This window comes from Lemur catta, chromosome 4, assembly GCF_020740605.2.
Source record: "Lemur catta isolate mLemCat1 chromosome 4, mLemCat1.pri, whole genome shotgun sequence".
Taxonomy (NCBI): domain Eukaryota; kingdom Metazoa; phylum Chordata; class Mammalia; order Primates; family Lemuridae; genus Lemur; species Lemur catta.
In genome coordinates, this window is record NC_059131.1 from 68,920,884 (window position 1) to 68,992,972 (window position 72,089).

General features: G+C 41.9%; 1 protein-coding gene across 1 annotated transcript; it reads right to left on the reverse strand.

Annotated features, from left to right (window-relative positions):
* Nucleotides 1-2,631: 2,631 nt before the first annotated feature.
* On the reverse strand, nucleotides 2,632-32,734 carry TTL (tubulin tyrosine ligase). The gene is made up of 7 exons (XM_045550072.1): nucleotides 32,393-32,734; nucleotides 29,267-29,345; nucleotides 21,895-22,127; nucleotides 14,237-14,372; nucleotides 12,977-13,246; nucleotides 6,327-6,470; nucleotides 2,632-3,638 (listed from the first exon to the last, which is right to left on the reverse strand). The coding sequence occupies exons 1-7, from the start codon at nucleotides 32,547-32,549 to the stop codon at nucleotides 3,524-3,526; spliced, it is 1,134 nt and encodes a 377-aa protein (XP_045406028.1). The 5' UTR covers nucleotides 32,550-32,734; the 3' UTR covers nucleotides 2,632-3,523.
* Nucleotides 32,735-72,089: the final 39,355 nt, after the last annotated feature.

The following is a 72,089-nucleotide window of genomic DNA, read 5'->3' on the forward strand; positions in this document are numbered from 1 at the left end:
TGCTGTTGATCCCAGTACATTTCCAGCACTCCCAGATGTTCCATGTATGTATATAATAGCAACCATCCTGAAAAGCTAGTGAAACATGGTGTCAGCTGGTAAGTACGCCAGCACCTGCTCCACTAAATCATACAACACTGAGGCACTTAAATGTTCTTGGTAAAATGGGTTTATAATTACCATAGGAATTATATGTGAGAGAAAGGGCTTTTTTTCTCAATAATTGATTAATAAATACATATTTAGCAGATTTATAATTTCATGTCTGTTTACATTTACTGTCAAAGCTTCATAAACTGTTTATATAAATGAAAGCATGTTTGAGTTGCCAAATGCTGGGATGAGAAGCAAATACAGAACCTGCTTAGATCACACTTGCTTGTTCCATGAATATATATGTCAACATCTGATGATTCTTAAAGAAATGACTGTGTTTCCAAAAAGGATTTTTAAAAGCCATAAGCCATATGCAATTCTTCCAAGGTAATAATGTGTTTTTCTTTCTTTCTCAAGCTGTGGTTCAAGATCTTAAGACATATTGCTGTCTGAGGTTCTGATTTAACTGGCCAGTGGTGGGGAGAGGGGACAAATGTGGGCACCAACATTTTTTAAAAGCTTCACAAGTGATTCCAGCATGTAGTCAGTATTGAGAACCTTGGTACTAAAGGCTCTTTTGAGTCTTCTCCCTCTTTTTTTTCTTTTTTTCTTTCATTTTTGTCTTCTTCCTAGAACTAATACAGGAGCACTCATTCTCATTTATCCTCACTAAAAGCCCTTGAGGTAGTCCCTGGGTCAGGCAATGATCTCTTCCGTGAGCTAAGAAACTAAGGCACAGAGAGGTTAACAGGCTCATCTGCTACTGGGTAGTCGGATGACAGAGCCGAGATTGGAATTAACATTTCCAAGTAAATAATGCCTCCTTTCCCAGCAGCTGGCAGCACTTACACGCACTGAAAGTGTGAAGCCTGACAGGGAGCCAGGCATGACCATCTGTGCCAAGGACACCATGGAAGGGTATAGAAGAGTTCTGAGCCAACCATCCCACCTAATCAGAAATAAATGTGTAAAGCTGGGTGCAGTGGCTCATGCCTATAGTCCCAGCTACTGGGGAGGCTGAGGTTGGAGGATCTCTTGAGCCAAGGAGTTCAAGGCTGCAGTGAATTATGATCTTGACTGTGAATAGTCACTACACTTCAGCCTGGGCAACAAAGCAAGATCCCATCGAAAGGAAGGAAGGAAGGAAGGAAGGAGAGAGAGAGAGAGAGAGAGAGAAAGAAAGAGCAAAGCAAAGAAAAAGAAATAAAAAATAAAATTTAAAAATAAATAAAAATATTAAAAAAATAAGTGTATAAAATAGATACTTATTTGAAGTCACATGAAGAATGAAGTGTAACTTTTTGTTTTTTCTAAAGTCTTACTTCCCTCATATATATGCTATTGATTCAGGTTTCTTAGAATATCCATCAAGATTCATAGGCTTCCTAACATCTGAATTCTTAGCTCTGTCACTATAAAGCCTAGAAAACTTTTGAATGTCCCTGTAATTTGGATCCAAAAGATAATTACAAATCTATGTTAGCACGTGACATCATTACAAAGACTTCATGCTTTCCCTGTTGCCAGCGTACTTAGCCTTGCCAAGAACCCAGTACCCCATACTTTCTAAAAGGGTGCGTATCTTCCCATGATCTGATCAGATTTCATTCCCTTCGCAGAAGTTTCAAAACACTAACCCATTAGCTGTGTTGGGCCTCCAGGATTCACAATTACCAATGACTGTTTTATTTTGCTCTAGATGCAAACTTTTAAAAATCTGTATTCTGGGCAACTACCAGGACTTTTATTTTGTAATTCCAAGTTCCCATGAGAGCCAACTCAGTTGGGCCCTTCTCCACTTAACCCGAAGGTAACACCCTCACATCCTATCACCCACTGCTGCACCTATTAAATAATTTCTATCATTACCCCTTTCCTCACTGTACGCTGTCACATCTCATCATGTTCAAGGAGGTGTTGCTTTTTCTTTTCTTTTGTAAAAGTCTCACCTGACTGCAGAAATGTTTTTTAGTGCCAAGAAGAAATGAATAATGGCACACACATATGCACAGAGAAAGAACACACCATGTTCTGGGATGGAGTGCAGTTTTCAACAGGCCTGCTGAGATTTGCAGGACACTATAAGGGCCTGTTTACTCAGTTCACATCAAACACAAATGACATCTTGTCCTTCTCATTGCTAGTAAGGTGGTCTCCTGAAAAGCCTCCAAAGTATTAGTCCATCCAGTACATGGAAGCCACGTGGCACAGTACACGTTTGTTGAGACTCACAAGACACTGCATGGAACTCTGAAACCACTTCTCTCCCATCCTAGAAGACTCTTCCATTCAGGCAGAACCTATACTCTCCTGATGCCTGCAGGTACAGGCAGGCAAAGAACTCTTCCTGGAACAAAACCTGCCCATCCACTCCTGCAGAAGGTGCTTGGAGCACAAGGAGAACAAAAAGGGGACAAGCTACCTGTGTCTGGGGCAGGGCCATCTGAAGGGGGTAGGGAATGGAGAGTGGAATTCTAGTTTCTCCTGACCCCCAGAGAGGTTTTCTACAAAGTTAAAAAAAAAAAAAAAAAAGTCAAGGGAAATTTGCAAAGCTGCATTTAGAATTCTGGTTAAAACAAAGATGATTGAGAATCATCATATTTTCAAAGACCCACCACACCCAACCTATTTTAAGTAAAGCAAGATATGTTTTTTTTCTCTCTCATGCTTATTTGATGCTTACAGGTTCAGGGCAGGCTTGCCACTTTGTTTCTAAAACATGCAGCGAGCAGACCTAGAGCAGCAGTTTGCCGTATTGGGGCCTGACCCACACGAACCCTGACAGGCAACTGACCAAACGCCATCAGGAAGGTGATGAGGAAAACTGCCTTTGCCAAGAGGCTGGCGCGCAGCACGAAACTAAGGACTGTTGGTGCATGCTTGTCCAGAGTAGGGGGCAGAATGTCGTGAGAGGATGACTGGGGAACACACGGGCAACCTTCAAGATGCTCTGATGTCCACTCCATGTCCCAGGACAGCGGGGCTGCGGCGGGCACGGAGCTAAGGCACTAGGGCTGTAGCAGGTGGGGGCACTGACCAGAGGTCCTGGCAGCCTGCTGTCCTCAGGGAGTGGGGAGGGGGTTTTGTTCACAAGGCTGCCTTTGGGTACCAAGGTTTTTTTAAGGGATGAGAACATAAAATAACCAAATCCCTGGTTTTTCCCAGGGATATGTTGCTCTCCCCTCAGAGACATTTGCTTCCGTTTTCAAAGTCTCGGCAGCATTGTTCAGAGCTCCACCTGGGACACTCCCCGAGCAACCCGCTCTGGGGGAGTCACCTTCTCTGCTCACATGCTCTCTTCCATCCGTCTTTGTGAGTTGCCTTTCTTCCCCCTCGCTTTGGCTTGATAACGAGCAATCCAGTCACTTCATTGTCCCCTGGAGCAGGACCCTGGGCTTTTTCCAAGGCAGCTCTGAGCATCCCTCTGTCACAGTTTGATGAAGGCCGCTGGTGGGGCCTGCGGTGGTTCCACGTCTGGGGGCGGGAAGACACTGGATATGGCTATGTCCACGATGCCCTGGCACAGTTCTGCATAAAGCTTCCTGAAATGCGTTTTTAAAAATATCACTGAGGATGTTCATCAAAGTGCAAGCAAAAAAAATCTAAGTTTTATTGTTAGTTTTTTTTAACCAAGATCTGCCCTAGAAATTCTATCTCATGACCACATTTATACATGAGTTGCCACTATACATACAAATACTGCAGAAGGCACTGCATAAGATAAAGTATTCCTTCAACAAGTATTTACGGAAGGCCTTGCAGGTGAACAAGACAGACAACTGCTGCTTTGACTGGCAGGGAAGACAGGCAATTTCAAGAGTGTGTAAGAGCCATCCTGCCTGTCTGTGATAAGGGACACACACACACACACACACACACACACACACACGTACTTTTGATGAGTTAATTTCATGGCAATTAGTGCAATGAGGAACTACTAAGCCTCTGGCAAGAGAAAATCAGAGAAGGGGTTGCTCAAGGAAGGGTTCCTGGAGATGTCATTTTGGTAGAGAAGGAGTCAGCCATGGCGAGCCTGGTGATGATGGTGATAGGGACTCCACACAGAGGTGACAGCAGGCACAAAGGCCCTGGGGCAGCCTGGGGTGAAGCTGGAGAGGCAGGCGGGCTGTGGCCTTGAAGGGGGAGGGAAGGGCCTGGTTTCTGTCCAAGGTGCAATGGGAAGTGTGGAGAACAGCGTGGTCTCGTATTTTATCACTCTGGCTACTCTGGGAGGATGGATCTTACCACCGTAAGAGCAGAAGTAGAGATCCCAGTTAGGAGGCTTTCTGCAAAAGCCTCTGCCACGATGGAAGACGACCTGTGCAAGGGCAACGGCAGTGGGTGTGGAAGACTGAGGAGGCACAAGCCACAGGGCCTGAGGGTGAGGGAAGCGGGAGGCAGGGCTGGTGGACTCACTGAGACGGCAAGTCTGGGAGTGGGAGGCGGATGCTGTCAGACATCCAGACATCACGGCAAGGAAGGCAGGTGCAGACACAGGTCTGTGAGGTAGTTTGGTGGTTTCAAAACGATGAAGTTGAATGAGATCACGTATAGAGAGAGCACGGCAGGGAGAGCAGACGGACACCCAGGGCTGGGACCTGAGGTACCTGATGAGGACGGGGAGCCCCGCTTGCCCACACCACCCCAGGCAAGCCTGCCCAGCACAGAGCGTGCCCGCAGCCACCACAGGAGCGCATCGCAGCACACAGTGGCCAGCTGCCTCGAATGCTGCCGACAGGTCCAGGGAAGGGGGGACAGAAACAGGCTGCTGGACTTGGCAATGTGGGCTTGGCTGGGGCCCTTCCCAGAGCAGTTTCTGTGGGGTGGTCAGGATGGAAACAGCATAGAGGGAGAAAGGTGGCAAAGTAACTGAGCAAGGCAGGAGGACAGAAGGGGGAAGGTCTAGACTAGAGCATCACAGAGGGACAAACCTGTGACAGAAAAGACAGCAGGGGAGAGACTGGGCACACCACTGTTGATTTGGTGAAGGAAGACACAAAGCCCTGCCTGCCTCCGCTCTTAGCCTACCCAACTTACTTTCCACCTTCAGGTCTCAATGCCAAGATCACTCCCAATGGTGGCCTTTTATTTGGTTATGTTATTTTTCAGCATCCTTTGCTCTCTGTCAAAGCACTTGTCTCAGTTTGCAATCGGTATCTGTCTGGTCCTTCGTCTAGCCCACAGTCTCTCTCCACTGAGGGCAGGGCCCATGTCTCTCTTTGCTCCCCACTGTGAACCCATGGCCTAGGACACAGCCTGACTGGTTGCCAGCTGCAGGGGCTGACAAGTGAGATGGAATCACACCTGTTACAGCCATCAGGCAAGTGGCAAAGGCCCAACTCCTAACCAAAGAGCAGCTTGTGTGTAAAGGATGGTCCCTTGCAGGTGCAGGACTTTCTCCTCAGCCTTTGAAAAGTCACTTCAACTTCTCAATTCCTCCAAGATGTAGATGAGAACCATGAAAGAGTCCTGACATGATGAAAGTAGATCTTCAGAAGAACAAAGAGGATAAGAAGATTGAGTCCAAATGACTTTGTGTTACACTGAAGGCCTTTCACAGAAAGTCTGACTTACCTTCTCACCTTCATCTTTCATTACATCACGACACTAATACCACTATAGCCAGGCATCTCCCCAGGAGGGATGGAAGCTCCCCAAGGACAGGTTCTCAGGGAGCTTCTATTCCTCTATGCATCTCCCAGACATGCTCAGGGGTCAGCACAGGGCAAGTCCCAATGGGCACTGCGCCCCTTTCTGAAGGCTCTCCCCACCTCCCTCTGGTGCATCTGACCCTCTTCCCTGGCACCCCAGCTCCAGTTCCACTCCATCTATGATGCCTCTCAGACTCCTTCCTGCCCGGGGAGCCCCTGAACTTCTGGGTCATCCCTGTCTCTCCACTCACAGGATCCCGCTCACTCAGCTTGTCACAGGAGAGGGTCTGTCTGGCAGTTATTAACTTTGTTTGAAACTCTCACGGCATCTACCACCTGCCTGAGCATGGCCCAACTGCTCAAAACACAAGGGGAAAATGGAAAGGAAATGACTCAGCAAAGCTCCCCTGCCAGACAGCTCCTCCCAAGGGACTCTATCGCTGTGTCACCCTCCCGGACATCAGTCAAGGGTCTATGCTTGCATCCTCCAGGAGTAGGAGCTCACCACCTTACCAAGTCACTTTTCCAACTACTGAACCAACTTCCTGCATGTTAAAACACAATGGCATTCAGGCTTACTGAGCACAAGCAGGGGCACCGTTGACCTCAATGAGCCAGACCTTCAGCTCCTCATCCACCATGAAGTCGAAGCCGAAGAGCTGGAAGCTCTGGTAAGGGAGGTGCTTGGTGCTGATGGCAGGCTCCACGCTCAGGAGGCAGCTCCTGCAGGGCGGGAGGGGAGAACTTGCTGAGAATGGGGTGGTCAAGGGAGAAGGAGTACATGAGATGTGCTTAGAAGATTTTATATCAAATGTGTCTGAAAATCAGCTTTGACTTAATTCTTTCCTTTCGATTTATTATCAATAAATTATTCATGAGAATGCTACTTATCAAGCATTTATTAGAAACTTCTGCAACAACTCATGTTCTTCCAGGCTGCTTTCCCTGGCCTCAAGAAGCAGTGCAGCACTGAGTTGCCGTGGCCTCTATAAATGCAATTCCTCCAGCAGGCGGGTGGCCACTGTGTTTGTTTGTAACAAATAAAACATTTCTCTATATTTTTGCCATGTAACAAATGGACTATCATTTGGTGAAGGGCAGAATTTGCAAAAGGAATGGTGGCCTCATTAATTTCTTTCACTAGCTCCAGTTGTAATGCCAAATCATTGCTGATTAAAAGACTTGAGAGCTATACATGTTGAAGCTAAATATGGAAATACAGAATGGAATTATTATTAGCACCAACTACTGTTTAAAAAATTAGGGGATTGTAGTGATACAGAAAAAAAGCTGAAAGTGAATCTCAGAAACATAATGAAAAAGTACATGAAGACAGTCTGAGGTCAGGCTAGAATCTCAGACCAGTTTTTTTAACTTGTCTAAGTCAAATTTTGACTTTTTTACCTATAAAGTAAAAATAGTATCTACTCTCATTGCTGAGATTGTTCAATAAGATAATTATAACTGGTTGTTGGTATAAATCCTGGTACCAAGGAAGCATTTAATAAATGTTACTCTTGTGAACAAGCATGTTTCATTAATTATAATTATAAATCTCTTATTTATGAATAATAAATACCTGTTACCTAGTACAACCATCCCAGAAAGCCTATGCCATTTCTGTCTTATGAAGATCTTCCTTGATTTTCCCCTCAACTGAACGTGGGGGCACAACATTTATGTTAGTAAATAAAATGTGTTACGATGACTCTAGGATTACCACAGATAACTGTCCTGCTACACAGCTGTATATTCAGAAGGAAAAAGATGCAGGGTACTGGCTTCCACGTGACTAACTCTAAGACATATTCCTATAGGTAGGTTCTGACTCATGACTTTAAAAAAGAACTAAGGGCTCTGTGAACTTAGAGCAGGGTCTTGCTCTCCTTGCCCTCCTTCCTTCCCCCCCCCCAAACTTCAATCTCCTTTTCTTTTTCCCCCCAAAAGAAAAATATTTTATAGATATGTTTAAACCTTTAAAAACAATTTTGCACAGATAAGCCATTTAAGAACAAATTATAGTAAAAATTTATTTTCCCATTCATCTTTAACCTGTATTGATTGACAAGTCACATGCCACATTAAAAAAAAAATCTCTATGCCAGAATACCCTTAACTTTTGTTTTAATTAAAATATTCTTTAAAATATAATTAAGAAAAGTTTAATAGATGCTAATGGTAAAAAAAAAAAAGATCAAGAGAGAAAAATACTAAAGGATAAACAAAGAAGCATTACACTCTGACACATAAAGGAAAAACAGAGAGCCAGAACCAATTCAAAACTAACTAAATATTATATTTTTTTCTGCTGCAAGCTCAAGATTAATAATTCACTTTAAAGAATTTTTTTCATCATCAAAACCTTTATACAGTATATCTTTTTTTGGCTGGAGTGGGAAGTTAGGGGGAGGCTAGCTGGGAAAAAAGAAAACATGGGAGCTGTGAGGAATATTTATAGCACCAAGCAGCGACATTCTCTGAACTGTACAGAACAATGTGGAGGGGGTGTAGCAAATTTCCAATAAATCTTTTACTTAAAATAGGAATTCTTTCTTCAGCACACTTGATTTATCTGGTGTGAGAATTCTAACCACCTATAATCCCTGAAGAAATGGGACTTCAATCCCTCTATTCTGCTAGGCTCTGTGTAAGAATACTTTAAGAAAAAAGTCTGAGTCGTCGAGACAGAGCAGCAACAACACAGTGGATAAACAGACTAATGGGGCAGAACAGAGATCACAGGAACAGACCCGCACATGAATGGCCACCTGATTGACAACAAAACCACACCACACGCAGTGGGGAAACGACAGTCTTATGTGCAGATGGCCCTGGGTCAATGGGATATCCATGTGGAAAAACATGAAATTTGACAAATAACAATTCCAGATAGGCCTAAATATAAGAGATAAAACCTAGATAGGTATCAACTGTAGAAGGGATAAACTGTAAAATATTCACACAATGGAATATTACACAGCAATAAAAAGGATAAACTGCAGCTATGTGCAAGAATATGGATGAACCCTACAGATACAACATTGAAAGAAGCTGAATACAAAATAGGAAATACAGTATAATCCCATTTACATAAAGTTTGAGAACAAGCAAAAGGAATCTATGATAATAAAAGTCAGAAGAGAGGCTGTCTGTAGCAGGAAATATATATTCTGAGGGAGTTTAAAGGAGTCATTTGGGGTGCTATAAGCGTTTTATATCTTTATTTGTATCACGGTTGGGTGAGTATATGCGTCATTAAAAGCTCACTAAACTGTATACTTTATGCATGTTATACCTCATTTAAAAAAATCTCTACTTAATAAACTATAATAAATGAACACTAACATTAAAAAATTATTTCCAGGTATATTAAAAAATAGAACCAAGAGAAAAAAATGGGTAATAAAAACAGACCTAAAAGTCAGGGGTTGTCAAACCTTTTCTATAAAGGGCCAGACAGTAAATATTTTAAATTTTACAGGCTATATACAGCTTCTGTTGCATATTCTTCTTTTTTCCTTTTTGTTTTTTGAGACAGAATCTCACTCTGTTGCCTGGGCTACAGTGCCATGGTGTCAGCCCAGCTCACAGCAACCTCAAACTCCTGGGTTCAAGTGATCCTCCTGCTTCAGCCTCCCAAGTAGCTGGGACTACAGGCATGTACCACCATGCCCAGCTAATTTTTTCTATTCTTAGTAGAGACAGGGTCTTGCTCTTGCTCAGGGTGGTTTCAAACTCCTGAGCTCAAGCGATCCTCCTGCCTCGGCCTCCCAGAGTGCTAGGATTACAGGTGCGAGCCACCGTGCCTGGATGCATATTCTTCTTTTTTTTTAAAAAAAAAAAAAAAGTCTTTAAAAAAGTTAAAAAACTTAGGATCAGGGTGAGAAAAATAAATAAATAAAAATAAAAAAATAAAAAACTATTCTTAGCTTACGGACCTTACAAAAACAGGCTGCAGGCCAGATTTGGCCCATAGGGCATGGTTTGCTGATATCTGCTATGGCTGATTCAGATTTTGGAGATATCAGATAAAGATGTTAAAGAATTCCATTATATTTTAGAAAATATGAGACAAGTGGGAGAATTTCATAAGAGGACCATAATCCAAGAAAAGAAACAAATGAAAATTTCAAAACTAAAAAGCACAATAATTATAATTAAGAACTCAATAGATGAGTTTACCAGTAGATTTTAAAGGTTTTTAACTTTTTAAACTTTTTAATAAGTTTTAATAGCTGAAGAAAAGATTAGCAAACAGAAAGATAAGCCAGAAGAAAAGAATGAGTAGAATCATGGAGAGATAAAATGATACACAAAAGCCATAGGAGAAGTGTGAGAAACAGTGTAAAGGATTAACATCCATGTATTAATATCATAATTAGAGACACAGAAGTAGAGGGGAATGGGGCAAAAGGCACAGTTGAAAAGATAATGGCCAGGAACATTCCAAGACTCGTAAAAAATAACAAGCCAAAGATGCAAGAAGCACTAAGAACCCAACGCAGGAATAAGTACAGAGAAAACTATACACATCTCTAAGTAAACTTTATAAAAATCAGTGAAATAGAATCTCAAAAACAGAGAAAAGATACATTAAGAGCAATACTAAGATTTCAGCTGACCTCTCAGCAGCAAAGATAGAAGCCAGAAGACAATAGTATGCTGCCTTCAAAGGGGTAAAAGAAATTAATTGCAGATCTAGAAATCTGTTTTCAGAGCAAATGTCCTTAAAAAACAGACAAAATATATTTTCAGATGAATAAAACCTGAGATGACATTACCAGCAGGCCTTACTTAAAAAGTACTAAAAATGAGGGGTTTTTTTTAACAATAAGGAAAATGATCCTAGATAAAAGCAAGGAAATGTAGGGAAAAAAGAGAAGCAACATAAAAGGTCAAAACATATGGGGAAATCAAAATGAATATTAACTATACATAACAAAAACGTCTTGTGAGTTTAAAATATGTTTAATATTGATGATTCCCCATGTACCCACCACCCTGTATCTTTAAACTCCTTTCCTATGTCCTCCTATCTCTCTTCCAGAGATAACCAGTATTTTGAATTTTATGTTTCTTATTTCTTTGTTTTGCTTTATATTTTTTACCATACCTGTATACTCTTCTAAACAACATATTATTTAGTTTTGCTTGTTTTTTAACTTATATAAATGAAATCAATCTGTGTACATCTTGTATATAGCTTATATTTTTTGTATTCTTTGCTTAACATTATGTTTTGTGTAAATCCAGTGAAAATATTCTTCAGGAATAAGGTGAAATAAACACATTCTCAGATGATAGACAACTAAGAGGATTTAGCACCAGCAAGACGTCTCAAAAAGAAATGCTTAACTCTGAAGGGAAATGATACCAGAAAGAAAATCAGACTTCAGATTAAAGGAAAAACAAAAGAAATGGTGTGTGTGGGTAAACATAAAAGAACATTTTTCTCCCTTTGTATTTAAACTGAGCTTCTTATAGACAGTATATAGTTTGGTTTTACATTTAAAAAAATATAACCTGATAATCTATCATTCATATGAAAATATATATAACTGTTGATAGCAAAAATAACAACGTGGTAGAGAATTCAATGTATGTAGTTGTAATACATATGATAACTATAACATGAAGAGGGAGAGTTAGTAAACTATAAAGTTATAAAGTTTTTGCATTTTATTTGAAGTGGTAAATTATTAACTCTAATGAGGCTGTGAAATATTAATTATGTATATTGTAATCCCTAGAGCAAGCACTAAAAAAACCCAAAAAACAGAGAGAGGGAGAGAGAGAAAGAGTGAGAGAGAGAGTGCCAAATACACAACAGAAAAATTAAACTCTCAAAAAATTTCAAATATTACAAAAGAAGGCAGGAAAGGGAGAAATAAGAAAGGAAAACCAAAAATACAAAAAAAAAGAGGACAGACAACAAATAATAAAATGGTAGCTGTGAATTCAACCAAATCAATAATTAAATTAAGTTTAAGTGGTAAAACATACCCATTAAATGACAGATTATCATATTGAATTAAAATAAAAATATAAAACCCAACTACATGCTGTCTATCAAAACTACTTTAAGTATAGAATATAATGTATGAGATACAAGATAGAATAGAATAAAAATAAAGGGATGGAAAAAGACATACCATGGAAACATTAATCAAAACAAAGCTGGAGTGCTATATTAAAATCTGATAAAATAGACTACTACCAGAGATAAAGATAAATTACTAATGATAAAATGGTCAATTCCCAAAGAAGAAATAACAATCTAAGTGTATATGTACCTAACAATAGATCTTCAAAATATATGAAGCAAAACCTGATAAAACTGAATGGAGACATAGAAAAATTCATAATCATACTTGGAGACTTCAATGTTTTTCCTTTCAATAATAAATAGAACACATAGAACAGAAAATAAGCAAGGATATAAAAGACTTGAACAACATTATCAAACACTTTGACCTAACTGATATTTACAGAACACTCTGCACAACTATAGCAGAATACACATAAAACATTCACTGAGATGGACCACATTCTGGGCCATGGAATAAACCTTAGCAAATTTCAAAGAAATGAAACCATATAAACTATGTTCCTCTGACCACAATGTAATTACTAGAAAATCCCCAAATATTTGGATATTAGACAAAAATTGCTAAATGACACATGAGTTGAAGATACAGTTACAGGGAAATTTGAAAATACTTTGGTAAAATGGAAATGAAAGCATAACATTGCAAAATCTGTGGGATTCAGCCAATGCAGTACTTAGAGGAAAATTGATAGTTTTAAAATGCTTATATTTTTTCCAAAAAGAAATCTCTCAAACAATGAGCTAAGCTTTTACCTTAAAAAACTGAAAAAAACACAACAAATTAATCCCCCCAAAAGAAGAAAATAATAAAGAGCATAATCAAACAAATTGAAATAAAAATGGAAAAAAACAATAAAGCCAACAGCTAATTTTTTGAAAAGATTAATAAAATTGATAAACCTCTAGTCAATCTGTCCAATTAAAATAGAGAGGTTATCAATATCAGGAAAGAAGAAGTGACATCATTACAGATCCTATAGATGGTAAAAAGAAAGAAATATTACAAATAATTTTTGCCCATATATTAGACAACTTAAATGAAAAAATTCTTTGAAAGAAATAGACACTCAAAGCTTCTTCAAGAAGAAATACATAACCAAAAAGGATCCAATTAAGTTACCTTATTATATGTTTGATTTGTAGTAAGATACTACTTTCTAGGGTAATGTTCAAAGCACTTGTTAGGTACTGATTAAATTCCTCGAAGAACATTTCATTCCCCTCTTCATATTTCCCATAGTTCTTTGAGTACTCCTTTTGAATGCAGTGATTGGTCAAATGGCAGGTTTTGTCTTGGAAATTATCAACATGATATGGTTCTGAAGCAGTCCGAAGCACACCCTCTCTATAGAGGTAGATATTATACTGATGATCCACCAAGACCCAGCTTCTGCAAATCAATAAAAACACGGTTTTACTCAAGTCATCCAAAGCTTCTACATATTATAGAATATATAGATCAACCCCCCCCCCCCGCAACTTGACTTCTTTTGGAGTATGAAGGAGTTTGGGTGGGGGGAATAGGAGATGGAGGTAGGTTCTAAAATTATATGAGGCAAACCACGATTTAGCTGAGATAGTAGGTTATCACTATAATGAGACAAACAAAACATTTCACCATAAATGACAAGGAGTCTTTAGTCCATTCAAAAGATACAACATTTTGAAGAGATTTAGATGGGTTGGTTTTTATGGTTAACGTGGAAAACCTCCATTTGCCATGTCTGCTCTTTTAGTAATCTTAAGAGGAAGAGTATTCATGCTGAAGCCGATCTGACCTAGGACTGATGTTCAAGAAGCAGCAAGTTATCATGAAGGAGTCAAGGAGGCAGAGTCCTTGAGGAGGAGATGACAGCAAGGCCAGGAATCAGCTGGGCACAGAGGGTTGTTCCACTTTAGAATGCAGCACACAACCTCTTTCTCCATGCCAGGTCCTTTGCTCAGAAACTTGAAATTCAAAAGCCTGAGGTGTGTCCATGAAATCCACAAAGAGTGGGATACACATAATGAAGTGAGGACAAATTGGCAGGGTCACACAATCAGTTACGTCTGAAGTATGTGTTCTATGTACATCTCTCAGCTTATTCCATAAGCAAGCCCTTTATACTCTTCTCTTTGGATTCATAAGTCATTTTCATAACAGAGAATATTAAAAATAATCCATAACCTTAGTAACCTTTTCTAAACAGAATAAAGAAATGTGGAAAGGAAAATAGAAAGTTAGGTACAGAAGCTCGGTTCCAGTAAGTTGCACTCAATTTTGGTAACATCTTAAACACAGTCAAATACTTCTTCATATTCCATGTCCCCCTCCTCACCACACATGATTGCATTTTTTTCAGATGAATAAAAACAAAAGCTGTGGACACTGATGCATTACCGAATGTCAAACTTGCGATGACCCGGTTCCAGAAGCAGAGGGTGCTCAAGGTATTTCTGGATCACGTGCACTTGGCCCTGGTTGTCTATGAAATCGAGAAGCTCTGAGGCCTCCGAGGAGATGAGAATGCCTTCACCTAACAGGGCAAAAGCAAAACAGAAACTTGTCCAATTGAAACCAAGAGGAAAAGCTCTGCACAAAGCCAGAAAGGAAATATAGCAAAAAACCCACAGGAGGCTTTTATTGGCCTGCTCATACTTTTCTTTCTCCCTGTCACCCTCCTCCAATCTCTCACATTCTCTGCTCTCCCACAAGAGCACCCAGGGTTATCCAACTCTTTTCCCGTATAGGATTGTCAACACTATTTTGGCAGGCTACAAACATGAAATTTCAGTTTTACAGATATGCAAAGTGTCTAAGCACTCTAAATAAATACTACTCTACTATTGGTCACTGGCTAGCACAATAAAGACTGTGTACTGCCTTGACCAATAAATCACTTCTAACACTAAAACTTATAGAAATACCAAGAAGGTCATAAAGACATATATGCTAATATATTCCCTGCAGCATTATAACAGACAAAACTGGATACATTCAAACCGTCCATTAACATTAAATAAATGACATATCCTTTTTAACAGCATAATTGAGATGTAACTTATATACTATAAATTCACCCTTTTAAAGTGTATAATTCTATGGGTTTTAGTAATTCAAGAGTATTGCAAGTATCACTACAGTCTAATTTTAGAACATTTTCATTGCTAATGGGTACAGGGTTTTTGGGGGCAGGCAGTTACTCCCCATTCTCTCCTCACCCCAGCCCCTGACAACCACTAATCTACTCTCTGTCTCTTATCTGTAAATTTACCTCTTTGGGACATTTCATATAAATGGAATCATATAGTATGTAGCCTTTCATGTCTGGCTAATTTCACTTAACACAAAGTTTTTGAGGTTCATCCATGTTGCATCATGTATCAGTACTTCATTCCTTTCTATGGCTGAAGAGTACTCCACTGTATGGATATACCACATATTATTCATTCATTCTGAATTGATGGACATTTGGATTATTTCCATTGTTGTTTGGCTGTTATAAATAATGCTGCTATAAGAATTGATACAAGTTTTTGTGGATATATATTTTCATTTCTCTTGGGAATACACCTAGAAATGCAATAGCTGAATCATATGGTAACTCTACCTTTAACTTTTTGAAGAACTACCAAATCAGATTCCAAGGTAGCTACACCATTTTACATTCCTACCAGCAATGTTCAAGGGTTCCAATTTATTCACATCCTCACAACATTTATCATCAGTCTTAATTACAGCCATCCTAGTGGGTATGAAGTGGTATTTCATGTGGTTTCAATTTCATTTCTCCAATGACTAATAATGTTGAACATGTTTTCATGTGCTTATTGGCTATATATTAATATTATCTTTTTTGGAGAAATGTCTACTCAGACTCCTTGTTTATTTCTTGATTGGATTATTTGTGCTTTTATTATTGAGTTATGAGTTTTTTAATACATTCTTGAGACAGGCCCTTTATCAGATATATGATTTGCAAATATCTTCTCCCATTGTGAACAGTTCCATTATTGCATGGATCCCTTTATGTTGCCTTTTTAAAGCCACACTCAAATCCCTCCCTATCCTACCCCCATCCCTGGCAACCACTAATCTGCTTCCCGTGTCTATAATTTTGTGATTTCAGAAATGTTATATAAATGGAATTATACAGTATGTGATCTTTTGGGATTGGCTTTTTCCACTCAGCATAATTTCCTGAAGATTCATCTAAGTAAGCTGCTGTATCAATAGTTCACTCCTTTTTACTGCTAAGTATTAACAGTATTCCATGGTATTAATTCACCAGTTTGTTTAATCATTTACTCATTTGAAGGACATTTGAGTTGTTTGCAGTTTGGGGCTATTAAAAATAAAGCTGCTATGTACAGGTTTTTGTGTGGACATAAGTTTCATCTCTCTGGGACAAAAGCCCAAGCGTGTGCAATTGCTGCGTTGTATGGTAGTTACACACTTAGTTTTATACAACATTGCCAAACTTTTTTCCAGAGTGGCTGTAGAATTCTACATTCCCGCTAACAATGTATGAGTGATCCAGTTCCCCTAGATCCTTGCCAGCATTTGCTGTTGTTGCCATTTCTTATTTTAGCCATTTTAATAAAAGTGCAGTGACAGCTTGTTGTGGTTTCAATTTGCATTTCCCTAATAGTGAATGATACAGAAAATCTCTGCATTTGCTTATTTTCCATCTGTGTAGCCTCTTCAATAAAATGTTTTCATGTCTTTTGCCCATTTTCTAATTGGATTATGTGTCTGTTGTTATTTACTGTTATGTTTTGAAAGTTGTTTATATATTCTAGATCTGAGTCCTGTGTCATATAAATGGTTTAAAAACCTTTTCTCCCACTCTGGAGTGTATCTTTTCATCGTTTTAAGGGTTGTTTGACAAAGCAAAAGTTTTACTTTGATGAGGTTCAATTTATCGTTTTTTTACTTTTATGGATTTTACCTTTGTGTTAAGCTTAAGAACTCTTTGCCAAGGTCTATCTCCTATTTTCTTCCAAAAAATTTTATAGTTTTACATTTAAGTCCATAATCCATTTTGAGCTAGTTTTTGTATAAAGTGTGAGGTTTACATTTTTTTGCTGTTGTTGTTTATTTTTTGAGACAGAATCTCACTCTGTTGCCCGGGCTAGAGTGCCATGGCATCAGCCTAGCTCACAGCAACCTCAAACTCCTGGGCTCAAGCGATCCTCCTGCCTCAGCCTCCCGAGTAGCTGGGACTACAGGCATGCACCACCATGCCCGGCTAATTTTTCTATATATTTTTAGCTGTCCATATAATTTCTTTCTATTTTTAGTAGAGACAGGGTCTCGCTCTTGCTCAGGCTGGTCTCAAACTCCTCAGCTCAAACAATCCGCCCGCCTCGGCCTCCCAGAGTGCTAGGATTACAGGCGTGAGACACAGTGCCAGGCCGAGGTTTACACTGATGTTCATTTTTTTGTCTGTAGATATCCACCTTATTCAGCATCATTTGTGGAAAAGTTTATCCTTCTTGTATTGAATGGATTTTGCGCCTTTGTCAAAAATCAGGTGAGCATGTATGTTTGGGTCTATTTCTGAGTTCTCTATTCTGTTCCATTGACTGTTTCCATCCCTCCACCAATACTAGAGTGTACTGAGTACTGTACAGCAAATGCCAGCAAGGGTCTGGAGGAACTGGATCACTCATACATTGTTAGTGGGAATGTAAAATGGTACAGCCACTCTGGAAAGAAGTTTGGCAATGTTGTATAAAACTAAACATATACAGTATTGTATAGTATGCCTTAATGTCAAGTAGAGTGATTAATTCCCCTTTATCCTTCTTTTTCAAGATCATTTAAGCTATTCTACGGCCTGTGCCTTTTCATATGACTTTTAGAAGCAGCTTTATTTCTACATAAAAACCTTGCTGATATCATGATAGGAAATGCATTAAACCTATAGAACAGTTTGGAACAAAATGACATCTTTTCTTTACTATGTTGAGTACTGCAATCCATGAACACAATATATGTCTGTCCTTTTCTTTAGGTCCTCTGACTTTTTCCATAATCATTTTGTAATTTTCAGCAGACAGAGCCTATACACGGTTTGTTAAGTTAACATCTAAGCATTTAATTTTCTCTGGGGTGATTGTAAGTGACACTATGTTTTTTATTTTGGTTTCCACATGTTCATTGTTGGTATACAAAAATGCAATTGGTTTTTTTGTGTATATGTTGATCTCACATCCTGTAACATTGCTGAACTTACTTTTTAGTTCTAGGACTTTCTCGCCTATGCTTTAGATTTTTAGATTTATAGCTTCTCTCCACTTAGGTCTCATGCTTTCAGTACAAAGGAATTCAATTCAATTCATTAATTCAGTGATGCATCTTTCCTAAAAGTCAACCCCCTTCTCAACTACCTTGTTTCTGTCACTTGTTCCACCATCTGGTTAGCCTCTTGAACAAGAAACCACAAATCTACTTGGAAAAGCTCACTTCTTCTCTTTCCCTACACACATGACTCATTCTGCTTCGTCTCCCTTAGGAACCACACTCAGATATTCTGGTTCCTCTTTATTTTCACTTGTCAATTCTTGAGTTCAGACTTTAATCTCCCCACACACACACAGCACTTTTCAAACTACTTTTAGAATAATCATCCTAAAACACCACTTTCCTACTAATGTCTTGAAACTATCCCTATCACCTACTGATATCTTGCTCTACACAATCTAAGCCTGTTGCCTCCCATACGCTCCAACTTTATTTTCCTTATGCTATTTCCTCATGTAAACCATTTCTTAGTGAAAATGAATATACCTAATATTAATAGGTTGGGAAAATCAGAAGACAGCTACATTTTTATAACTTTAAAAACCTATTGTCATTTAAAAAACATGGCATTAAAGGGAAATGGAAAAGTTACCCATAGACTTATTTCCTGCCGTAATAAATATTTTTATTTTTTTTTATACTACCTTTCTTTATATATGGGCAAAACCTGGGTCAATCACAATGAACTCATTTCATATTCTTTTTTTTAAACTTTATATTGTCAATGTTTTCATTGTTTCTGTAACTTCACAATTATGTTAGTGGCTGAAAAATATCTCACTGTGTGGATGTAAACCAATTATATATTTGTTTACTGATTATTGGACAATGAGGTTGTTTCTAAATAATATTTTGGTATTGTAGATAACACAGTAGTAAATGTCTTCGCTATAGATCACTCTTGTTTCTTTTTAAATATTTCTTTGGCGTAAGTTTTCAGGAATGAGATTACTGGACCAAATGATATGCATCCTTTATGGCTCCTGCTCTGTGTTACCCTACTGCTTTTTCAAAAGGCTGTAAAGTGTCACTAACAAGAAGAAGTCCACAACAAACTTTCAGCAACAGTATCAATAAAAGTCTTTGCTTTCTTATTTTGTAGGTGTAAAATGATACATAAAATTCAAATTTATTTTGCAAGTTTTGGATACTGGTGTTGTATGTTTCCATTTGTTTATTAACTGTATTTCTTACATTACTTATTTGTTCATATCCTCACTAACTAAATATGAAGCAATTATGAATGAACATTTGGGATCTTTAAGGAGCTTCAAGGGCAGTCTTTCTTTTCTGTGTTACAATCTCAACTTTTAGGTAATCTGGAAATAGATGCAAAATTAGCCTTCTTTCTGACTAAGCTGTGGGTCCATGAAGGCAATAGATCATGTCTGTCTTATTTATTCCTGTATCTCCAAACATTCATGACTTCATTCATTCATTCATTCATTCAGTACATATACTGAACCTTTCCTGGGTGCCAGGAGTTGTCCTGGTGGGGGACACAGTGCTGAGCACAAATGTAACATGGTCTGACTGCTTTAGCAGACTCTCTGTGTCCTGCATTGTGCATAGATTCTGGAGAATGGCCAAGAACAGGAGGAGGTGAAGGTGGCTCAGATGAGAGATGGGTGGTGAACAGTGGCTTGATACTGAATATAGCTGGACGGTTGAGTCAATTATACCAAACATGTATAAGAGTAGGTACTAAGTAAATATTTGTTCAACAAGAATAAAAGCTATTCATCCTATTGACTGAATAGGACAAGACAAATATACACCACTTATCTCCTCAACTCCTAAAGCAAAAATTCTTTTATTTTACTTTTTTTCTTTTCTTTTCTTTTTTTCTGAGACAAGGTCTCACTCTGTTACCCAGGCTAGAGTGCAGTGGCATCATCATAGCACACAGCAACCTCAAACTCCTGGGCTCAAGTGATCCTCCTGCCTCAGCCTCCCAAATAACTGGAAGTACAGGCACACACAACATCCAGTTAATTTTTCTATTTTTTGTAGAGATGGGGTCTTGCTCTGGCTTTGGCTGGTGTCAAACTCTTGGCCTCAAGCAATCCTCCCACCTTGGCTTCCCAGAGTGCCGTGATTACAGGCATGAGCCACGACACCCAGCCCTAAAGCAAAAATTCTTTGTTTAGCATTTATTCTCTTTACCCGCTCTCCCCTGTTGCTTGGTGTTCCTCTAAGTCTTGCCCTGGTGAGGGTCCAGGGACTACCCACGAGTCTTCACAATGGCCTTTCTGAGTCTAAGCCCAAATCCACAGGAGGAATCTGCAGTACCATGAATGTCTATTTCCTCTTCCAATTCTTCCCTTTACCATTAGAACCAAACTAGCGGACAGTACCTGAGAAGAGGTCACAAAGGGCCGAGAGATGTAGATGAGGCACCTGGCTTGTGGCAAGAGTCCAACTCTCCCACTTTCAGGAGATTCCAGGTGATGCCCTCCTGTCTCATGGTTGGTGGAAAAGAAGGTGAGGTCCACTGGTCCAAGAATAGTACCAATGGCCAGATAGTCTTTCCAGGCAATAAAAGAAGTAAATACAAAATGGAATGGTTTTTAAAGGAACATATGATGGTAGTCATAGAGAGAGACTGTTTATGTGCACACTACATTGGGAACTGCCTCTACTTTAAGCCTGTGTAATATTATAAACCTCACTTCTTCAATGCATTCATTCAACACACATTTATTGTTTGAGGAGAGTTCAAGCATGAATAAGACAGAAAGCCTATGCTTGTGTGGAGAGATGGATAAACAAGTAACAGAGTGCTAATAAGAGGTTGCTGCAAGAAGAAAAATAAAGCAAAGGAAAGGGAAAGAAAACAATGGGCAGAGAGGTTACTTTAGATTAGAAAAGACTTCTCTGGCGAGGCAACATTTGAACTGAGAGAAACAGAAAATAATCCATAATAAGCTCATTCCAGGTACAGAGACAAATTTAGAGTATTTGAGGGACACAAGGCAGTCTCTGTGGCTACAGCACTGAGAAGAAGGCTGAGAATAGAAGAAGATGAGATCAGAGATATGGGCAAATGTCAAATGGCGCAGGCTACCCTGCAGAATCTGGAGTTTATTCTAATTGCATTAGGAGGCCAGCTGGTAAGTCTTGGGCAGGGAGTAACACAATTAGATTTATTTTTTTCAACATCACTCTGTCTGGGAGGAGGAGGACTAGCTGTGGGCAGGTGCTGCAATTGCACAGACTAGAGAGAATGGGAGATTTGCTTGAGAGGGGACACAGTGGAAATTTCAAGAAAAAGTCTAGTTCAGAATGTGTTGTGAAGATAGAGCTAGCAAGACCTGCTAATGTGTTAGGTGGAGACTATAAAGAAAAATGCAGTTGAGGATGCATCCTAGGTTTGGGGGCCTCAAAGCCTGGGTGAATAGTGGGATCATAAACTAAGTGGGAAGCCTGAAAGAGGAGCAGGCAGGGCTGGGCACAGTTGGGAAGGAAATGAAGAGTTCTGTATCTGACATGGTCAGTTTAAATGGCTTTCAGAGATGGGGAGGGTGTCAATGGATCTAGAGCTAAAGGGAAAGACCTAGACAGGAGATGTATATCAGTATATAGGGGGTTATTTAAAACTATGTAACCAGATGTGGTCTCTACCCTTGATGATTCAGATTTGAATAGGGTCATTCATCTAAATTCGTCATTAAAATCTGACATACCATTGAACAAAGCATGACAGAAACCTACAGGGAATAGAGAAGGGGACAGCAATGCCAACTCACCTTTGGCACCGGCTGATGACTTTGCAATCCAGACGTTGCCCTCTCCATCCTCTTTCTTTCTGTTATAAGAAGCCAGGAAGAATTCTCTCTCATCTGTCCTTGAGTTATTGATCGGTGGCTGGATTCCATTCTGCGCTGGAGCAACTGGCGTCTTGAGATTAGTTGGATAAATCACATAAGACTCAGGGAACCATGTACCGCACTCGGCCAGTTCCGGGCTTGTCTTGATTAGCCTTGCAGATGACAGAAGAAGGTCAGTGTCCCTTCTTATTGCACTGTGTCACTCTCTCCAGAAAGGCCACTGCTCTCCCCAGAGCTTTTGAGGGAGGCAAGGTATGACTCAGTCTCCTTCTCACCCCTCTATTTGCTCTTGGCCACACTGGACAGACCTCTAATGCACTATCAGGCAGCACACAGCTATTAGGTGCAACTTTAAAGGCATGTCCCAGTTAATTCAAATGGCTTAATGCTCAGAACTTTAGCTCTTTTTTTAAATGCACCTCTACAGAAACTTAACATAATCTTGAGCCAACACTTTTTCAATAAGTATCTTGTGGGTGAGCCAGACCCACACTAAAAAAACGAAGTGGGGAACGGAGGAAAATTTAACTAGTGAAAATACTATCTTGGCTCAACTCTCTGGGGAAGAAAAAGCTACTTACGAATCTGAATTATCTAAAGACTTTTTTTAGTCTATTTCTTGCTTTTAGCTCAGCCTAGATTTAGTGACAGAATAAAAAAGGAATCTTTCTAATGGGACATAGGACACCAGTGGTCATAATAAAACATACCTCCTGCTCCCAAAATAACGTAACCACACAGAAGATAAAGTCAGACCCTGGGCAAGGCACTTAACAAATACAAGAGCTTATCAAAGGCTCCCCACTGTACCTAATCAAACCTCTGGAGCCAGCAGTGCTAGAATCACATTTCACAAAATAGGAACTGGGTCACAGAAAAGCAAACTTCCCAAGATCATAAACGTAGTAAGCACCAGTCAGGACACAAGCCCCAAATTCTCAGGTCTTTTTTTTTTTTTTTTAAGACAGAGTCTTGCTCTGTCGCCCAGGCTAGAGTGCCATGGCGTCAGCCTAGCTCACAGCAACTCAAACTCCCGGGCTCAAGCGATCCTCCTGCCTCAGCCTCCCAGGTAGCAGGCCTGCCCTCCCAAGTAGCAGGCCTGCACCACCACGTCCAGCTAATTTTTTCCACTGTTAGTTGTCTGGCTAATTTCTTTCTATTTTTAGTAGGGATGGGGTCTCATTCTTGCTGAGGCTGGTCTCGAACTTCTGAGCTTAAGGGATCCTCCCACTTCGGCCTCCCAGACTGCTAGGATTACAGGCGTGAGCCACCACACCCAGCCATCCAAACTCCCCAGTCTTAACTCTAAACCTACCCTTACTCCCCAGGAGTCAGAGCCAGGGAGGAACCTACCCAAAGACTTGTGCAGGCCTTCCCCAAGCTGTGCTCCCCCTTCTGTCTAGAACAGAACTGTTAATGTTAAGCCCACATTAAGATTCACCTATAAACCCTAGTCAGTGAGCAAATGGCAGAAATAATGAAAAGAAATTTTAGATTGAGATTACAAATAAAGTCATTTTAAAGTGAAAGGCAAAGAAATTGAAAGTTACTTGAACTCAAGGGAGTGAAAAAAAAAATAAATTTCTAATCCTTTTAATGTTCAACTCTATATCTGCATCGTCCCATATGGTAGCCACTAGTCATATGTGGCCACTGAGCATTTGAAATGTGGCCAGTGTGACTCAGAAAATTTAAGTTTTATTTAATTTTAGTTTAAAAACTGATACAGTGTAAAATATTTTTCCATTACATACAACTTATTGATTTGGTAGGATGACATTTTACTTTATTGTTGTATTGCAGTATGCACATCAAGCCCATGTGTCATTTCTAGTATCACACACAAACACATCACTATTCTCTTTGGGGACAATAGTTTGATTCAGTTCAAGTGATTTTTTTCTGTGCTCTGATGAAACATTATAATGTGTTTATTAAGCAGAAAGCATGAGTTATAGTGCTAACTATATAAATCACAAATTGGTAACTAAGGTGAAATATAATTATTTTTCTAGTTAAAAAATGGGCAAATTTTAAAATTTAAAACAAAGGCATATTACTGATGTGGAACTGACTAGAACTATGACCAGGTCAATAAAGAAAAAAAAAAAAGCTGGAAGAAAGTACATCACAAATTCACAAAAAATGGCAACTGTAATACACTGCCGCAGAGTAAAATGAAAAAGCAAGTTTGTTGTATAAAGGTGAAATTTTCAGCAAATACACAATGAATTTGATAACTATTTTCGTTTCCTTTCTACAAAGAAGAATTTAATGAAATTAGTGGCTGCAATCACAGTTAAATATCTTACAAAAATTGTTTTATCAAATTTTTAACAGGATCTAAGCTTGTAATTTTGGTTAATAATAAAATGGCTTGGCTTGGCTGGGTGCGGTGGCTCACACCTGTAATCCTAGCACTCCGGGAGGCTGAGGTGGGCGGATTGTTTGTGCTCAGGAGTTCGAGACCAGCCTGAGCAAGAGGGAGACCCCGTCTCTACTAAAAATAGAAATTAGCTGGACAACTAAAAATGTATATAGAAAAAATTAGCCAGGCATGGTGGCACATGCCTGTAGTCCCAGCTACTTGGGAGGCTGAGGAGGAAGGGTTGCTTGAGCCCAGGAGTTTGAGGTTGCTGTGAGCTAAGCTGACACCATGGCACTCCAGCCTGGGCAACAGAGTGAGACTCCGTCTTAATTAAATAAAGAAAGAAATAAAATGGCTTGGATCCTTACACAAAAAGACAACCATTTTAGATGGAATTATTGTGAAAGAAACTATCTTAAGAAAAATATTTAAAACAGTATCTTCCAAAAAGTTAACAATCTTCCATTAAGACACAATTGCCCTCAAACTACAAAACCTTTCTAGGCCAGGCACGGTGGCTCATGCCTGTAATCCTAGCACTCTGGGAGGCTGAGGCGGGAGGATCATTTGAGCTCAGGAGTTCAAGACCAGCCTGAGCAAGAGCGAGACCCCCGTCTCTACTAAAAATAGAAAGAAATTAGCCAAACAACTAAAAATAGAAAAAAATTAGCCAGGCATGGTGGCGCATGCCTGTAGTCCCAGCTACCCAGGAGGCTGAGGCAGGAGGATTGTTTGAGCCCAGGAGTTTGAGGTTGCTGTGAACTAGGCTGACACCACAGCACTCTAGCCCAGGCAAGAGAGTGAGACTCTGTCTCAAAAAAAAAAAAACTCCCCCCCCTCAAAAAACCCCTTTCTATCAAAGATTGATTCAAAGTTGGAAAAATATTAAATATTTTAATAAATAAACTCATATATAAATAAATATAGCTTTAGATGAGTTGCATGACATAAGAGATGCTGGCCAATACTTTTGGCATGCTATATGTCTTGAAGGATTCCCAAAGATACTGTCAAATTGTAGCCTAAAAAATATCAAATTCATAGTGTAGAAATTTTTGAATCTTTTACATCTGTCAGAGAGTTTCACCAACATGTGAAAGATTACTTTCTATCACCACAGACAGGACTTTAGCTAAGTTGTATTAAAATATAGACTTACTGGGCTTTTAATAGACTGATGTTTCCTTTGTTACCTCATTCTACTGCATGATACATATTGGAAACATTTGCTTCATTCCACTATATGATACATATTGAGAACATTTGTGCTCAGTTTTCTGAAGCAGACTCTGTGAAAGAGTCATGGATACAGTTGTTGAAATGGTTCGGTATTTATTTGCAAATGTTGTAATGACTTTCCAGTTTATGAAACTATTGAATGAAACAGAAGACAATGAATTTAATGATATTGTGTTCTTTACCAATACTCACTGATTGAGAGATGGAAGAGTTTTACAAAGATTTACTTTGTAACTCCAATTCAGATTTTCTTGAAAAGGAATGTTTGCCAAATCATTATTTCTACTCAATAATTCATTATTTCGTTCAATAATCAAACATTAAAAATGGTGATCTTATTTACATTCTCTCACCTATATCCACATTGCATATGAAAAAGTGAAGCTTAAAGCTCCAAGGAAGGAAAAGAAGACCTTATTTGTGATCTAGCCAGACAGATACGAGAATTTATGTTCCAACTTTATAAATCAAGTCAATAATAATGATTTCATATATTTTTATAACATGACTCAGTAGTATGCAGAAGATTTTAATTGTAATTGACAGCCTTGTGAAAATTGGCTGCAAAAACTAAAATAAAATTTGAAGAATACTTTGTTAATATTGATAAATTTAGTTACTTTTCAATATATTCAATACCCCCCTGATTTGATAATAACACTGAGTTGATACAAGAGTTGGTGAATTTCCTTAACTTGGATAGACATAGTATTGAAAACAATATGCCTTTGTTTCAACATCAAATCAATTCTTCTAAAAAAAGATGAACCAGTTTTGTCAATGTGTGTGCAAATATTAAAGAAAAATGATTTTTTTGGTACTTGATTCAGTTACTGAAATACTTTTACATATGTGGGAACAACTTCAACCATAATTTTTTTTGAGATCTAAATTCAAATGAAGAGTTTCTAAAGAAAATGTAATGGCTGAATTAAGATGTGCTACAAATGTAAAATATACATCAGATTTTGAACAGTCAGAATGAAAAAAATGTATAAAGTATCTTTTTTATATCAATTACATGTCAAAATGATATTTTAGATTTATTCAGTTAAATAAAATAGATCATTAATTTAATTGCACCTGTTTTTGTACTTATTTTAAGGTGGCTACTAGGAAGTTTAAAACTATATGTGTGGCTAGCATTCTATTTCTGTTGGACAGTGCTGTAAGATGACCTTAGTTTGGAAGCCCTCATTTCCTGTACAGAACCAAGACTAGGCTCTGCAGGAATCCTTTGCATTTGTTCCTCATGGGGCCCACTGGGAAGTAATCACAAGTGGAGATTTATTCATATCTATAAGGGAGTAGTGCTCACAAGAGGGAAAGAAAGGCTCTGATTTGCACCAGGAGACAAAAAGCTCCCCCAGGGCTCTGAGACCACAGCCTTGGGACCTTGATGAATTTCTGACACTCCCTGTGGTGACAGGAGGAAGGAGTGGGCTGTGCAGAGTCCAGCACAGAACCCCACTGAGGCTCTGGGCAGCCTTCTGAGGGCACCCAGTTACAATGCCCACAAGTCCCATCTGTACAGGTTATAACTGTCCTGGTTCCACACGAACTGCTGTGTCTGTGGGCAACCTGGCTGTCCTCTTTGAGCTGCCATTTTGTCCTATAAAATGAGGGAGATCTCATTTCTCACTCTCTGGAGTGCTTTCAAGCCATACAAAATCACGGGGAAGAGACAAACTGATGAAGGGAACCATCATCTCCTGGAACTACTACAGACCCTCGCAGGACACCTGAGAGAATGAAGGAAGCTGATGAGGATGACAACAACCCCCAACCTGCATAAGTCATGTCACCACTCACAAGGTGCCATCACAGGTCACACTGTGTGCCTCCAAGGGGCAAAGAGCAGGTATTGTCACCGCCATTCATCTCTATTTTACAGACGGGATACTGGGATTCAGAGTGGTGCTGTCCAAGGCCACAGATATCTATCCAGGCCTGTCATGACTCCAGCCCTGCACTCACTCTGCCTCACTATAGCTGCTAAATATGCAAATATGGAGAACAATATTTTTTACAGCATCTTCTGTTTCTGAATTATACAAACAAACTTCTACCTTTATCTTTAGGGGAAAAAAAATCATAGTAGAAAAGATTGAATAAACATTTTATAAAAAATTCTAAATGAGGAGTTTAAACAAACAATCATATTCAACTTCTACTCCTGATTCCAGTGAAACAGTTGTTTGCATTCTATCACATAACTATGTAACAAGAAGACTTCAGGAAGCCTCAATCTGCTTTGGGAGTGGCTGGTGACCCACAAAAACCCATCACAGAGAGGAGTGGATATGTAAGCCACCAGGGGTAGTGAGTCTGAACAAAAACTGGAAATGTTCCTGTGAGCCTTCAACCTAAGTAAACATCTAAAGCCCAGAAAGAAATGTTAGTGGAAAAAAGAGCATTTTGCATCAAGGCAAAAATCCCAGTGCCTTCTTACCTAAATGATCTGTTTGGCTACATACACATGTTCACTAGTCATTATGGAAAGAATACTGGAGACCTACTACAGCCCTAATTTCAGGGGCCATACCCAGTGCTTCCCTACTGAAATGATAACAAGAATAGCAGTGACAACCACAATAATACTAATAATAAAGTGAAGGAGAGTTTTCAATTATACAGTATGAACAATGAGACAGGCATTATTCAAAGCCTTTACATAAATTGACTCAATTAATTCTCACAACAACACTGAGGTAGTTACTATTATTATCCCCATTTTACCCAGAAGAAAATTAAGGCACAAATATTCATTATGTACCAGGCCACTGTGCTATATATACTTTACATGTATCACTTTATTTAATCCTCATAGCCTTATGAGGGAGGTACTGAGGTTTAGAGGGATGAGATTTATAAGGGGAAGAGCTAGGGTTAAAATCCAAGCTTTTGACCCTAGATCTTAATCATGGTATAATACAGTCTCCTTCCACTTTATGATCCTATGCTTGTGATACCTGGCCACAATCCAACTGCTCAGAGATGGTCGGTGGCACAGGCACTGTTACACCCTGCCCAGATGTCCTTTCTGAAGCCCCCCTCGCTGCTGTAAGAGATGGCAGCTCAGGGCTGTGCACGCTGTTCTCCAGGGTCCAGCCCCTGCCTAGAAATGCCTGGGAAGCTAAGTCCTCTACTTCTCACAGCCAATGGCTGACTGATACTGGATGGAGCACAGAAGCCTGGTCCCCTTGCCTCAAGATGCAACAGCTCTGAGGTGCCATTCACTCCGGTGCTCCATGGAGTTAGGCTGAGGCAAAACTCCAGCTGAAACCACCTCTTCCCCTGCCCTACCCCTCCTAGCTGCTGCCCCCGCTCCGTGACGGGTTGCTCTGGAGAGCCCTCTCCCATGAAATCATTTACACAAGAAACCCTGCGTCAGGCTCTGCCTCTAAGGAGCCCCACCTAAGAGACAGACAAGCTTTACCGAGCATGAGATAGCAATGTCTTGGACTGCGATCCAAATTGCAATCCAATTTTTAACAGGATGTACATAATGAAGCTCAGATCCTGTTAAAAATTGCTTCAATCAAAGCAGCTTAGGGGAAGCTTCAGAACTGACATTTGTTAGCTTTTTAAATAAAAGTATTTTTGGCCTTTAAACAACCCCACATTTTTGCTTAAATGCTTCATATATATAAATTGAAAACACAGGTCTTCAAGAACACTTACTTCACTAAGGAAGCTTTGCGGCACAGTTTGTCAGCCCCCCTGTAGTAATTCACCAACTGCGCCAGCCCCGGCTCGTGACCTGCGAAGGGAAGAGGAGACTCAGAAGGGAAACAGGACAGGTGGGGAAAGACAGTGTCAGCACCAGCTTGCAGGAGGGAGAACAGTTGTGCCACACCCAGCTTTTCTTTCTCTCATTTCAGGACTTGTTGTTAGAAACGAACAATTTTGTTTCTCTGTCCCCAAGGTCCCTCTTCCTCTCTGTACCCTGCTGGCAACTCTCACCCAGCCCTCCACGGATATAATAATATCAACATCGTAGGTCTGCCAAAGACCACTGTACCTTTCGTGTTAGGATACAGAGTGCCGGGGGTATTTTCTATTTCACCTCTCCCTGCGGCATAGCACTTTCCTCTCTTGGCTTAACGCTTACGGACTTTTAATCTCTGTATAGTGTGGCTACTTTCATAGAGTCATGCTTTCCACATCCCCAATCTTGCTTTCTACAGCCACCAAGGAAGGCAGCAGAACAATGATGCTGTTAGGCTCAAGCACATCTACCAAGCAAGCTTCTAGGAGAGCCACTAAAAGGTAAAGGAAGGTAGTGGAGAAACCATGTCTATAAAACCAGAAGCTCTGAGAACTTTCTTCTGTGCATCAACCCACAGGGAAACTCACTCTCAACAGCTCTTATTGCATGTACCCTTCTTTATAAAATTAGAGCAGAAAGGATACAAAGAAAAACAAATTTTTATTTAAAAATAAAAAATGTTTTGTTTAAAATGTTAATGAAATGTATTGCATTTCCAGTAACAAAAATCAAAGTAAGACCAAACAGAGAGATTTTGAGATGAAGACACCAGAGGTAAGAATAATTCATCTGAGAATGGCATACAGCCAAATCAAAAGTTTCAGGTAGGCATTAACTGGCTCTTACTGTCTCCCCATGGCAGACAGACCTGATTCACACCTTCTCATTCCCTGGCCACCAGCATTCCTCAGCTTTGAAATTGCTCTATAAGCAATTTCTCAAATTGCTTGGGTTTCTCAAAATTCACTTTAAGCAAAAAGTAAATATCCCTAACAGTGATGGCATATAACCACTTTTCATTGTGGGATGCTGTTTTCTTTACCATAAAACCCAATTGTTTACTGATCATTTGCTGGATTTGTGGTTCCTATTTAGGATTCAGACCCTGTAGGTTTCTGCTTCTCATCCCTAGGCTTGAACACCACAGTAATGCCAATCACTCCTACCTCTGCCCTGGGCAGAGATAATTTTTTCTGTTTTTGTTTGTTTGTTTGTTTGTTTGTTTTGAGACAGGGTCTCACTCTGCAGCCAGGGCTACAAGGCCTAGAGTACAGTGACATCAGCATAGCTCACTGCAACCTCAAACTCCTGGGCTCAAGTGATTCTCTTGCCTCAGCTTCCCAAATAGCTAGGACTACAGGTACACAGTACCACACCCACCTAATTTTTCTAATTTTTGTAGAGATAGGGTCTTGCTCTTGCCCACAAGCGATCCTCCTGCCTTGGCCTCCCAAAGTGCTAGGATTACAGGTGTGAGCCACTGTGCCCATCCTTTTTCTGTTTTTCATATTAGGATTCCACCTAAGCCAGGCACCGCCAAGTCCAAACAGGAAATTAAGTCAGTAAGGGAAGTGGACAATGAAAGGAAGAAATAGCTGTTTTCAACTACAAGCAGTTTTTCCTCTCCTTCCTTCAGGGAGGTATTCTCTTTGCTGAGGGGTTCCTGAGACAGTTTAACAAAAGGGAATCTATTCTGAGATTTCTGGGGGTTCAAATCAGCCCTTCCATGGAGGCACCATTCGACATCATAAACTTGTATAATGATGAAAACTTGTTCCAGGTATATTCCAAAGAAAAAAGTTCAGTAAGTTTATACCACAACACCCTTCATTCCTCAAACTGTTATGGTTTTACACAGCTACAAGTGTAAAATGCTCTGTGTAAGCTCACCAATGGCTAGTCAACTCCAAACGGCCTGTTTTCAGTCTTTGCCCATTCAACCTCCGACCACACCTATTACTAAAAACTGTTTCCTTTCCTGGACATAGAACATTGCTCTCTTTGAGCTGCCCTCCAAGGTAGAGATGACTCTTCCTCCAGTGCCAATTCTCCTCTTTTGTCCTTGGAAAACAACTGTCCCCCACCCCTGATGAATTCGGGTGAGGAACATGGCTTCTCAGAGAGAGGCTGCACTTCCCAGACCACTGTGCAGTGAGGGGAGGCCCTGAGACTATGCTCAGGTCAGTGGGATGTGAGTTGAACCAACCTGGACAACTCCAGGGTTACAGCATTTACAAAAGAGGGCTGGTCCTCTCTTTGCTCCTGCCTTTCCTACCAGAGGTTATGTGGATATGGTGGTGCCCAGCCAGCTTCAACCACCTGAACGAAGGCAACTTCCCCCGAGAGAGTAGGGCAGAGACGAAGGCGAACCAAGCCTCATGTAAAACCTTTATTCAATGTAAAACTGTGAAAACATTCTTTGGTGAAACTAAGGAAAGGTCTAAAATCGGACACCCTTCCACCCTTATGAAGCTCCTATTTTGGGAATCCAGAGGTCTTTCCCAGATTCCCTGACCGTTCATCCGAGCCTTTGGGTGGCAGAATCCCGAGGGGTTTCAAGACCTACAGCTCCCTCACCCGCGCCAGGGAGGGAGGAATCCTCAGTGCAGAAGAGCTGCACGGTGACTCCCGCCAGTGTCAGCCACCGGCCGGCTCTGCGGAGCCGCGCTCCGCTCTGATCAGTCCCGCCCACCTGCCCGACTTGGGCGGACAGTCGGGCCCGGGGAACTAGGATACGCCGGGCTCAAGTCCCAGCCTCAGCGGCTCATGTGCCGATGTCCCCCCGGCTGCAGGGACCGGTCATTGTCAGGAGACAGCTGCGTCCCCCGGTGGCCGCACTGCGACTCCCGCTCCGAATCCGGAGACGAGAAGGCATTAACAACGACAGGTTTAGATCTTTCTGGATCCGTCTGATCTCCCTGAGAAGAGACGGAGGGGAAGATCTGTGACCTTAAAAACAAAGCACTCGTTCTACCGGGCCGGGGGAGGAGCGGAGGGCCGCTCGGGGGCGGGGGGGCGGGAAATGGGGAAGGGCTCACCCAGTCTCCCGAAGGGCAGCCGGTTCCTCTCTCCCAGCATCAGGTTAAACCTGGGATTGTCTCGCCTCAGCCTCTTCCAGTGGCCGGTGGCGAGGAGCAGCCGGGAGACCTCGGCGTAGACACTGCTGTTCTCGTCGCGCACCACGAAGGTGTACATGGCGAAGGGCCGCGCGCCCGGGCCGCCCAGGCAGCCGCGGCAGGGACCAGCGGGCCGAGGCGGCTGCTCAGCCTGGATCCCGCCCGGCGACCCGCTGCGCTCCGGCCGCGCCCCCGCGCCAGCTGGCCGCGCCTCCCGGGTCCCGGCGGCGCCGCGCCCGGGCGCCCGCGCGTCCTCCGGAGTGGAGAGCGCGGCCCGGACGCCCGCCCTCCGCGGCGGCCCCGCCCCCGGCCCGTGATTCCGCGCGGCCCGGCGCCCGCCGCGCCTGCAGAGGGCCTGCGGGCCCGGCGCGCCCCCTGCGCTCACCGTGCGCTCCCGGGGCCGGCTGGGGCCGCGGGGCTAGGCGCGGCTGGCCGCGGCCCTGGGAATGTGCGGTGGAGAGCGGGAGCCTGGGCAGGTCCTCCGGAGCCCAGGGTCACAGCCCGGGCGTGGTGCCAGGGGAAGATCCTTTTTTGCAGGGCTTGCTCCGGGTCTTACTTGTTACCAAAGGACGTTTTATGGATAAAAACCAAAAGTTCTAAGGCCCAATCCTGTGTCCAAGTGAATATGTGCTTCCCTTCCTCTTTGCTTAACGACTGCTGAGAACTCGGAGCAGCTGTTGGTTTTGTTTAGGTCGAGTGTTCCCATGGTCTGCTGAGACCTGGGTGGCTCACGTCCGGGGCGTGGGGGGTGACTTGAGACTCCGCTGGTGGAAACAGTCCATACAGGCCCCGGGGAGGCCCGGGCTCCACTCCCAGTCTTGCCATTTACTAGTGTTGGGCCACTCGCTTTCCCTTCTCCCGGCCTTGATTTCCCCTTCTGAGTGGCGGGGAGTGTTTCTTTAAAGTCCCTTAGGTTCTGAGGGTTCTAACCTAGTCCCTTAGGTTAGCCCTCTCTAACTTCCTTTTAGAAAACCATTTTTAGTGCATTCAAGGGACAAAGAGAGGACAACGACTATCAGATTCCCACAAACTTCCTACATTCCCTCAAAGTATCCACATCAGCCATGTGCCTTACATTTTTTACTCTCGTTTAGAGAAAGAACACTCTGGGACCTCTCCCCATCCTGTTCCTCCTGTGTTCACGGTACCTACCGATCATATCGTAGAAGCACCCTCCTCCTTCCCATCTTTGCCCAAATTGTGTGGTGCAGGCAGGCATTGGCGGATGTGCGCACCGCCTCCATCTGTAGGCATGCACTGGCTGTGGGGAGCTTCCTCAGAGCAAAAATGGGGCAGGCCTAGAAGTGCTAAGTGCTCACATTCCTCCCAAGTGCTCTCCATCCATGAGGGATATGAGTTGTCGGCTAACGCCCTGGCTCCCTCACCCCTCAAGTGAATCTGCAGAAAGGCGTGTGTCCCAGGCTGTACTTCAGCGGTTCTCTGTAGGATAGAGCTCCAGTTGTCCACAACTGTAGCTTGCTCTTCAGTGTACCTCTGCTGGCTTCCTTCCTTTTGCTGACTCACTATGCCACTCCTGTACTAATGTTTCTTGGGATCACTTCCCAAATAAACTAGGGTACTTGCTTTTGCACTCAAGTCCTTCTCCCAGGGCCACCTTTGGGGAACTCTTGCCAAGACACTGCTGTTCTTCATAGCCGATCATCTTGAAAGTGACATCTGCTCCAACGTGCCCCATTCATTCCTCTCCACCCACTCCTCCTACACCGTAGTTGGTTTCTCTGTGACACTTCACAGCCATGGCTCTCCCTAGGAACACCAGTGGCCTCTCAATTTCCAAATCCAGGGGTTACCTTTTTCCGTTTTCTCACTTTTTGTAATGAGCACCATTTTTGTTTGTTTTAGTTTTTGTACAGCCGTGGTCCCCAACCTTTTAGGCACTAGGGACAGGTTTCAAGGAAGCCAATTTTTCCACGGATGGGGCAGCGGGGATGGAAGATGGTTTGGGGATGTTTCAAGTGCATTACATTTATTGCGCACTTTATTTCCATTATTACATTGTAATATATAATGAAATAATTATACAACTCACCATCATGCAGAATCTAGTGCCACAGCTGATCCGACAGGAGGGGAGCTCAGGCGTTCATGTGATCATGGGGAGCAGCTGTAAATAGAGATGAAGCTTCACTGGCCCGCCACCACCCACCTCCTGCTGTGTGCCCAGTTCCTAACCGGCTGCCTGCCTGCTCCGTGGCCCCAGGGTTTGGGGACTGCAGTTGTATGTACTCCTAATCTCCTTTTCTTGACAGTAAAACTCACCTTTCCCCTTGGAACCCATTTTATGTAGCTGTGGTGGGACTAATACTGTCCATTATGGGCATAAGAAAATGAATATCCAGGCTTGGTCCCAAAGGGAGTAATCCGCCCCTTTTGCTATGGTGACTGGTAAAACATAGGAAAGTGATACAAATCAAGCCAATCTGATTCTCTCTAAGAGTTTTCTACCAGAGTTATGGAGAAAGGCTGACTTTTTATTTCAACTGAATTTGCTCAGATGGAACACTATCTGTGTGGGACAGCTTGCCACTATCTTGCTATCTTACAGAGGGAGAACCCTATTTGAGAATTCAGCTTTCCACACCCCCTAGCATTAGGCTTGGCCATGTGCATGTATGAATATGTTCTTGCTAATAGGATGTGAGTGAGTGATGTGTATCACTTCCTACTCTGGACCTTAACATTTAGGTGTGCCTTCTCCTTCTCCCAGAGACAGGACATACAGTCACAGTTATGATATTAGAACAAAAAGATGTAAGGAATTTCCCAAAACTAGCTATGTGCTGAATCATAACACAAACCCCAACAAATTTAAAAACATTGAAATAATTCTAAACACTTTCTCTGACAACAATGGAATTAAGCTGCTTGGAAATTAAGCATTATTATATACTGATAAATACCTTGTAAATCAATGAAGAAATCATAACAGTATGGGAAAATATTTTTTGGCTTGATGATAATAAAAATATGGCATATCAAAATTGGTAGGGTATAGCTAAAGCTGTGCTTAAATGGACATTTGCAGCCTAAAGTACATATGTTAAAAAAAGAAAGACTGAAAATCAATTATCTAAGCATCCATCTCATGAAACTAGAAAAAGAATAACAAATCAAACCCAAAGTAAGTGGAAGGAAAGAAATAACAAGGGAAGAAACCAAGGAAATAGAAAACAAATGTTCCATAAAAAAATCAAGAAAACCAAAAAGAGGTTTATTTTTTAAAAAAGACTATTTAAATTGTTAAGCATTTAAGACCAACAAATGAAACGAAACACAATAATAATTTCATTCTAATAGTCAATATTAGAATGAAAAGGGAAACTCACTAGAGATCCTGAAGACATTAAAAAGAGTAAGATACTATAGACAATTTTTGCCAATGAATTCAACATTTGGACAAAACAAACAACTTCCTTGAAAAATCCAGTTTACCAAAAATGATACAGAAAGAAATACAGAATCTAAATAGTCTTATATCTATTAAAGAGGTTGATTCTGTTCACAGATAAAATATCTTATATGTAGAAAACCCTACCAAAAAAACCTCTAAAGATTACACACACATCCAAAAATATTAGAATTAATAAACAAATTCAACAAAGTTCCAGAATAGTCAAAAGCAATCCTAAAAGAAAATTAAGAAAACAATTCCATTTACAGTAGCATCAAATAGCCAGTTCAGTAAGGTAAAATTTGAAAAAATAAATAAAACTGTCATTTTTCACATATGACATGGCTGTACACATAACAAAGCCTAAAGAATCTACAAATAATTTGAATGAATAACCGAATATATCAAAGTCACTAGATACAAGATAAATATACAGATGTAAATTTTATTTCTGTATGTCAACAACAAAGAAACAGAAAATGAAACTTTAAAAGATACAATTTATAATAGCATCAATACATCTCAAATAATTATTTAATAGGACTCTCTAATGAAAGCTGTGCAAGATCTCTATACTGAAAACTACAAGATGTAATTGAGAGAAACTTTAAATGCACAAAATAAATGAAAGAATGTACCATGTTTATGAGCGAAAAACTCAAAATCGTTAAGGTGTCAAATTGATCTATAGGTTCAATAGAATCCCAGACAAAATCTCTACAGAGCGTGGAAATTGACAAGGCAATTCTAAAATTAATAAGAAATACAAAGGACCAAGCACAGCAAAGGTGATCCTGAAGAAGAAATATGGAGGACTTACACTATCAGATATCAAGACCTAACTAGAAAAGTTACAGCATTTAGGTGCCAAGCTATAGTAATTAAGGAAGTGCGGTTTTGGCATAAGAGGAGACAAATTAACCAATGTAACAAATAGACCAATGTAACCCACAATATATATGGTCACTTGGTTTATAACAAAAGTGACCTTGCAGATCAGTGAGGGCAAGGAAGTACTTTCCAATAGATGGGGCTGGGTCAATGGATATCTATATGGACAATAAAATTAATCTTGACCCCTATCATATGCTATATACAAAAAATAGTTGCAGATGCATTATGATCTAATACATCTAAATTTGAAAGGTAGAACAATAAAGTTTTAGAAGAAAACAGGAGAAAAATCTTTATGATCTTATACTGGGTAAACATTTCTTATACTAGGTAAAAAAAATCTCTGCAAATGAGAGAAAAAATGTGTGAATTGGCAACCTTAAAATTAATCTTTCCGAAGCACAGCATTCATCCCATCTTTCCATACACCAAACACTGCAAAGGCTCCTTGCAGCCAGAGTCCTGTTTCAAATTTATGGCCTTTCAGTAATCCTTTCCATCGTATCTTCCCTGCTGCATTTACCACATTCCCTCAGCCAAAGTCTTTGAAGTGCCCTGATCATCACCAAGGTCAAATTACAGCATGTCAGTTGGAGTGTTAATGTTGAGTGTGCATTACCCCTTCCAAAATGGCTGAAGCATGTACTAGATGGATTGTTAAATCTCTATTCATCAAAATCTTTCATTAGGAAGCATTTTCTATCTCATAATCATGCTGAATAAAATGAGATTTACTATTACTTCAGCCTGACATCTTGGTTGCTGTTAAGCACTTTGGAGATATGACAGACTCACCCTTCAGTGGAGCCTTTCGACCCCCACCCGAAGGAAGAATGCTCATGCACACTTTTCTATACCCAGAGAACCTGCATGTGATAACCTCACAGTGCTAGGTTCAGTTTATGTTGTTACATTCACTCACTCCTGAGGTCAAGGACCACATTGTTTCAGCTCTACATTTTAGCATCTCACATAGGGCCTATGCCACGGAAGTTACTTAATAAAGATCTTATAAAGGAGAGAAAGAAAAAGTCCTAATTATAAACAAGAGGAATTATAAGATGAATTTTTACAATTAGGAAGTTAAACAAGAAAAGGACAAGCTCTCACAAAAGGAAGAGTTTAATTAAAAATTCCCTTTCTAGGTTAGGCGCAGTGGCTCATGCCTGTAATCCCAGCACCTTGGCAGGCCAAAGCAGGAGGATTGCTTGAGACCAGCCTGGGCAACATAGCAAGACCCCATCTCTAAATAATAATGATAATAATAAATTAGCTGGGCATGGTGGTAAGAGCCTGTAGTCCTAGCTACTCCGGAGGCTGAGGCAGGAGGATTGCTTGAGCCCAGGCGTTTGAGGTTGCAGTGAGCTATGATTGCACCACTGCACTCTAGCCTGGGTGATAGAGCAAGACCCTGTCTCTAAAAAAAAAAAAAAAAAAAATGCTGTTTCCGCCTTTCTTTGACAGGTTGATTTCAGCAAACTCCCCTTGTATACCATGCTGTACAAACATTTACAGACAATGGATACCTTTTTAATATGAGCTCTCCCTGTCCAGTTTGTATATCCCAGCACTGCCTATTTTTTCACAAGGGTAGACTTGGGCCCTTTGTAACGACAACTTGAACTTGTTCAGGGAAAGGTCCTTAAAAGGAGGGTGGCTCTGTGTGCAGTTCCTGGAATATACTTCTTCCAGTGAAGTGTCCAGGAAGAGACACAGCCGGGTTAGCAATGATGTGTGGGATGAGCACAAGGGATATGAACATCCTGGAAGAAGAATGGGGGAGCTCAATTAACACCCCACTTGCACCTCTCCCAAGGTCTCAGCTCCTCTGGGTGCAGTACTCTCAGATCAAGCAACCTATCCCTTTCTTTGTTCTCCTAACATTTAAAATTCCCCAGAGAGGCTGGGGCCTGAAACCCAGTGCTCCAGCCGCAGACAGGGGCTTTGAGCTCCAGAACCAGACCCTGGGTTTTAGGATGGGTGTCATTAGAAATCATGAGGTCTGAGGTTTTCATGGGGACAATGGAGCTTGGAGTCACTTTCTTTGGAAAGTGACTGTGCCTGGGCTTGGGACTCTGCGCAGGCTGTGTGACAGAGATGAAGACTGTGTTGCTCTGGGGCTAGCCAGGCCCATATCATCCCAGAACTGCAGTTACTGTCTCTGTGGCTCAAGACAAGTGAAGTCACCTGACCTTTCTGGGCCTCAAATTCTATCTTTGAAGAATGGAATAATAATACAACAATTGTGAGGATTAAATGACATATAAAATGCTTAGCACATGCCTGGCATATAATAAACTCTCCATAAATGGGAAGTTACCAAGTTTAGTTGCTGCACTTATATAATAGACTAAAAATGACATTTCTGTTAGGAGGAAAGCAGAGTCTGTAGACTAGGGATATCCCTGATCGTCAATGTGAACATTTTCATTTTCTATTCAAGAGGAGCCATCTCCAGGCACATAGTTAAGTTCGTAAAATTCAGCTTCCCACATCTTTTAACATGCTCTCTCACCTACCCCACACCACCCGGGGGTGCTGCACTGCACCTGGGTACTGTCCTTTTAAGGCAGTGAGTCCAGCTCTGCACAGGGTGGCTCCCTCCCAATCACATTGCTCCTGGACTCAGACTGGGCTGAGTGTGCCAGTCATGGTCCATGGACACAGATGAGGAGAGAAAGAGTCATACAGAGCAATGGGAATGGGACCAGTGGAACTTCGGATGAGGTGTCTCAATTTTATCTGTGGAACAGAAGAATGGGAGGCATCTACAAAGTTTATCAATGGTTGGTAATGCAAGGATTGGGTTGCTTCATTGTATTTTATGTGGAGACTCATGCCAAGACGTCTCTGCTGCTTCATATATTCTATACAGTATGTTAAGAAATATATAAATATTTACCAAACCAACCTGCTTGTGTGTGTCACACTCCTTCACTGCTCTCAGCCAGCTCACTCAGGAAGTCAGCTGACATTAGATAGATGTACTAGGTTGCAAGGTCTCTCGAGGCAGGTGCCTTGACTTTATGTCCCTCCAAGTATTTCTCCAAACTAGGACAAAAAGATTTTCCATTTGAATGAGCTCATTAATGCTGAGAGTGTAGTGACTGGTGGTGGTGTTCTTCCCAGCAGCATTGATCACTGATGCAGAGACTTTTGAATGCCAGAAACGGCTTGCTGCCAAGGGATGAATCATTCATTCAATATTTGACATGTACTTGTTCCAGACAACGTCCTAGGCATGGAGAATATAAGGCAAAGTCCTTGCCTTCATATTTATAAGACAAAGTCCTTGCCCTCATAGAGCTTATGTTCTTGGAGGAGCTTACATTTTAATGGATGCTCGATAGAAACATTTGTAACTGAAGGAGCACGCACGTATTCTCACAGACTCAGCTGCTGGAATTCTGAGTCAAAGTGACAGCTGTGGAAACAGGGATACTTTCTGGAAACCTTCACATCTTACCATGTAGGAGGAAGCTGCTTCTGTCCATGTGTCACCTGAGTCATTTTCTCCTCTCGTTTCCTGTTCTTTCTGGGATGGATGCAATGGTTTAAACATAAAGATTTTTTTTTTTTTTTTTTTGAGACAGAGTGTTGCTTTGTTGTCCTGGCTAGAGTGAGTGTCGTGGCATCAGCCTAGCTCACAGCAACCTCAAACTCCTGGGCTCAAGCAATCCTTCTGCCTCAGCCTCCCGAGTAGCTGGGACTACAGGCATGCGCCACCATGCCTGGCTAATTTTTTCTATGTATATATTTTAGTTGGCCAGATAATTTCTTTCTATTTTTAGTAGAGACAGAGTCTCGCTCTTGCTCAGGCTGGTCTCGAACTCCTGACCTGGAGCGATCCACCCGCCTCGGCCTCCCAGAGTGCTAGGATTACAGGCGTGAGCCACTGTGCCCGGCCCATAAAGATTTTTTAAAAAGGAAAATAATGAATTACATTCAAAGGATAATGTCAAAACCTCCTAGAGTTACAGAATGCCAACGGCTGAGATACACCCATGCCTCCTGTCCAGAGGCCTCTGCCGGGAGCCTTACACTCTTTTTTGCCTGGCTCATGCTTGCTACAGTGTGATGCCTGCTCAGGGTTTGCACACAGTGTAACAGGCCTGTGAGTAACAAACTCAACTAGATGTTGGGTGGCATCTATGCAAACAAAGACATCCAGGAAGTAGACACCCAGCATGCCAGCAAAGAATTAGGCTTCTGAGTTTCAAGGGGAAAAGCCTAAACTGTCAGAAGGCATATGCACAGAGTTTTAGGAAAGAATATGCCAGACTGTTCTTAAACTGTGGAAGAAATAAAGGCATCTCAGTAAAGACAAAAAGTAACATATATACCAGTTTGCAGTGTTGCTTATTTCCCACAACTCGGGATGGTGCCAGAGAAATAGGAAGACGGAGGAAGGGCCAGTCTTTGTACTGCACACACACTGCCAGCCAAAAGCAGTCCAGTTTCATAAGGGTTGAGGCAGCCAGCCTCTAAGTAGGCTGCAGAGATCCCAACTGCTGGTATTCACACCTTCGTGTTCCCTCCCACGGTATAGCTGGGTTGGTGTTCATGACTGATAGAATGTGGCAGAAGTGATGATTCCCTTCCGAGATTAGGTTAGAAAAGACATTGGGCTCTGTCACTCTTTCTCTCTCTTTCTCTTGCTCTGTCAGATAATTCTCTCTGGGGAAGCCAGAACCCAAGCAGTTCACAATTTAGTGACATAAAGCATGCACAAAGGGAACAATTAGAGAAACATTACAAATGAAAATACAAGTGTAAGATAATTTCCCCCCTTAAGCTGTAATAACTAGAGGTGCTAAGGAAATAGGAATGCAAGAGGTATGTGGGGGGGGGGAGGAAAAATCAGGGAAAATTTCTTAGAAGAAATCAGTTTGGATTCAGATGTAGAATGGAAGGCAACTGAATATCATCTGAGCTGGCTGCAATGTGTATTGACCCAAGAAAAGGTCAAAGGCAGCATCTTCCTCTACCTAGTTTGCCCTTAAAACTCATCTGCCTCTGGGCACTACTGAGGTCACATCAACCGTTAATATCAAGGTGCTCAAGCATAAACACTTCTCAGGTTGTTCTGTGCCTTTAGTCCCTTTCCAAAGTACTAAAACGGCTTTCTTTTGTGCAATTTTGTCCATCTTTATAGTTGCTTTCAGGGAAGATGATTTGATGACCTCCTCACTCAACCATAGCCAGAAGTTCTGCCTGAATCACTATTCTCCCAACACTTTTGTAATTAATTCCTTAAATGAAATTCCCTCTGTTTTAAATCCCTAGAGTGGTTTCTGTTTTCCTGACCAGATATAACTCAAACACTGTAGACTTTAGGAACTTACTGCAAATCGAGGAATGGATGATAACTTGAATAGGAAATAATCCTCAAAAGTTTGGTACCATTCTTATGCCCCAATCTTTCTCACCTTCGCATATACACACATACACACAAAAAGACCAGACTTTGATATAATTCGAGTGTAGATTTGAGTCCAGTCTCCACCATTTATTAGCTCTGTGGTTGTGGGCACCATGTTGAGGCTCTGTGAGCTTTGGTTTCCTCATCTGTAAAGGGAAGTTAATAATACTTAACTAATAATGCATATGCTAAATGGCTTGATTTAGTGATTCCACAAGGCATACATATATCAAAACATTGTGTTACATACCATAAATATATACAATTTTTACATGTCAATTAAAAAGAAAGAAATAAAAAATGCTTACCTAATGAAATTGTTCTGGGGAATGAGATGAGGTATGGAAAACACCTGGGACAATACACATGTCTAATGTGTATTTAAATCTACTTTCTCTCCAGTTTAAGACTCCATTCCTTTTGATGTTCCCAAGAAACAGCAGACTGAATATTCACTCACAAATCAAGTTCTCATGAAAATCCACACATGAGGGAACTGGAAAGAAGAAGCCAGATTAATTAAACTGCTCAGCAATTCATGATCTGGCTTTCATTAGTCCCACGGCCTAATTTCCTTTCAGTTTCCCTACAACACAACTTTGTGAGGACCCAGAGTTGAGCCTTATTTGAATGCCTGAATGGATTAAAACTTTTAGCTTCTTTCTCAGACTCTAATGCAGTTCTTATTCCCGTGAACAAGCAGGACCTTGAACACAGCAGAAACAGCAGACCTCCCACAGCTCCATGTATAAATTATGATGTTTGCCTGCTAGCAACACTGCCTGTAACATTAGGAGCAGAGTCAGCTAAGAGTTCCTGGGAGATGCCACAGTCTTGAACTGCAGTGTAAATGGAGATAGATTTCTGTGGCTGGTTCACCAACTGGATTTCTCAATTTAGGGTGAATTCAATTATCTACTCTTTCATTTGGAGAGTGGAAACTGTCTTCCCATCAAGGTAAGTAAAACTGTCCATGTTTTTCCCCTTCTTGGTTCTTCTTGGATGGCTACCCTCTCATGACTGTCCATGGAAGATGGATCATAGGATTTTTACAACTTATGCTCTGAGTAAAATAGTGTTGGCTGATCTCTACATGTATTCAGAAGCAGGAATAATCACACTGCCCATTTCCCTAGGTGTTAAACTTTTATTATCTGGAATAGTTTATTTTATAATACATTTTGGTGTGTTAATATGTTTAATTAAGAGTTCCTGCTAAAAACTTTATGTGGATTATCCATTTAAAAATGAGAAGGCAGGACAGGCACGGTGGCTCATGCCTGTAATCCTAACATTCCGGGAGGCCATGGCAGGAGGATTGCTCTAGGTCAGGAGTTCGAGACCAGCCTCAGCAAGAGCGAGACCCCGTCTCTACTAAAAATAGAAAGAAATTATATGGACAGCTAAAAATCTATATAGAAAAATTAGCCGGGCATGGTGGCGCATGCCTGTAGTCCCAGCTACTTGGGAGGCTAAGGCAGGAGGATCGCTTGAGCCCAGGAGTTTGAGGTTGCTGTGAGCTAGGCCAATGCCACAGCACTCTAGCCTGGGCAACAGAGGGAGACTCTGTCTCAAAAAAAAAAATAAATAAATAAGAAGGCAAAATCTACTAAAGTGACAAAAAGCGGTATGAGATACAACCACCTCTCTTCTTGAATAATTAAGAAGGTGTGTCAGGATCCTGCATGCCCTCCCTCCCTCTCCGTAAGCACTGCACGTCTACCACCTAAGGCTGTGCAGAAAGGAAGGTCCCTAGAGAGATGGGGTGTGTAGGTGTGCCAGTTGGGCCTCCCAAACACAATCAAAATGGCTTAAGCAGAACAAAAAAGTGTGTGTTGAGAGGACAGATGTTTACCTGAATCTAAGGGCTTAAGCAATGCCCTCAGGCTTGGTCTCACTCTCTCCATCCTTTACTACACTTTCCTCAGTGCTGGCTCTATCCATAAGCAGGCCCCATTACGGGGGCAAAAGGGCTGTCAGCACCTCTAGATGTGTAGCCTGGTTTTCAACAAATATTTTGAGGTCAGCCCTAATTGGACAGGCTGAGATCATCTACCCTTCCTAATCAATCCAGGTAGCCCGAGGAAGGGTCTTAGCTCAGTTTCCCTGGAAGCAGAGCCTGAGACAGTGGTTTGAGGGCAAATGATGTATTGAAGAAGTGTCCTTCAAGAAAAGCCTATAGGGGAGGGAGAGAAACGGGAGAGGGCAGTGAAGGAGCCACAGAAGAATGCAGTCTCAGGTCAAGTCTAACCTGGTCTGATCCACAAGATGCAGCCATGGAGCACAAACTGCATTATAGATTTGCCTTCCCCAGAGGTAAGGGGCTGACATTTTATACTAGATATCATTCAGTCATTGGCTATGGTCTGCTCTGGGAGGAGCAATTACCCCCCAGGAAAGTAGCTCCGTCATCTCAGAGCCATCCCCTGGAGAGGGGGCAGAGGTGGGCTGTTGGCAGCCTGTATTGCAGCACTAGGTGCACTGGCTGGTAAAGGGATCTGAGTGGGCCCCATGGCATCTACTGCCTTGAGGGTGAAATAGCTACATAAATTATTTAGAATTCTTCTCCAAGGTAGAAGTATTTATTCAATCATTACCAATGGATATTTATTTTATACTTTGGGTTAGAATCCAATACTACTTTATTTTATTGCTCAAATTGTACCAGCTTTGGCCATTGGGAGTTTTTTCAGTTGGCTCCTGTGTCCCTTTGACACACCTCTGTCAATGTGGGTTTTATTTTGTTTTGGAATACTTCTTTATATTCTGTCATTTCAAGAGGCTCCGTGCTCACTTTCTGTTTTTCTTTCCTTCCTTCCTTCCTTTCTTTTTCTTCTTTCTTTCTTTCTTTCTTTCTTTCTTTCTTTCTTTCTTTCTTTCTTTCTTTCCTTCCTTCTTTCTTTCTTTCATTTTTCCTTTTTTTTTTTTTTTGAGATAGAGTCTCACTCTGCTGCCAGAGGCCCTGGCTTCAGCCAACCTCACAGCAATCTCAAACTCCTGGGTCAAGCAATCCTCCTGTCTCAGCCTCCTGAGTAGCTGGGACTACAGACATGTGCCACCATGCCCAACTATTTTTTCTATTGTTAGTTGCCCAGCTATGTTTTTTTTTTTTTCTATTTTTGGTAGGGATGGAGTCTCACTCTTGCTCAGGCTGGTCTTGAATTCCTGAGCTCAAGCAATCTTCCCACCTCGGCCTACCAGAGTGCTAGGATTACAGGCGTGAGCCGCCGTGCCTGGCCTCCAAGCTCACTTCCTATACTTCCTGCCCCAGTCCTAGAGTCAGCCATTTCTCCCAGGAATCATGGTTAGTTGATGCTTTAATGTTGAAGCATATTCTCATTCCTCAAATAAACCCTAATTTGTTAAGCGGTATTACTCTTTTTCAATACTATTGGATTTCATATTCTAATATTTTGTTTACAAATTGTTGCACCCATATCTCTATATAAAAATGGTGTCTACTTTCATTTTTGTACATTCCTTACTAGTTTTTGTTATTAAGGCAATGTTAGCTTTATAAAATAAATAATGAAGTTTTGCATTTTTCCAAGTAGTGAAAAAGTTTAAGCATCATAAGGATCATATCTTCTTTAAAGGCAAGAAAGTGGCCAGTCATGGTGGCTCACGCCTGTAACCCCAGCACTTTTGGAGGCCAAGGCCGGAGGATCACTTGAGCTCAGGAGTTTGAGAATACAATGAGTTATGATTGCACCACTGTACTCCAGTCTAGGCAACAGAGCAAGACCCTTTCTCTAAGAAGTAAATAAATAAATAAATAAACAAACAAATAAATAAATGCCAGAAAAAAATTCAGCAATTAAACTCTTCTGGATCTGTGACCTTTTAAAAGATAAGCCGTTAATTATTATTTTACTCTCTCTATAGCTAATGATTCATTCAGGTTTTCTGTTTCTTCTGAGTCATTTTTATTTGCTTATATTTTGATAAGAATAGTATTTTAGGGTGACTATAGTTAACAGTAATTTATTATATATTTCAAAATAGCTAGCAGAGAGCATTTTAAATGTTCCCAACAAAAAAAAAAAAATGATAAATGTTTGAGGTGATAGATGTGCTAATTACCATGATTTGATCATTACACATATGTATGTATCAAATTATCACTATGTACCCCCATAAATATGCACAATTATTATGTAAATTAAAAATTAAAAGAAAAAGATTAGAATAATATGTTCTTTAAAATTTTTGTAGGACTTGCCTATAAAACCATCCAGGCCTGAAGTCTTTCTTATGTGCATGTATATGTGAAATAGAGCAAATACGCAAAACGATGCACAGAATGTAAACCTTCAGCTTAATGAAATGTTGCAAAATAAATTACCCATAATTTTTTTTTTAAAAGGTTAATGTGATGGGGTGATGGAACTGTTCTAAATCTTGATGTTGTGGTTACATGACTGTATGCATTTGTCACAACTTGCAGAACTAAACTCCAAAAAATGATAAATTTTAGTGTATAAAAGTATAATTTAATTTTTTAATGAGAAAATAAAGGTGAAACAAAGGCATTTCAAATGAACAAAAACTGAAGGTATCTGTTACCAACAAGGCCGCACTAAAAGAAAAAAGGGAATTTTTTTTCAGAAAGGAGGAAGATGATGCAAGAGGAAAACAAATTGCATAAAGAATAGAATCATACCAGAAAGAGTAACGTATGGGTAAATAGGACAGACTATTTCTTACACAAAGCAATAATAGCATATATTGTAGAATTTAAAATATATGTACAACTAAAATGTATGATGGCCATAAAACAGAAAGCAGGACAGGGGTTAATGTTGAACTGTTTTAGATTTACAGCATCATCAACAAAGTGCCAAAAATAACCATCTATGTTAGACTACAATAAGACAAGGACATATATAATCTCTATGATAACCACTAAAAAGGGTGAAAGAATGTATAACCAAAAAGTTATTATGCAGAAATAATACAAAAATTAAAGTTTTGATTAGTTTTGAAGGCAATAAAAGGAGCAAATGGGCATAAAACAAGGCACAAATAGGAAAAAATTCCAATAAGATAGTTTATAAAAAGTCTAATATATCAGTAATTACGTTAAATGTAAAAGGACTAGATTCATCAAGTAAAAGACCAAAATTGCCCATCTAGATGAAACAAATAAATTTCAACTATATATCCTGCTTGCAAGAGACACAGTTAAAGGCATAGAGAGGTTGAAAGTAAAATAAAGCATACCTCAGAGACTTTAACTGAAAGAAAACTGGTGTTGCTATATAAATGTCAAACAGAAGAGACTTAAGGCAAGAGTTACTAGAGAGGAACAGGATTACTTCATAGATAGGACATGGTCAAATTCAATTATTTAAGCTATCATCCCCAAAGCTAAAAAGTGAACCTAAGAAGATATAAGTAAGGAATTAATAAAGAGCAGAAATCATTGTAAAAGGGGAGGGAAAGTTACAATATAAAAAAGTCAACAGGCCGGGTGAGGCGGCTCACACCTATAATCCTAGCACTCTGGAAGGGCGAGGCAGGAGGATCGCTCAAGGTCAGAAGTTCAAGACCAACCTGAGCAAGAGCGAGACACTGTCTCTACTAAAAATGGAAAGAAATTAGCTGGACAACTAAAAATATATAGAAAAAATTAGCCAGGCATGGTAGCGCATGCCTGTAGTCCCAGCTACTCGGAAGGCTGAGGCAGAAGGATTGCTAAAGCCCAGGAGTTTAAGGTTGCTGTGAGCTGGGCTAACACCACAGCACTCTAGCCTGGGCAACAGAGTGACACTCTGTCTCAAAAAAAAAAAAAAGATTTTTTTTCTTTGTATTTGATTTTCAGCAGTTGGACTATGTAATGTATCTAATTAGGGGGTTTTTAATTATAAAATATTTTCTTCAATGTATTTCCCCCAACACTAGACTTCTAATTGCTTCAGGCCCTATTCCTGAGCCTGTGCCCAGAATCAGCAAATGCCTCTAAAAAAATCAATAATCATTTATACTATCTCATCTCTCAAACATTCTTCCCTCTCTGAGATTTTAGTCCATCTCATGGTTCTTCCTTCCACAGCTCTCTGATGTGTTCTAGAATATAATTTTCATAATTTATCTGACTTTTCTAGATATTACAGCTGAGACTTTGACCTGTTGCAAACTATTACATCCTAACCAAAAGAGCAAGTCTGAGCCTTCCTCATTTAGTCTCTATTTGGGAGGAGATTTTGAATGACAGAATAAAATTGAACAAATCACTGAATTTTGGCATTGAAATTTTGTCCATCCACCAACACAATGCTTGAAATTTCCATGTAATATCCTCAAGTTGTCATATAGCTTTGTATTCTGCCAGGGGAAGAAGCTTGTTGCATCCTCAGTAAGAATACTCCTAGCACCTTTGAGACTTTTGCTTTGAGGTGCAATCTAACAGAGTACTTTTTGTTGCTACATGGCTTTCCCCTCTTGTTCTAGACACTTCATAGGCTAAAAGGTAGGTAAAATCTGGTCCCTCTAGTATACGCAGTGCTACAAATATTGGAGACTTCAATCATGTCTTTATAATTAAATTAACCATTTCTTAAACTATCTCTATTTCAGGCAGTTTGTGAGTCCATTCACCATTTTGTGTGCCTTCCTGTGAACCTGTCTCATTGTGTTTTTGTCCCACATTTTTTATATATTTCTGCTAAGCTACAACCTATCCCATACTTGTAAGGTCCTGAAAACAATCCCCTTTAATATTTTGCAGATTTCTTTCCCATCATAGAAGTCACATCAAACTTGAACATCAAGTCAAAGAGAAGTAGTTTTACATGTCAGGCAGCATGGGCTAACCCACATCCTAACTTCTGTGCGCAGACTGGCCAAGATGGAGTCTTTCCTCCTGGATGACATCAGCCTCATGATACAGAACAAGGACATCGAGAGGATCATCTCACCAATGGTTGTCCAGCTTTGCCATCTGCTCATTTCAATGGAGGGGAAAGATGTGGAGAATGAAGTATTTGCCTCTTTGGAGAAGATGGCAGAGGAATTGGCTAAAGCTAGTGAAGAATTTGCACAAGTTGCCAAAAGGTAATACTTTCCAAGAATTCAAGCTCTTTATTCTGACAAATTTGCAGAAGAAGGAAAGCGTAACTAGAGCCTTAGTATAATCTTCAGTGCTTTTGGAAAGAAGTCAAGGGCAAAAAAGAACAAATTGATAAAACACAAAGCAAATCTATTTAATATGTTGTTATTCATTATTTGGAGTATAATTTAAGTGTGCAAACATTTCAGAATTAGTTGACCAAGCTTTCCACCAAGAAGCATTTCTATGTCCCCTTAAAAGTTTTCTAGATTAATTATTTCATTTCACAGATTAATTATTTTTTATTATAGAAATAATAAGTTTTAGAGTTGTCCAAACATAATTGTCAGGTTTGTCTTTCAGTGCATTTGGGCCTGAATCTTCATTAGTAAACATGCTGGCAAATTATTTTCACATTGAGATCCAACTCCAGGGTTAATATAAAGCAGTCTGGTTATAATAGAAAAACTAAACTCTATAAATGAAAATTGAGTACTACCACAAAAGTTTTACATTTTTACTTCCCAAAACTTAATTTAGGTGCTGGAGTTAATTGCCTGTGTTTGAATCTTAGCTCTGCCATCAATTTAACACAATACCATAAAAAATTCCACTTAAAAATTATTTTAAGTGAAGCTTTAAAAGTTGATACTAACATTCATATGGAAAATTAAACATGTAAGAATAACTAGGAGAACTCTGGGATAAAGGCTACAGGGTAGGACTAGCCTATCACATATTAAAACATATTCTAGATCCTCTGTAATGAAAGTAGTGTGATATGGTTACACGAAGAAGCAGACTGACCAATGGGACAGAACAGAAAGTTCAGAAACACCAAGTACACATGGAACTGTACACCACAAAGAATGGACTTGACTGTATGCAAAGTTAAAAAATGAACCAGGCTGTTAGGAAATCGCAAGGAGAAATGCAGACGGTGGCAAAGGAATCTAACTTTATTACAAACACATGATATAACCTCACTGAAAGGCTTGGGGGAAAAGAAGGAGCTGAATGACGCAACTTTGGAAAACAGTGTTTTGTCTGGATCCTGTAAAGCTAAGGACAACAAGAACTGTATAGAAACACTGTATCCTAGTTGGTAAAATTGTTTCTCATACAGGAATGGGTTAGCAATTTTGAAACTACAAGTATAATAAGTAAAGCTGTTGTAGATAATAGAAGCCAGGGTCTCACTGTCAGAGAAAAAAGTTACAAGTAAGCAAGTGGGGAAGATTAGAATGAGCCCTGAGGACTTGAGTGGGAGGTTTCAGTATGAATTCATATGTGTGTGTGTGTGTGTGTGTGTGTGTGTGTGTGTGCATGTGTATATTTATGTGTATCTGTGCATACTAATCTGTGTAGTTTAGACATATCTCTTAGCTCTATCTCCACAGAAGCCCTAGAAGTAGTGACATTCCAGTATAGATGAGCATGCCCAGAGCACCTTCAGGTATCTCTGGAGAAATGGCTGAGAAATTCTAGGGCTGGGGCCAGGAAAATACAAGAGAACCCTGGGGCATCTTGTAGTGCCAGAAGAAAAAATGAGGATGGAGGCATGTGAAAAGGACTTGTGGAAGGCCCCCAGATATGTCCATGTGCTAATCCCTGGAACCTGTAAATATGTTGCCTTACATGGCAAAGGGACCCTGAGATGGGAGGTGATCCTGGATTTTCTGGTGGGTCTGATGGAGTCCCAGGTGTCATAGGAGGGCTGCAGGAGAAGTCACAGAGAGGAGAAGGTAATGTGGCAGTGGAAACAGAGATTGGAGTGATGTACTTTGAAGATGGAGGAAAGAGCCACAAGCCCAAGTACACAGGCAGCCACAGACACTGAAAGAGGCAAGGAGACAGATTCTCCCCTCAGAGTCCCCAGAAGGACCCAGTTCTGCAAAAGCCTTGACTTTTGGCCCATTGAAACCCATTTTAGACTTCTGACCCCCACAACTGTGCAGTAATAAGTTTGTGTTGGTTTAAATCATTCAATTTGTAATAATTTGTTATAGCAGCAATAGAAAACTAGTACAGGACATAAGAGCCAATCTGAAAGAGCCAATGGCCAAAGCTAGAACAATTTGAGCAATAAAATAAATAACAATGGCATTGCATTATAAGCTAAAGAATAAAATAAATACCCGTGAATAGCCCATACTACATTCTGCACAATATGGGGGGCAGGTGGGGTAAATTTGGGGCAAATATGGCCTAATATGGGATAATTTGAGCATCAAAATAAAAATGCTGGTAATAGATTAAAACCCATAGAATAAAATAAGAATCAATGAGTCCATATTGCTAATAAATGAATAAATAAAGGAGCAGGGACTATTCTTCTTTGTAGAAGAATGACCACTAATGAACGTAGGAGGAATTGTGGATTTGAATAATTATCATTTGGTAGCAATCATAATAATAACTATTCCGGGCAAAGGTCATCAATAAATGCTTAAATTAGTGGGCAAAATTTGATGAGGAGTAGGATGTTTATATTGTCTCAAGGTATCTTCCTGCAATGTTTTTATTAATTACAAAGAGGAAAATAGTTTTACAGAGGAGAGTCCTGGTAGGTATCACATTACCCAAGTAACCTAAGTTAACATTACAGTTATTAGGACAAGATAAGCATCACGTTTCTGCTGAGGGTGATGCACTGAGAACACGATGTCACTCCTGGAGAATTACTTCCCCAAATATATAACCTGAATCTATTAATAAAACAGCAGACAAGCCCAAATTGAAGGACTTTCCACAAATAACCAGCGTACGCTCTTCATAAAATATCAAAGGTCAAAAAAGACAAAGAAAGTCTCAGGAGTTGTTCTAGAGATAAGTAAGTCCCAGGGGAGGCTGAGCGCTTGCCCAGTTTCAGCTGATTAGCGCTCTTCTGTACGGAATTCCTCTGGGGTGGGGCTGCTTTCTGATGCTGTAGCTCTAATGTTATAGTAATCAAGAAGTCACGTTTGGAGAGGTCCTCTGAAATGGAGCCCACTCATTCTGAAAGGGGAAGCAAGGCAGAGCAAAGGGTTTTATATTGATCACAGTGGAACATTCTGAGAAGGTAACAAAATTTTTTAATTGACAAATAATTATTGTACATATTTATGGGGAGTACATAGTGATGTTGCAATACATCTAATGCATAGTGATCAGATCAGAGTAATTAGAATATCCATCCTCTCAAACATTTATCATTTCTCTGTGTTGGGAACATTCAATATCCTCCTTGTAGCTATTTGAAACTATATAATATATTATTGTTAACTCTAGTCATCCTACAGTGGTTAGAACACTAGAACTTAGCCCTCCTATCTAGCTGTAATTTTGTATCCTTGAACAAATCTCTCTTTATCTCTCCCTATCCCCTACCCTCCCAGCCCCTAGTGTTGTCAGTTCTACTTTTTACTTTTATGAGATCAACTTTTTTTTTTATTAGCTTTCACATAGGAGTGAGAGCATGGAGTGTTTAACTTCTATTCCTGGCTTATTTCACTTAATAAAACGCCTTCCAGTGGTTGGCTGAACCTAGTTCCTTGTGGTTGTGGGACTGAAGTCCCTGTCTCTTTGCTGGCTGTCAGCCAGGGGCTGGTCTTTGCTCTTGGAGGCTGCCTGCAATTCCATGCCCCCTCCAGAAAGAGCAGGTCAATTTCTCTTTCCTCTTGGAATCTCTCTAACTTTTTCTTCCACACCTCTCTCACTCACTCTTCTGTGTCCTTTTCTGCTTTTAAGGGTTCATGGGATTACAGTGGGCCTACCTAGACAGATATGTTTCCTCTTTTAAGGTCAGCTGATTAGTAACCTTAACTGTATCTGCAAAGTCTCTGCACAGCTGTACCTAGATTTGTGTTTGACTAACCAGGGGACAAGAACATTGGGGGAGGAGGGGATGGAGGAGTGCATCTTTAGAATTCTGCCTACCATAAGACTTGACAGTTAAATTTAATGCACGTTCTCAGATTGGGGACAATTAACAAAATTCAACTATTGGCTTTGGATTAGATAATAGTACAGAGGGTCCCTATTTGCAATGGTTCAACTCCCAATTTTTTGACTTTACCATGGTGCAAAAGTGACACATATTCCATAGAAGCCATACTTTGAGTTCCCATACAACCATTCTGTTTTTCAGTACAGTATTTAATAAATTACATGAGATACTCAGCACTTTATTATACTATAGGCTTTGTGTTAGATGATTTTGCCAAATTATAGGCTAATGTAAGTGCCCTGAGCACATTTAAGATAGGCTAAACTAAACAAAGATGTTCAGTAGGTTAGGTATGTTAAATGCATTTTTGATTTATGATATTTTCAGCTTACAATGGGTTTATCAGAACATAATGCCATTGTAAGTGGAGGAGCATCTGCATTGTATCAATGTTTAATTTCCTGATTTTGATGATTGTTTTGTAGTTAGGAAAATGAATGTTCTTGATTTTAGGGAATTCACACTAAATCATTTTGGGGTAAAGGAGCATCATGCCTGGAACTGTCTACACACACACACACACACACACACACACACACACACACACACTCCTTACAGAGACACAGACAGAAGTAATAAAGCAAATGTAGAAAAATGATAACAATTGGTGAATCTGGTTAAAGGATATATTAGGGCATATTGTACTATTTTTGCAACTTTTGTAAGTTTGAAATTATAGAAAAACAAAAAGTTACAAAAATATTGTTAAAAAATGCTCAGAAGTTAAGAGAATTAGATAAAAAGAGGATTTAAAACTGCACATGGGTTCTCAAAAAACACAATTAACATTAAAAATATTAAAAGTAGAATTAACACCCAACAATTCCATGTCTGGGTATGTACCCAAAAGAACTAAAAGCAGGGACATGAATTGACATTTGTATACCCACGTTCATAGCGGCATTATTCACGATGGCCAAAAGGTGAAAACAACAAAAATATCCATTGATGGATGGATGAATCAACACAATGTGGTATATTCGTACAGTGGAATATTATTCAGCCTCAAAAAGAAAGGGAATTCTGACTCATGCTACAACATGGATGAACCTCAAGGACATGATGCTAAATGAAACAAGCCAGGCACAAAAAGACAAATACTGCATGATCCCACTTAGGTGAGGTGCCTAAGTAGTTGAGTTCGTAGAGACAGAAAGTGGAATGGTGGTTGCCAAAGGCTGGGGGGGTGGGGGGGAGTGGGAATGGTGAGGTAATGTTCAATGGGTACAGAGTTTCAGTTTGGGATGATGAAAAAAGATCTGGAGATTGATGTTAGTGATGGTTGCACAACAGTGTGCCTATACTTAATGCCACTGAACTGTACACCGAAAAATGATTAAAATGGTAAACTTTATTTTATGTATATTTTACTACAAGTAAAAAGAAGATATGGAACTGGGGTGGAGGCAGGGGGAACTGTACATGGTGTGACCCCAATCATGTAGAAAGAAAAAAAGTCATGGAAAGAAATTTGCCAAAATATTTATAATAATTTATTTAGGAGTTTGGGAACAGTGATCTCATACAAATTTAATACTATTTTGTGCATTCTAAGTTTTCTAACACAATGCATTTTGTAATCACAAAAAGCACACTAAATTTTGAGAGAAGTTAAACGTCATTTTTATCTGTTTCTGTGCAAACGCCTTTGTTGTATCGTCTGTTCCTGGCAAGGTAAATTATTTATACAAAGAATTTTCTGTGCTCAAGACCTTGGGAAATGGTCCAGCCCGTCTATTAGGGCAATACTGCAAATAATTCATATTTGGATGCAGGTTTGGCTCCTCTGACTTTCAGAACAGCTCCTTGAGCTACTCTCAGGGAGGCCCCAATGGACGCAGTCAGCAAAAACTGTGCTAAGTGTTTGGCTGCAGCTTCCAGCTTTCTTTTCTGCTGGGTAAGCTCTCGGGGGCCCATAAGGAACTTGCCCCCTCCGCAGACCCTAGACCAGTTTTTGGCAGCAGGGTGTGGCTTTAGATAGGAACCTGAGAGAAGAGGCCAACACAGTATATATTTCCTTTTACTTATATCATAGATGAACATCAAATGTATAATGAATATGAATGAGCTTAAGAATTACTGCCTAAGGATAACCACTGTGAACACTTTGGCATACTATATATTTATTCCAGATAGTTTTCTTTTCTTGCTCTCCTTTTTACTCCTTCTTCTCATCCTTTTTCTTCCCTATCTTTCCACTTTTCCTTTTTTTAAACTCATATGAAGAAATATCTGTATAATTATATTTATCCATATACATATATAAACATGCAAATATATGTGTATACATAAAATAGGCCGTTCTGATTGGTAAACAGGGAAGGGACCCTGTGCTGCAAGTCCCCTGAGGGGACCCATTTACTCAGGGTCTATGTGAACAGTGCCTGTGGGGCTGTACCCTATACAGTCAGCATAGGCATCACAGTTGTCCTGGGAAAGATGATGGTTTAACACATCTTCTCCCTCCGCTTCCAACTTCAGTCTCTCCTGGACATGCAGTTGGGGATTTTCTAGTTGTCATTTTGTTCTTATTTCTAGCATAATTGTACTCTGATCCAATAAATATATAAATTTTTAGCCATGTTTTGTGGCCCAGCTTTTGGCCTATATTTGTAAATGTTCTGTGTACCCTTGAATAGACACGTGTTCTAAATTACTAAGTGCAGCATTCTGTATATATCATTTAGGGCAAATTAATATGTTTATAAATTCCATCCCTACAGTTTTGTTGTTGTTTTATTTTTTGGCCGAGAGAGGCATGCTAACAATGTTTTATTATAATTGTGGATCTATTTCTCCTTTTAGTTTTGTTACTATTTGCTTTTGTATATTGAGCTTATAAAGTGCTTACAAATTTAGAATTGTTATATCTTCCCATTGAATTGACCTTTTTATCATTATGAAATGTGCCCCTTTATATCTAATAGTTCTTCTTGCCTTAAAATCTGGTACCCCAGATTTTTTTTTTTTGGTTAGTATTTGCATGCTATATCATCATTCCCATTCTTTCGCTTTCAATTAATCTGTGACTTTACATTTGTATCTTTCCCCCAGTCTGACAATCCTTGTATTGTAATTGGAATGTTTAGTCCAATTGCATTTCATATAATTTCTCAACTGTTTGGGTATAAATATATCATCTTACTATTGGTTTCCCGATTGTCTCATCTATTCTCTGTTACTGTGTTCTCCTTTCTTGCCTTCTTTTGGATTACTCAAGCCTATCTATTATTCCATTTCTCTTCTATTAGTTTCACAGTTATACATTTTTATTATTCCTTTAATGTTGTAAACTCTGCATGAATTAGCTCATTACAACATGAATCCTTGACTTTTTAGACTCTAAAATAAATTAGCACTTTTATCAATTTATAGACAATGCAAGGGCTTTGGAACATTTTAACTCCGTTTATCTTTCCCTCCCACTTTTTGTGCTATTGTGGTCTTGTATTTCAATTCCACATATACTTTAAGCCCCACAAAACATGATCATTATTATTTTCTCTATTACTATTCATTGGACTCTATTCTTTCCAGTGTTCTTCATGCCTTCCTGGATTTCTATGATCATTTCCCATCTGCCTGAAGAATTTCCTTTCATATTTCTTTTAATGCAGACCTACTAGTTAAGAACTACCTCAGTTTTTGTCTGAAAAGTCTTCATTTTGCCCTTGTGTTTTAAAAACAGTTTTCTTAAGGCATAGCTAACATACAATAACCTGCATATATTCAAAGGTCACAATTTAATGCATTTTGACATATGTATACACCCATGAAACCAGGACCTCGATCAAATAGTAACATACACCTATGACCCCATCCCTTCCGGTGCTGTTATGTTATTCATTTGTATTTGTATTTGTTTTCTATTGCTGCATGACACCTCAGCACAAACATCACAGCTTAAAACGACTCCCGTTTATGATTAATACCTGGCAGTTTCTGTGGCTCAGGAGTCTGGGCGTGGCCTAGTGGGGCCTGCTGCTTCATCTCACCAGGCTGAGATCAAGGTGTCATCTGGGGCTGCAATCTCACCGGACGCCCGGGTCCCTTTCCAAGCTCCCTAGCTGTTGGTGGAATTTACTTTCTTTAGGTGGTAGCACTGAGCCTCTCAGCTCCTAAAGGGTGCTTGCCATTCCCCGACACAGGGCCCTTTTCATAAAGTGCCAGTTGGCTTCTGCGAGGCCAACAGGAGAGCATCCCTGCTGCTTCAAACCTCTCTTCAGGAAGGACCTTGGAGAAGGACCTTTTAGAGGCTCATCTGATTGTGTCAGGCCCACCCAAGAACATCTCCCTTTTGCTTAACTCAAGCCCACTGATTGGGACCCTAATTACATCTGAAAAATCACCTTTTCCATATAATAAACATGATCATAGAATGACATCCCATCATATTCATAGGTCCCACCACACTTGAGGGGAGGCCATTGTACCTGGCACATACTCTGGGGTATCCAGCACCATCTGTTGTAGTCTATCTTTACCCTGGCAATTTGAGATGCCACCTTTATCTTTTCATGTGGGGTAATTTTTAAATTGAGTACAGTGTAGTGTGTATCTTACTGTGGGCTGCTATGACAAAATACTATAGACTGGCTAGCTTATGAACAACAGGAATTTATTTCTCACAGATCTGGAGGCTGAGAAGTCCAAGATCAAGGTATCAACAGATTTGGTGTCTGGTGAGGCCCTGCTCCCTGGTTCATAGATGGCACCTTCTAGCTGTGTCTTCACATGGTAGAAGGGGTAAAGGGTCTCCCTTGGGCTTGGGCTTCTTTTATAAGGGCACTAATCCCATTCATAGAGCCTCTGCCCCCACAACCTAATCACCTCCTAAAGGCCCTCCCTTCCAAAATAATCACATTGGGGGTTAAGATTTCAATACATGAATTTTGGGGGCGCACACACACATTCAGACCATAGGAGTATGTATGCAAAGTTATAGTGGTTCTAGCTAGTATTATCTCCTTCCAGAAAGAACTTAATTTTATTCTGGTGGGTAGTTAAAGTAGGGACAGCTCACCTTTATCTTGAGATAATTCAAGACTAGTTTCAGTCTCTGTGAGGAGATGCCAGCATGTTTTTTTCTCCTAAGAGGTGGATTTTCAGGGTGCCCACCAAAAGCCTGTCCTGTTTATTAGATTCCCTCCACATTGACAAGACGTCAACACATACACTCTAATTTTTTTCTTTTTTTTAGATACAGGATCTCACTCTGTTGCCTAGGCTGAAGTGCAATCCTTAGCTCAAGTGACCCTCCCACCTCGGGCTCCCAAAGTGCTAGGATTATAGGCCTGAGCCTGACCCCAAAGTATACTTTAAAATACCACAATATAACCATAATTATATGATCATCCTTCTAGAAAGATACTTCTCTATGTAGTAATAGATCTGCATACAATTGAAAACAAATGGGATCCTGCTGTACATGATATTCTGTAATTTGGTTATGTTTTGTTTTGTTTTCTCAACACTATGTCTTGGAGAGGTGACTATGACCATAAACATAGGCTTACATCTCCATGTTAATGGCTGCTTTGTGCTCTGCAACTTCTGTGTATCATGATTTCCCTGTGGCTATGTTTCATGTTGGTAACATCACATGTTACAACTGTAATGTGTCCGTCCAGGCTGGCAGAAGACTCTGAGGAGGAGTGGCTCAGGGAGGAAATGGGGCCTGCTGCTGAGTGTCTGATGCTGTCTGGAAGGAACATCACGCTGGTGGCACAGAAGCTCCATCTTCAGCCAGAATGCCAGCGCCACCGGGAGGAGCTAGTGACCACAGCTCAGCAGATCCTGGTGAACACCACAAAGGTGAGGCTGATGTCAGCTGGCTGGCTCGTTGGCCTGGACAGAGAGCTCATTGCTGGGGAGCGTGGGTAGGGCATGCGATTCCCACAGCTGATGCCTGCCCTAGAGAGAGAAAGCTACCCAAGTTTCTTTTCTTTTTTTTTTTCTTTTTTTTTTTGAGACAGAGTCTCACTCTGTTGCTGGGGCTAGAGTGCCGTGGCATCAGCCTAGCTCACAGCAACCTCAAACTCCTGGGCTCAAGCAATCCTTCTGCCTCAGCCTCCCGAGTAGCTGGGACTACAGGCATGCACCACCATGCCCGGGTAATTTTATTTTTTTCTATGTATTTTTAGTTGTCCAGCTAATTTCTTTCTATTTTTAGTAGAGATGGGGTCTCACTCAGGCTGGTCTCGAACTCCTGAGCTCAAACGATCCGCCCGCCTCAACCTCCCAGAGTGCTAGGATTACAGGCCTGAGCCACCTTACCAGGCCAGCTTCTACCCAAGTTTCTGCCAAGCACACAGCCACAGATGCTAAATGTGGAAGCTGCCATAGGGAGCTGGGTAGACAAACTGAGTTAGGGTCTACAATCTTAAACCCACGTGCAGTCCCCTCACCCCCACACTTAGCCACCAATAACAGGGAGCAATGTCCCAAGCTAAAAGGGTTGTGCTAATCTAATAAAAAGATGTCACCAAAGGGGTCATTTTCCACCGTGCCCTTATCCAGGACCTATGAGGAGAGGCTACGGAAACCTATGTAACTCCAGCCCAAATAGGAAAACCTGGCTCCAAAATGAAAGTTCTGCTGCATTGGCTTAAAGCTGGAATGATCTCAGGAAGCCAGAAAAATGCTTCAGCCTCCAAATACTCCCTCTACTCAATCCTGACATTCCAACATTATCGCACAATTCTCTAAGGTTGGGACATTCCCCCACTTAGACTCTATAGTACTTAAATATTAGAAAATATTGTTGTGTATCATTCAAACTTTAGTAGTGTGGGTTATGGGGGGGTGGTATTTGTAATTTAACAGATCCTTATTAAAAGAAGGTTGGAGATAGGGAGATGAGAGAGACGGTGCTAAAAACCTGGGCACCTGCTGATGACAGGAGAGGGGAGGAAGGGCAGACTTTTGGAAGTGTTTGGGTACCAGCTCTGCTGGAGGGGGTGGCTAGGAAAGATTTCTCGGGGGCACTTCCTGGACAGGTTATTCCTCCAACCCCCACGATCCCCATCAAAATAGTAAGTCCTCCCTGAACACGCTTCCGTTAGGCGCAGGTTACCACGTAGACCGTTCGCTGCTTCCCCGCTAACCTGGAGGTCTGCACTCCAAATCCAGGTTGGACCCCTCGTTCAATGTAGCTCAAATTTAGGAGGCCTTGCATTTTCAGTTAAATCAAATGTTTTCTTGTAAACACCACTCCAAGTGACTTATGTTGGCTTGAGTCTTGGGAGATTAGGGCGATATTTATTCGTAAACCTAGGGGAGGGAGTAGCCATCGCTCCAGAAACCGCAAGGATCTTCAACCCTCTGTTCCCCTCGATGCCCGAACAGGTCCTGCTCCTTGAAGACGCTGCAATGGCGAGGAAGATGGTGCGGGCGGCCGGCTGGTGCCTGACCTGCCTGGACGCGCTGGAGGCGGCAGGCGACGCGGCCTCGCTGCGCGGCCCCTTCTCCGACCTGGCCTCGGCGCTGCTGCGCCTGCGGGGCCTGGCGGCGCGGGGGGCGGAGGGGCGCCTGGGCCGCGCGGGCCGCCAGCTGCGGGGCTGCGTCTCCGCGCTGCTCGCGGTCGCCCGCGGCCCCCTCCGGCCCCCGCGCGTTCCGCAGCTGGCCGTCTCCCGGCGCCACGTTTTCGCTCTGACCAGGAAGACCCTCGGGGAGCTCCTGGCGCGGCTGGAGCCCAGCGCCGCCGCCCCCGCGGCCGGCACGGGGACCGGCGCGCTCACCCGGCGCCTGCGGCAGCTGCGCGAGCTGCTGGCGGTGCCCGGGCCCGAGCGCCTGCGCCGAGGCCCGCTGGACGCGCCGCTGGCGGCCGTGCTCTGGCACTGCATGCGCCTGGCCGCCGGCTCCGCGCCGCCCGACAGGCTGTGCCTGGTGGCCCGCTGCTGCCGGCTGCTGGAGCTGCGGGCAGCCGTCGCCGGGCCTCCGGGGTCAGGCCGGGGAAGGCTGGAGCCCGAGGAGGAGCGCGCGGCGCTGCGGGCCGCCACCGAGGCCCTCTCCCAGGGAGTCCGCAGTGGGCTACTGCGCCAGATCCTGGACACGTTCACAGACACGCGAGGTCCTCTTCAAAGGCTGGTCCAGGTCGCCTTGGCCGCTACCCCCCGACGGTTCTCTGTGCCATGGCGAGGCCTTGCCGAAGAACCTGCAGCTTCTCCTTGCTGCTTTCCACGACCAGGCCAAGCAGATGCTCAGGGTGGCTCACTTGGCCTTGGTTTGCTGCCCCCGACAACAAACTGGCAGGGACATGGAGGCCGCCATGGCAGGCCTGTGGGGGCTTGTGGTTAGAGTGCAACAGCTTTTCTCACACAGCCCCCACGGCTCTGGTCTGGACCGGAGCCCTGCTGCCCTGCAGGCCCTGCTGCAGGCCTGGGCCAGGGCGTCTGAAACCCTGTCGGCGTGTTTTGATGACGTGCTGTATATTCCTGAGTTCCTAAGTGTGTCCGTTCAGGAAATGACCAAGCACTTGGACTTTTTTACATGGGCTTTGAGGAGTGGAAATTCCAGAGAGCTTTCCCCATGTGTGGCTTATTTACAGGGTCGAGCCACACACATAGTGCAGGTAATGAGCAGGTATGTGGGTCGAGATCCAGACCCCATTTTCCGGAATGGCCTGAGAGTCTTGATCCAGCAGCTTGAGCGATCTTCTCTGGTCTTGGGCGCAGCTGCTGAGCGCTGTTCAGATGGGTATGGCTGTCGGGACACGGATGCCTTCTTAACCAGGGCAAAACATCTGATCCATTCAGCTCAGAGCATCATAGAAGGGCTGGATGGGAGTAACCACCCAGATATTCTCAGCCCCCTCCGCGACCAAGTCCTAAAGTTTGACACTGCTAAGAGACGGCCTTATTTCATTCTCCCCAGCCTCCAGGACTCCACCACCCCTGAATTGAAGTACCAGAAGGTGCCTGGGCTGGGGGGAAATGGCCCAGGCACCTCCTATGCACCAATGGACCATCCTTCCTGCCCTTTGATTCCTGACACCCAGCCACAGAGGAGGGACTCTCCACTCCCTGCCATCAGCAAACCCACCCTTGCTGTAGAGAGCCATGACCACCAGGCAGTGACCTCAGCTTGCACCAACCTACTGGGACAAGATGCAGCTGTGGATGCAGCTCCAGGGGCCCTGGCTAGAAAGAGGCCACTGGGGTCAGAGAGGATGATGGAACTTGAAGAAATCTCAACACTGACACCTTCTATTGTTGACCTGGCAAGGGAGATAGCACACTGCACACCTGTGAGAGCTGATAGGCTTCCGGAAGAGGCTCTCCAGCTGTCTGGGAGGGCCAGAGAAAGCAGGCAGGGTTTGGTAGCCATGGCTGGTGACTGGTACCCTCTATGTCAACAACTATTTTGCCACAATCTAACAGCTGATCTGCCAGAGAATATGGCAGTGTTCATGGATCTTCAGCAGAATTTGGCCTCAATGGTTCGACTAGCAGCTAAAAGTGGGCCTACAGATTTGGATAAGAAGGACCCTGACTCAACTAGGCATCTAGAAGTGCTTTTACAAATGCAAGGCAGATTGGAGGAGGCAGAGACTCATGCTAAACAGCTGGTGGACAAGGTTCTGGCATCTGATGGTCTCCAAGCCCCCAAGTCATGGGAAGAAAGCATTGAGGATGGCTGCCTTCTATGGTCAATGGCTGTCCAAGACCTGCTACAGTACATGGAGAGGCTCAGTGGGAGACAAGGCCTGTTCCTACTGCCCCTGAGACAGGCAATGAAGGTCCAGGAGGGGCTGCAGGAAGGGTTGGATCAGGCAGCAGAAGTTTCTCGTAGGCTACAAGAGGCTGCCAGGCTGTCCAGCCTGCTATGTGGGGATGAGCAGGTAAAGGGTGAGATCTCCTGTCTGTGCAGGGAAGTTCATGTGCTCACAGATGCTCTGCTGGATGTGGCACAGATCCTGGTGTCCTCTCCCAAACCATCTCCCAGCCTGTCCACACGCTTTGAGCTTCTCTGCTTGGAGCTCATCCTTCATGCCAAGGCTCTGACTGGCCACCTCAGCAGTATCAATGCAGACTATGAACGTGCCCTCCAAGATGCTGTTGGCTCAGGACCCCAGGCCAGGCCAGAACGCTCCCTGGAAAGAATGGTGTCTGGTATCCAAGCTGTTCAGGGAATTGTGGCAGAAGGTCAGGAGTCTGGGCCCTGCCAGGAGGACCTTCTTATGGCTCTGGAGAGCATTCTCATCCTCACCAAGGAGGTGACCCAGAGGATCCCTGTGCTCCGAGAACACCCAGAGGAGTGGGGAATGCACGTCTTAGACTGGCTTCGGTGGGAATGGGCAGCCAAGGCCCACCATGCCATGGCCCAGCTCCAGGCCTGGCAAGGTAGTCACACCAAGGCCTGGAGACTACTGGCCCAGTGCTTAAAACTCAGGGAGGAGCCAGCAAGGGCCCCAGAACAGGGCCCTATCCAGCCCCAGTTCCACTGCAAGGAGGACACAGTAGGAGCCGCTGCAGTGGGCAGTGTGGATTCTCAGGGTGCTGCCCCCAGACTCCCCCCAGGGAGCCTGGAGGGGACCTGCACTGCTGAGCCAGCCATCACTGGGACAGCCACGGTGAATGTGGGCATGGTAGGATTCTCAGCATCTTTCCTTCATTCCCACCTCAATCCTCTTTCTAGTAACCAAAGACCCTGCCAATTTCCAGAAAAAGCTGTCTTGGTGTCCATGTGTGTAATTCACATCAGGCAGGCAGCACATGCAAACTTTATGAGCCTAAGCGTGGGAATCAGTCTGCCTGGCCTGCACCTAGTTCTACCATTTCCAGGCTCTGAGCTCTCAGAGAAGCTTTGTAGCCATTTTGAACTTCAATATTTTAATCTAGAAAATGGATACATTGATTTCTGATGAAGGGTTAATGAAAGCATCCATGCAAAATATTTGCACTTTCCTGGCATACTATATATCCTTATATATAGTATACTATAGTATACTTACAGTGCACTATAAATAGTGGCTATAATTATTATTATCTTCCAAGAAATGTTCCTGATGACTCCAACTGGAAGTGATTCCCTTGCTGTGACAGACAGCACTCCTCTTGTAGATCAGGCTGCTTCATACAACCTTGGCCTCTGGGGATGCTACCTCCCTCCTCCAATCAGGGCTCTTTTGTTTGCCAGTAGCAGGAATCCACCTTGAATCAGCATAGGCAAAAGAAGGATTTATTGGAAGGATATTGGGTCTGTTGAATACCATTCATGCAAACTCGTTTCCTTCCAGGGCAACAGATAGGATACTTAGGCACTGTAGGTCCCAAACATTTGATTTATTATATTGCCCAAGACTCAGTCAGTGGGATAAACAATAGGTTGGCAATGTCTGGAAAGTTCCCAAGCAGACATGCTAAGCCCAGTGTTTGATGCACAACCCAATATACCCTGTTATGACCTTATGCTTGGCTGCACAGACCCTCCCAAACCCTTCCCTGGGCCTTCTCCCAAGATGAAAGCAATTAGACCATGTGATTCTCAACCCCATTACTCCTTACTTCAGTTGCGCCATTAAAATGCCATTGCCATGAGAGGGGCCCTTTTATCAAAGCAGCAGGGAGAAGAGCAGGCACAGTTCTCTTCTCCAACTGTCTTCTAGGCTCACCTTGCTCCATATCTGGTATCATGAATTCAAACATCCTACAGGCTCCTTCTTTTCTTATCTGTTTCTTCATAGGGTCTTTCTGACACATACTTAACGCCACTGGATTCACTGACTTAACACTTTCTGTTTCCGTCAGTTCACCTGGTCCATTTTCCTTCTCATGAAAACCTGCCAAAGCAGCAGCTCCCATGGCTGCGGAGCGAGGTGATGCAGGCCACCCCGCACCTGGAAAGAACAACAAACTCACTCCTCACCACTCCTGTCCGTGAAGGATTCATCTCTCCTATGGGAGGCTGGTTTCCTCTGGGTGAAGGGCAAGGCTCACATTCCAAAGTTTCCACCCCAGGGAAGCACTGTCCATCTACACACACTGTTCTGGTTTAAAAAATTACAGGAAACAGGACTCTGCCTCGAGGGCCCCCCTCAGGTGTGTGGCCAGTCACTGAAGGGAGAATCACCATCCGTGCCTTGTGTCTGCCCTACTCTCCTGTTCCCTGGGGCTCCTGCGGTGCAGATACACAGCCTCCGTTCAACCCAGCACAGCACCTCAAGTGCCCACCAGAACCTGCTGAGGGAGGACATGGGTTTGGGAAGTGGCTTGTGCATCTCCAGGACATTTGTATGTCACCATCTGGAAATTCTCCATTCCAGTTAAGGGGCTCTCCAGCACACAGTCCTAGGTTACTTTCATTACTGAAGAGCCTAGATATTCCTAGATTTGGATGTTTAAGGTCCCTGGTGGTTAAAAATGGGATATGAGTTGAAAAGAATATTTCTGAGTTTCCTAACCCTTGGATTGAGGAGCAGCAGATCACACTTGCTGTTTTCTCCCTTTTTAATCTTCAGTCACTGCAGGTGAGTCTTAGTGTCAGATGGCTTCTCTCCCCTTCTCCTGCTCCTGGGCCCCCCTCTGGGTGGTCACTGCCCCTCAGTGTAATTAGTCCCTCTCCAGAAAAGGCTTCAGCTCACCTCTCTCAGCATTCAGGGGACATCCCAACCTGTCTAAAACAAGGCCAACAAAGCAGTAGAAGATGTTGCAAATTTTCAGAAGGTGGGGACGATTTAATAGAAAAAGCCAAGATAAAAACATTAGCAAAGCCAGGTGACTTCTCAATATGCACTAGCTCAGAAAGGCTAAACTGTCAGCCACTTAACTTCAGGGCTCCTTCTTACTTGTCTTTAGATCCTTCCTGCCAAGCACAATATCTGACATGGCCAGCATGCAGGACATGATTTGCTAGGATGCTGAAGACAGCCTAGAAGTATAGGCGGGGTTCAAATTTGGTGTAAAGTGATTGTGGGAGGGATGGATATTCCAGATGTCTCCTGAGTGGAAGGCAGTCTTGAGTTGAGCTTCAAAGGAAGCATAGGATTTGTGTTTGCCAATAAGGATGGGAAGAACTTTATGGGAAAAGCTTTGAGGTGAACTTGGACCCAGATGTTCTCCCAGTGCCTTTGAGTCTTAGATTTGCTCCTGATGTGGACGTGAATATTGTGCGGTTGGAGAGGGAGGAAGCTGCACCTAGGCCTTCACTGTGATGCCCTTCACCCCCTCCAGCTCCATACCTGGTGTCTGGACAACTTCCGAGTCAAATGGGAGAGATCAGGACTCTTCCCGCACACTTGGCAGCTGCTGCCTCTGCTTGCTCCTGGGCCAAGCTCGGGGCCAAGCATCCTGCTGTGGGGCACCCACACCCCAGGTCAGGAGATCCAGACTCATGTATGTCCTCTCATCTGTCACATGGCAGCTGCTCACTGAACACCCATCTGAAAGTATACAATTCACCCCACGTCTTACTCTGTTTAGTGTTGCTATAACAGAATACCTGACCCTAGGTAGTTTATAAAGAAAAGAGGCTTATTTGGCTCACAATTCAAATTTAAGACTGCATCTGATGAAGACCTCAGGCTGCTTCGACCCAGCAGAAATAGAAGGGAACCAGCGTGTACAGAGATCACTTGGCGAGAGAGGAAGGGGGTGGGGGGAGGTGCCCCGCTCTTTTTAACAATCAGCTCCCTCATAGAGCAAGAGCTCGCTCACCCCCAAGGGAGGGCATTAATCTATTCATAGGGATCCGCCCCCATGACCCAAACACCCCCTACCAGGACCGACCTCCCAAAGCTGCCACACTGCAGGTCAGATTTCAGCATGAGCTTTGGTGGGGACAAGCAAACCGTATCCATTTGTAGCACCCACCTCTTCTTCGGATGGTTAGTCTTCTGATTCCATGTCCTCACCCGCGGCACCTTTCCCGTGTGCTCAACAGTGAGGGGAGGATGACAAAGACATGGCTGACTAACAAGGTGGGGGTGGAGGGACATGTGCAAGTGGCAGGTCTCTCCATGGGGCTGGCACAGGTATCCTTTGATTTCCATTTCTCTCTTGGAGAAATATCTGCTGCATGTGTAGCCTCAGACCAAATAGAATCATGAACTTCTATCTCCCAATTTAGATAGAATTTACTATCATGTTTGTGACTTCACACTTTACAACAGCCATGAGTTTTCCCTTCTGAGGCATTAGTATGGGACATTTAGGGAGAACTAGGGGTGGGGTAGGTTCAGAGGTTCTTTGTCCCACCTACAGCAAGGGCATAGCCCCTGCCCTTGAGGAACTCAGGGTCCAATGGGTGAGGCAGAGACAGTCAAGGACATTCTTGACATTTTCTTATTGAATTTACCTCCATGTGCCGAGCAACTTGTCTTGATTCCAGGGTCAGGAAAAGGCTTAGGGGAGGCTGGGCAGAGTGGATCATGCCTATAATCCTAGCACTTTGGGAGGAGGCAGGAGGATCCCTTGAGGTCAGAAGTTCAAGATTAGCCTGAGCAAGAGCGAGACCCTAGCTCTACAAAAATAGGAAAATTATCTGGGCATAGTGGCACGTGCCTGTAGTCCCAGCTACTTGGGAGGCTGAGGTAGGAGGACTGCTTGAGCTCAGGAGTTTGAGGTTGTAGTGAACTATGGTGACACCACTGCACTCTACCCACGACTACAGTGAGACCCTGTTTCAAAAAAAAAAAAGGTCCAATAGGAAAATAATATGGCCTAGCTGTGAGTCCCAGGCCCACTTCTAGATGTCAGAGGTTGTTGCTGTTTTTCTCTTTCTCACTAGAGAGTTACAAAACAAAAACCAAGTTAAAAAAATCACAATTATTCACACCAAAACTGTAAAGTCCTTCTTATATTACTAGAATAACTAATGTGAAAGTGTTTGGGTTCCCAAAGTTGGAACATTCAGAGATTGCCAAATTTCTTCAAGACGGTACAGATTCTACCTCCCCCCATATAAAGCCTGAAAATTCACAACGGGAAAGAAAATGTGACATTTGTACTATATCAGAAGCTGATCGTGGCAGGTTTCTGTTTATGTAAATTTTGGATGAATGGAACACAAATTAGTAGGGAATCATTACATCTCCTTTTCTCACATTTTCTCACATAGTTGGAAAAGATTGTTGAGAACTGCTGGGACATGGGTGAATCAGGAAACCCACCTGATACCCACTGCTCTCGTTGAAAAAAACGATAAAAAGGCAGTTGACATCCCCACTGTAGTTTAAAGGCCGAGTGTCAGGAATTCATGAGTTCTAACCTGTCCTCTTCTTACAGCGGCAGAGTGGTGCCCCCTCCGCCTCCCTAGAGGTGGCCCAGCGTCTCCTCGAAGATGGCAGTTCGGATGGGGACAACAGAATCACCCAGATCACTCGAGAGATGGCCAAGGAGGTGTTCCTGATGGCGCAGAGTTTGAGGAGGAGAGGACGTGTCCTGGTACTTGGGCTTGGGCTGGCCGTGGTGGTGGGAGAACCAGGCGCCGTGTGGAGTATCGGGGCTCCCAGCTGCAGCCTTGGGCAGCTCCCAGGAAGGAAGGGCTGCCCTGCGGGACCTTTCAGCACTCAGTCTTTCTACATTCTCTGTCTGAGTATGGCATGAAGTCCGCCTCTCCTCTCCCTTCCCCTCCTCTTTCAGGCCCAGTTATTAAGCTTTGTCTTATTCCACCAGGGAAGGTAATTTCTCAAAAGCTGCAACTTAGTAAAATCAAGGACTCCTTCATATCCCAGAAAGATGAACTTACATCTTTTAAAATCCCCCAAAACAGAGGTGACAAGGACGGTGCCTCCTGAAGGATGAGCACTCAGGGCGGCACAGCCTGGCAGGGAGGGGCCGCTCCCCACCGGCTTCTGGGGGCAACTTCAAGCATGTGTGGCCTGTTCTAACTCTCTTTATCCCTTTTCTTGATTTTTAGCTAGCATTGTTTAATGTCAACACACCAACATAAAAAAAATAAAAGTCTTTATCCCATCCTCGGTTGATAGGCACTTAGGTTGATTCCATATCTTTGTGACTGTAAATAGTGCTATGATAAACATAAAAGTGCCAATATCTTTTCAATATAATGATTTCTTTTCCTCTGGGTAGATACCCAGTTGTGGGACTGCTGGATCAAATGGTAGATCCACTTTTAGTTCTTTGAGAAATCTCCATACTGATTTCCATAGAGGTTGTACTATTAATAATTTACCTTCCCACCACATCCACATCCACATCCACACCAGAATCTATTGTTTTCTGACTTTTTAATAATGGCCATTCTGATTGGAATAAGATGGTATCTCATTGTGGTTTTAATTTGCATTTCTCTGATGGTTAGTGATATTGAGCATTTTTTCATGTTTCTTGGCCATTTGTATATCTTCTTTTGAAAATGTCTATTCATGTTGTATGCCCACTTTTAATGGAGTTCTTTTTTTCTTGCTGAGTTGTTTGAGTTCTTTGTAGATTCTTGATATTAGTTCTTTGTCAAATGCAGAGTTTGCAAATATTTTCTCCCATTTTGTAGTTGTCTATTTACTCTGTCCATTATTTCTTTTGCTGTGCAGAAGCTTTTCAGTTTAATTAAGTCCCATTTGCTTATTTTTGTTTTTGTTCATTTGCTTTTGGGGTCTTAGTCATAAATTCTTTGCCTAGGCCAGTGTCCAAAAGGGTTTTTTCTAGGTTATCTTCTAGAAATTTTATGGTTTCAGGTCTTATATTTAAGTCTTTAATCCATCTGGAATTTATTTTTGGATATTGGGGGGATAGGGATCCAGTTTCATTCTGCTGCATGTGGCTCTCCAATTTTCCCAGCACTATTTGTTGAATATGGTGTCCTTTCTTCAGTGTATTTTTTGTCTGCTTTTTTTGAAGATCAGTTGGTTGTATAAGATTTTATTTGAATAAAGGGTTCTGTTGCTTTCAAAAAAGAAAGAAAAGAAAAGGAATGGAAAACTGTGGATTTACCCAAATCTCTCTTTTGGAGTAAAGAAAGTGAGGCCCAGAAAGGTCAAAGTTTCAGATCAGCTAACTATTGCCACCAGTCTATTAATCATCAGTTTCCAGCTGGGAAGCTCTACATGTGACTGTCGTCTCTGCACCTTGGTTCCAGGCCAGACCTTCAATCTGGATGTTTCCCACACCAGGCCCTTCTTAGGGGCCTCACACCTGTCCTGAGCCTACTGAAAACTAACTCTGAGCCCAGGGCAGGCCATTGTTAATATAACAAGAACCGCTACATGGTTGGATACTTTCCAGACAGCCTTCATATGTTCATTTCAGGGCTGAAGTAAAGTGTGCCAAGCAAGGTTCTGGAAGCTTTGTAGTTTGCTGCTATTTTCGTAATATCCTCTTTCATTTCTTTGATATAGACCAAAGATCAGCTCATTACCTCTGCTAGGAAAATAGCAACTCTGGGACAAAACTTCACCAGACTTATCTGCATCATTGCTAAGAACTGCATAGATCAGAGATGTTCCCAGGAGCTCGTGTGCATGGTAGAGCAGATTCAAACAATGAGCAACCAGCTCCGCATCATCTCCAGGTGGGAAGCAGATTTGGTGGAAACTGTGCAGCTCTGCTTTCTCAAGACGGGGGGGATGAGGGGTGTCAGAGTGATTCCATTGTTATGTACTTCTTTTAGTTAATTGTTTATCCTCTAAGAGTTTACTTTTATTTTGGGAATATTAAACCGATGTTGAAAATAAAGAGAAATATTATAGGGGATAAAAAACTCACTTAAGCTAGAGCCATTTTTCATTTTATCACAACTATGTTGTATCATACATAAGAAAGAAAAAATATTTAACATGGAAAACTAGTTCCTGAGTAGGTGTGAACATAAAGCAATCATACGGAATTTTCAAAAATTGAATAAGTTAGAACTTATGTTGACTTTCAACACTGGGCCCTCCTCCCTCAGAGCACCGGGCACTGACTCCAGTGATACAGCCGGGCTCACAAAACTTCGGGATTAATCAACAAACACAAGTGACTGATCTCCATGCTTTAAGACAATGTCTAAATTTTGACTGTTAGCTCTCTATTTTGCTTTTATACTAATCATATCTAATAAAAAGCAGTTATCTTTAAGAATACATTGATTTCAAAGTGAATGCTGCAAATGTCATCTGCCTAAGAAAAACTATGCCAGCACAGAGCTTATGTTAAGATTAATCTATTTAATATGCACAAACTGTGGAATTGAGCAGTTGCCATTAATTGTCTCCTTATCACAGCTTCCCTGTTGGTGATATAGAACATAGTAATATAATGATGGAATCAGGCTCCATTTCAGCCACAGCCCCTTAGTACCTGCAGTGGCACATTTACTAATAACAAATTTTGTTTAGTGATCTTCTTATATTATGGAAAACCTTGATAGTTAAGACTATTATCAATTGCTGTAGCATAAGAATAACATTCCCTCAAACAAGGTATATAAACTGCTTTTATTTATTTTTTATTGATACGTAATAATTGTACATATTCATGGATTACATGTTAAATCTTGAAACAAGCACACCGCATACAATGATCAAATCAGGGTAACTGGAATAAGATTCACCTGAAACATTCATCATTGCTTTATGTTGGGAGCATTTGAAAACTTCTAGCTATTCTGAAATACAGTAAACTGTCAACTATAGTTGCCCCACTGTACCACTGAACATCAGAACTTCTTCCTTCTATTAAACATAATTACCCCTTCACCAACATCTCTTCATTACCCCTTCCTACTATCCTTACCAATCTCTAGTAGCCCCCATTCTATTCACTACTTCCTGGAGATCAATTTTTTTTAGGTCCCATATTTGAGTGTGAAAATGAAATATTTGTCTTTCTGTGTCTGGTTTGCTTCACTTAAAATAATGTCCTCCAGATCTATCCATGTTTCTGCAAATGACAACATTTCCTTCTTTTTCAT

Bases quoted from the DNA above. Each gene is read 5' to 3' on its own strand.
- TTL (XM_045550072.1), bottom strand. From the start codon at position 32,549: ATGTACACCTTCGTGGTGCGCGACGAGAACAGCAGTGTCTACGCCGAG. The intron at 13,247-14,236 runs GTAATGCATCAG...ATTGATTTGCAG, and splicing joins CATCGCAAGTTTGACATTCG to AAGCTGGGTCTTGGTGGATC. The intron at 3,639-6,326 runs GTAAGCCTGAAT...AACGCATTTCAG, and splicing joins GGTGCCCCTGCTTGTGCTCA to GAAGCTTTATGCAGAACTGT.